At 44.5% G+C, this 71,129-nt stretch overlaps 3 protein-coding genes across 5 annotated transcripts in view; 1 reads left to right on the top strand and 2 right to left on the bottom strand.

Moving 5' to 3' along the window:
- The window catches only part of LOC117052474 (protein farnesyltransferase subunit beta-like), a 19,402-nt gene extending 6,974 nt beyond the window's left edge, over positions 1–12,428 (top strand). Inside the window, exons 3-12 of one of the 2 annotated variants that reach the window (XM_033159441.1) lie at positions 422–494; positions 1,056–1,147; positions 3,578–3,724; positions 4,680–4,763; positions 5,771–5,857; positions 6,047–6,176; positions 7,155–7,287; positions 8,852–8,963; positions 9,487–9,601; positions 11,434–12,428. In XM_033159441.1, the coding sequence (XP_033015332.1) occupies positions 422–494; positions 1,056–1,147; positions 3,578–3,724; positions 4,680–4,763; positions 5,771–5,857; positions 6,047–6,176; positions 7,155–7,287; positions 8,852–8,963; positions 9,487–9,601; positions 11,434–11,544 (1,084 nt within the window). In that variant the 3' untranslated portion in view covers positions 11,545–12,428. The remainder of the gene's footprint in view (positions 1–421; positions 495–1,055; positions 1,148–3,577; positions 3,725–4,679; positions 4,764–5,770; positions 5,858–6,046; positions 6,177–7,154; positions 7,288–8,851; positions 8,964–9,486; positions 9,602–11,433) is intronic. The other variant, XM_033159448.1, reaches the window with a different exon arrangement.
- A 3,555-nt stretch (positions 12,429–15,983) lies between these two features.
- On the bottom strand, positions 15,984–35,903 carry MAX (MYC associated factor X). Of its 2 annotated transcripts, none has more exons than XM_033159429.1 (4): positions 35,677–35,903; positions 25,494–25,601; positions 18,967–19,096; positions 15,984–17,259 (listed from the first exon to the last, which is right to left on the bottom strand). In XM_033159429.1, the coding sequence occupies exons 1-4, from the start codon at positions 35,710–35,712 to the stop codon at positions 17,072–17,074; spliced, it is 462 nt and encodes a 153-aa protein (XP_033015320.1). In that variant the 5' UTR covers positions 35,713–35,903; the 3' UTR covers positions 15,984–17,071. The 2 variants fall into 2 exon arrangements, with proteins under 2 accessions (XP_033015320.1, XP_033015311.1); XM_033159420.1 differs by having other exon boundaries at positions 18,967–19,090; positions 35,677–35,861.
- A 2,921-nt stretch (positions 35,904–38,824) lies between these two features.
- Positions 38,825–51,568, bottom strand: UNC93B1 (unc-93 homolog B1, TLR signaling regulator). The gene is made up of 12 exons (XM_033159407.1): positions 51,489–51,568; positions 50,889–50,989; positions 48,095–48,236; positions 46,017–46,170; positions 45,461–45,622; positions 44,486–44,615; positions 44,179–44,272; positions 43,349–43,473; positions 42,024–42,206; positions 41,656–41,929; positions 40,067–40,185; positions 38,825–39,803 (listed from the first exon to the last, which is right to left on the bottom strand). Exons 1-12 carry the CDS (start codon positions 51,496–51,498, stop codon positions 39,483–39,485), a joined length of 1,815 nt encoding a protein of 604 aa, XP_033015298.1. The 5' UTR covers positions 51,499–51,568; the 3' UTR covers positions 38,825–39,482.
- Positions 51,569–71,129: the final 19,561 nt, after the last annotated feature.

The following is a 71,129-nucleotide window of genomic DNA, read 5'->3' as shown; positions in this document are numbered from 1 at the left end:
AAAATAAAAACCATACAGTTACTGTCATGCAAATGATGTTGCTTCTAGTTTGGCCTTTAATTTTAAAAAAGATGTCTCAGGAGGGACATAACAGGTTTATAAAATTATGAACATCTTCGCTTAAATGCCTTGCGTGTTCTCCCTGGTCCTCCCTGCTCCCATCTTTATCAGCTCCTCCTGGGGGCCTTTGCTCTACAGGTATCATTCTTCTAGGAATAACTTAAGAATACTTCCTCTGTCAATCCCATTTGCACGGTTTCCCTCCTATCTCTCTCTTCACCATTACCATATGGACTTCAGATGAGATGCCCACTATCCTGGATGGTTTAAAGGAGGGTTAAACAAACACACATGGCTGTAGAGCACTTACGTGGCTTTATGACTCTTGGATCATTTGTATATCTTTTGGTCTATCCTTCAGGTTTGTTTTGCAGCGAGAGAAACACTTCCACTACCTGAAGAGAGGGCTGAGACAACTGACAGATGCCTATGAGGTAATCCCTTTCCGCTGAAGGAGTTTGTACTGTTTCCTTCCTGCTTAATATTGTTAGTGGAAAAATATTTGATGGTGGGTTAACTTGATTCTGGCTCATTATCCTCCCTTTTTTCTACCGCTGAGGTTTCTTTTACTTTTCTCTGGAATCTGAGGTATCAAGGGACTTCCTTTTCCTGTCTTACTGCGGGGCACTTATATAGGCCATAGAAACAGTGGCTGTGTTCCCGTTGGCCTTGCTAAATCCATTTTCTAGGAGCCACTTCAGTTGTAGTGCTGCCTCCTCTGGGGTTGAAAGCTAAATATTTGTTACCCGTGTCTTTTGCTCTGTCCATTTGGTAATAAATGGAAAAGAGGTTCTTATGTTAGCTTGGGATTGTGTGAATAATGAAGCTATTCTTAAAGCGGTATGTAAATTCCCTTCATAAATTGGTGTCCTTTATCCTTCTAAACCTCTTACTTTCCAGTTCTGATTTGCCTCCTTTGCTCTCCTTTTGTTGGGGTGTAACAAATGCAGCTGTGTCAGTCATGGATTTGAACAGCTGTTGTTATCTCTTCCAAGTGTCTAGATGCCAGCCGCCCGTGGTTGTGCTACTGGATCTTGCATAGCCTTGAGCTGCTTGAGGAACCCATCCCGGAATCTGTAACTTCAGAGTAAGATCTGTTTTATATTTCACTTCTGTTCCTGCAAAACACCTTGCCATTTATTCTGAGCATTGTTGTTATGTAACTGCTGTGAGCCGTTGCTTTCTTTTTCTTTTTTAAAGTTCCCAACTCATACTGGGAGAAGCTCAAAAATTGTGCAGGCAGCTTCTGTTGATGTCTCAGAAACCAAAGAGAATCTTTGGGCAGAGCTTTGAATTATGTGTTTTCAGAGTTTCTCTTTTGTTACCAAGCTGTTTAGTAAAGTTGCCTATCTAGACATTTGGAGGTAAATTCAGAACTTAAAAGTTTAGAGAAATAAGGACTAAGTATAACCTGAAAAAACTTTCTGCTCCACTTTCTGACTTACAGGAGAAATTAACTTCCAGAAGTCTTCCTTATCTTTGCACAATGTGTGCCTCTCTGGGCTAACCTCCCAATGTCCCTGCATGATGCATAAGAACATTTTTTGAAATACAACAGTGTATTGTCTTGTTCGTCTTGCTCAAACAATGACCTCTCAATAGCTTTTTCCTCGAGTAGAAGCTTTTGGTGCATCTTGTGATCAGCAAAGATGGTGGCGGTAAGAGATCAGCTTCAGCCACTAGGAGAAAGAAACCCATTCCCTGTAGGCTTTGAAAATCTGGTGATCAGGAGAGACAAAGTTTTTTGCACTTGAAAGAAGTATTGGTTGCAATTTGTTTTTCAAAGAAGAGACGTTTTGCAATTTGTAAGGAGAAAGAGGGAAAATTAGTAAGCTTGGGTTGCTTTCACCCAGGAGGAATTGGGTTGAGCAGAATTTGAGTTGCAGAATTTTGGGAAATGTTGAAAATAACCTATTTTGTGGGGGGCGGGAGTGGAATGAAATTTTGGGGGGAAATTGTAATATTTGTAATACTTTTTAACACCCTTTACAGATTTCAAGTCGCATTGTTACTTTAGGAACATAAAATGTGTTCTGTATAACTTGGTTATACATTAAATTATCCTGATTGGTATTTCAAAAGTTCAGATCCTTATCCAGGAGCTACTGTTGCTGCTGCAAAATATAACCATTACAGAAAGGAGTTTTGTTCCTTTTCCTTTAATCAGCATGTCCAGAAGGCACTCTGGGTTCTGCTTTGCCGTGTTGTTGCACTTACAACAAGATTTGGTGTAGATGCATAGATTTGCACTTTCTGTGACCTGCCCCCCCCCCCCGGTCTGGGGCTGGATGTGTTGCATTTCAATGTGTGACTACTGCAGTTGCATTGCAAACACCTCCATATACACATATATTGTGTGTATGTTGACCTTAAATTAAAAGACTTGTTGTGGGGGGGGGGGTGTTGTTCTCCGTGTTACTTGTTTCTTAATAAGTAAAATGTAAATTACAGTACGTCATTAAACGATGCCCCAAATCAATATTTTAAGGGTGGGGAGAGACAAACCCTTCTTTGATCGCAAAGGCCTTCCATGTAGGCAGCTTCTGTCCCAAAATAGATCGGGGGAGAGCCTGGGAAAGGGCGCCTGTAACAGACCTTTGTGTATATTGGGATTAAAACAATAACAAACAATGGAATAGCATGGCAAAAGCGGAGGAGAATGCTTGTTCTGCTGTTGAGATTTGGCTAGATGGCTCTGGTGAGAGAGAACCTTCCAGATGAGGGGTCAGTAGAGTCCAGGGGGTCCTTCGTGCAAGTGCAAGGCCTTCCTCGCTTTCTGCTGATATTTTCCTCTCCCGCTGCAGTTCTCCTGTACCTCATTCCACTTGTGATTATTGGGAGCAACTTCTGGTGTGTTGGGGGATGTCTGTAGACATGGCTGCCAAGGGAGGTGTGAGAGCCTCATTATTTGACTGGAGTCCAGCTTCTGCAGATCCAACCCAATTCATTTAGTGTCCATTTCTCCCTTCCTCCTGCGCTGTGTGGCAATGGACTGTAGTGCCACTGGCGCAGTGTCAAACACTGCTGCTAGGTATCTGAAGAAGTGTGCATACACACGAAAGCTCATACCAATAACAATCTTAGTTGGTCTCTAAGGTGCTACTGGAAGGATTTTTGTTTGTTTGTTTGTTTGTTTCGACTGCTGCTAGTATGAGAGCTGCGGTCCTTATTTCTTAGCCCAGGAAGGCCCTGTGCTGCTTGTTTTTTGTTTAAACGTTTCTTGCTTATAAAAACTAAGAGTTTGGATTTGGATTTGATACCCCGCCTTATCACTACCCAAAGGAGTCTCAAAGCGGCTAACATTCTCCTTTCCCTTCCTCCCCCACAACAAACACTCTGTGAGGTCAGTGGGGCTCAGAAGACTTCAAAGAAGTGTGACTAGCCCAAGGTCACCCAGCAGCTGCATGTGGAGGAGCGGAGACGTGAACCCAGTTCACCAGATTATGAGACCACCACTCCTAACCACTACACCACACTGTCTCTCTAAGCTTGCCCTTGGTCTTTCCTCTGTGCCTAGTGTGTGCCAGTTCCTGAGCCGCTGTCAGAGCCCCAGCGGAGGCTTTGGAGGGGGACCAAACCAGTACCCACATCTTGCTCCAACATACGCAGCCGTCAATGCTCTCTGCATTATTGGGACTGAAGAGGCATACAGTGTTATCAACAGGTAAAATTGTAGGAGGGACCACCTCTCCTCTGCTCAGATCCAAGATATTAGGTGAAGCCTGAAGCATTCTTGACCAGTGTCTGCCAATGCAGCCCCCCTCTTCAGCCTTCCTACTTGCTGAAGAAGAAAGGCTAGCTGGTAAGATGGGCAGGTGGCCCTTTCCCACCACAGCCTTTGCCACAATGTGCTGCTTGGTGTCTACATCCACCACACTGCCTCCCGTCCACTTGTTGGTAGCTTCCTTTGCTTTGAATCAAGGAGAGCAAAGCTCTTTTTGGCTCTCAGGCCTCTCTTGCACTCCAGGACTAGGGAAGGGTTAGCTCCATATTTAGAAAAAAAGGAGTATAGGTGGTTAGTCCAGGTTCATGTTTTTATTCAGGGTTCTGCAGAACCTTTGGAGTCCACTTTCATCGCTAGGCATTCCAACGTACACCTCAGGCATGTCACGTTCCCACCTTGCACCAGCCAGGTGTCCCCACTCAAAGAGTGGGAGTGGCCACAAGTCACACGCGGCCTGATCTAGTCCCATAGTACATCGTGTGACATTCAGTGCTAAAATGGTCAAAATCAATCTCTGTCTGTGAGCAGTGGGTCCAAACATGCAGGTTGTGTGAGATGATGTATTTCTTTTATTTAGGCTTGTACAGCAGGGCAATGGAATAGCAGGTTTTACCTTAACATGAAAACACAGTGGTGGGGACAAAGTCAGAAGAAGTTGTGGAACCTGCTTTTTTGGAGGGAAAGTTGGCAGGGGGCTCTTATTGGTAGGGAGAGAGGGGTGGGTTGCCATAGGATATCATGACATGTTGGAGGGGTTCCTCAGCCAGCGAGGAACTGAAAACTCCTGGCCTAGATGATCCTGAAGCCCATTTTCACTCAAGTAGGTTGGCTCTTCCAGCATCTCAGTTGTTTTTTCCTCTTAATAGAGATAACTGTTCTCTATTGTTTTTTTCAGAGAGAAGCTTCTGGACTATTTGTATTCCCTGAAGCAGCCTGATGGCTCCTTCATCATGCACATAGGGGGAGAGGTGGATGTCAGGTGTGTTGGAAATGTTTCAAGTATTTCTTTCATGTGATGCTCAGCAGCAGCTTTGGGTTCTGATGAAATTTTTGTAGCAATGATGTTCATACAGAGTTTTGTCATAGCACAGCAAACATTAATCCCTGTTTTGTAATAGTGCCCCTAAACTTCAGTGGAGGAATAAGATCCTGGCTTCTAATGTTAGGAAGATTATGGGAGCCATTATTTGCTTCTTTCACCTGTACGTGATGTTAAATATTCCTGGCTTGTCCCTCTAGGGGGCAGGAAAAGGCAGTCCTTGGCTGCAGTTCAAGAGAAGTGCTTGCATGTGGAAAGAATGGTAGACATGGCCAGAGTTTGTTTTGGTGCAGCAGATTCTAAAGCTGAAGAAGAAAATCTTTTTCAACTTGTACAGTGGCTTGCTGTGACAAAAGCATTTTAAATGAAGCTCTGGCTCTTCTTTCAGGGAAGAATGTAACATTTATTTTTCTTCCCCTGGGATTCCAATGAATAATGTTGTGAGCAAGGCTTTTTCTGTCTTAATTAACAATATTGAAATCTGCTCAGTATCTTTCTGTGGCTACTAATATAAATCTAGGATACCAGTCCCTTGGTACATCAAGGAAGGGAAGAAATGGATGCACTGGAATAAACTCTACTGAATTTAGCTCCTGGTGTACCTTCCATTCTAATAACCTCATCCAGAGTAATTTTATTTAAAAACAAACAAAACATGGTCTCTCTCTCTCCCTCTTTCCCTCCCTCCCCCTCTTCCCACCCTCGCCAACATGCTGATTGAGTGCATTGAGCAAATGCCTTCTCAGGATTGCTCAGATATTAGAACCAAGTCTTGAGTATGCAATGACTTAACTTCCAAGTGCTCTCTTTGTGACATTTCTACAGTCACGGCTGGGTGGTGGATTGTGCAGTTTAATATGACTGGTGTCTCCCTGACAGCAGTAGCTCGGCTTGCATCATTCTTCAGCCATGTGTAGAAGTTAAATAGTCTCATATTTAAATCTCAGGAGTGCATATTGTGCTGCATCAGTGGCCTCGCTTACCAACATCATCACACCAACTCTCTTTGAAGGGACAGCGGACTGGATAGCAAGGTAGGAAAACACTTAGCTCTTGTTTGGCCTTGGACACCCAGTGCTTCTTTGGTTGCCAAGTTTGAGTGTAGGTACCTGCCCAGCAGCAGGAGTCTAGAGAATGAACAGGAATATATTTGTTGTATTGGGGACAAGAAAACATATCCTGTTTTTCCCCCCTCCTGTTTTTGTGTTTTGCTTTTGAATTAGATGTCAGAACTGGGAGGGTGGGATCGGTGGCGTCCCTGGCATGGAGGCCCACGGAGGGTACACTTTCTGTGGACTGGCAGCGCTGGTCATTCTGAAAAGTGAGCACGTCTTGAATCTGAAAAGCTTATTGGTAAGTAACCATTTGCCAGCTTGGTTCTAATTCTCTCTGTGCTGCTGTTTCAACATTCACTATGGCTCAGATCCAGAGCTCCTGTAAGCAGACCGCTGTTCATGGGCGGAGAATTGAATTTTAGCATTCCCCATAAAGCTGCTCCAGAGCGTCAGGGGACCCTTCAGAGCAGAACAGTGGGTGGCACAGAATAACCAGTGAAAATCCCTTGCCTCTTCTTCTGCAAATGAAGGAACCCTTTTCCTTTGTGGAAGAGGCACTCTAGATGGAGCTTTATCAGTGCAGAAGGCACTGTCATGGCCATCACAATGCCAAAACATAGGATCCCACTGGATTTCAGTATCGGGGGTTGGGATTCCCCCTTTGCCCTGCCCCTTCCATTCTTATGTTCTCCCTAAAGTGTCTGTCTGTACATTCACAGCATGTATTCATAATCATTCCCTTGAGCCCTGCATTAATTGATTAAAAGGAAACATGTACCATTTCTAACATTATTTCATAATAGCGTGAAACCCCATTTTGTCTGTAACTGTCTTTAAATACAGGCATCCCTCCACTGATGCGTGATTAGCTTGCATGTGACCGTGCATACGTGCAGCACCAGGAAATAAATAAATAAATAGATTCAAACCTGAAATGGCAGGATCTCAGGGTCATTCATAAGATAGAAACACGATCTCTTGATGTTCACCAATGCAATTTCTCATTTCCAGTTTTATTGGTTTGCAAGGTTGCTTGTTTCCTCGTTTAGTTTAATTATCGAAAACCTCTTCATATTTTCCGTGGCAACCTGGTTATGTTAGATTTTGCTGCATGAAACACATGAAGGGGACGGGGGGGGGGGGTGCCCTCAGACTCCCCAAACTGTGCTAGGGGACTGCAGTTCTCTGTGGCTCCCTCCGTTGATATGTCCACTGGGTGTAGCAGGTCCTGTGGCTGCACTGAGCAATAGTGATGTTTGCTTTCTCTCCCTGCTAGCACTGGGTTACAAGCCGCCAGATGCGTTTTGAAGGAGGGTTTCAGGGCCGTTGTAACAAGCTGGTAGATGGCTGCTACTCATTCTGGCAGGCTGGCTTGCTCCCTCTCTTACATCGAGCCCTGCATGCCAAAGGTGAGTCTGAGCACCGCAGGTTTGTCCACGATTCCCCAGGTATACTGCCCCTCTCACCCCCCAAACTGTTAGATGTGGAGACTTTCGTTTGACGAGCCTAGCGTGAGCAAAAGATACAGGGACACAAGATGTGCTTCACGGCAGCATTTGTATTCTCTGCCTTTGTGGGGGGGGGGAATGCCTCCCTTTCAATGTTACAGTAGAACTGGCATCAACATGTCATAGGATTGAAAATAACAAAGCTGTTGGGGGACCCATGAAAAATGTCTTTGTGCTTGCCCTCCACTCCCCCCCAAATATCCCTCATTCATCTGATTTTTCCATGCTTACCTCCCTGCACCTTCACAGCCAAACTTTCCAACTCCCCTTCACTTAACTGCTGTCCTTGCAGAGATTTTGTGAAGCTGATGGGCAGCTGATGTGATAGCTGCACTCTGAGAGGCAAAAGGGACCCAAGCAATAACTGCACTTTAATGCACAGCTATCACCCTAAACTGGGGTGGGTTTTTTGTGTGGAGTGGGGTTTCTGGGAGGGTGATTTATGAGCAAAAGGGGTGGGTGCCCTCCTTTCTTGCCTCTCTCTCCACTAGATGCAAGAGGGCAATGTAATAGGTGAGATTTATATATATATTATAATGCACAGTTGCTCCTCAGAACTCTCTGCTTACAGATGAATCAGGGTATAATTTAATTTTAAAAGGATCTACTCCTCTGTGGAAAAATAGGGTTGTGGTTATTTACTAAGCAGTATAGTCATGGCATCCATATGTACAAGGAAATCTCCAACACTTTCCTCGCTTATTGAACGTAGGGTGCTAGCTTGATGCTCTGTGATTTTATAACTTTATGAAATCTCTGGATGTGGCCAGTGTCAGAGGACCAATCTGAAGCGATGTGGGGCATGATGGTTTGTTTATAAGCATATCTGTGCAGGGTTACCGGTTCCTTTGGCATACCAGCCCAGCATGTACCTAAATATCCCTGTTGTGCTAACACTGTAGAAACTGGCAACGGTTTAAAAGTGACAATAGCAGGGAGCAGGGGTTATGTTGCTTTTAAAAGCAAAATGAAAGGACACTCTGCAACCTTCTTCTGTCGGACCTCAGAGATGGAATACTAGCCAGATGAACCATTTTGCACCGATGTAGGAGATAGTTTCAACATGCAGAGAGGAGAGTTCTATTCGCAGGATGCAAGGAATTTCTATTATTAGGTTAACTGCCTCAGATGAACTCTGCCAGCACATGCTCCTTGTGTGCTTCCCTTCCACCTTTCCTTGTCCCACCCATCCCCTCCACAAGCTGCTGCTTGCTATCTGCTTGCTGTCCTCTTAAGAACACTTGCTTTCTCTCATTAGATTAAGGAACAAGGAAATGACTGCCTGATAGTGAAAATGGAAGGCTTCTGTGAGAACAAGGCCAGGAAGTGGGTGGCCATAGCTCTGCCCTTGCGAAGCGGAAGAAGTGAGGGAGGGAGTGCAGTCTTCCATTTGGTGTCTTCCCATTGGCCTGCTCTTTCTCCAGTGGAAGTGTTAGCCTCTTACTGGGGGTTTTGTTCCTTTTAGGTGACTCTGCCCTCAGTATGACACACTGGATGTTTGACCAGGAAGCGCTTCAAGAGTACATCCTACTATGCTGCCAGTGCCCTGCAGGGGGCCTCTTGGACAAGCCGGGAAAGTGAGTGTTGGTCACCCCGAGAAAATTTCAACTTGTGGCTCAGCATACAGCAGGAATACCCATAACTGGGATTAAATTTACAAGCAGTTTTTTTAAACAACAGAAGTACAGTGGTACCTTGGTTCCTGAACTCAATCCGTTCCGGAAGTCCGTTCGACTTCCAAAATGTTCACAAACCAAGGCGCGGCTTCTGATTGGCTGATTGGCCCCGGAAATAATGCCAACAGCATTCGGCTTCCAAAAAAAGTTCACAAACTGGAACACTTACTTCCAGGTTTGTGGCATTCGGGAGACAATTTGTTCGGGAGCCAAGCCGTTCGGGAACCAAGGTACCACTGTACTATAAGGTGAAAGAATACCACAAAGAAGAAGACTGCGGAAAACTAATCTGGCACCCAACTTGGGGCTTTGCGTACCCTGCACTGAAACAAATGGGAGATTTTGCCCCAGAGGGTGGCTGAATGGAACAGTTGGCCTTCCAGTTTCTCACTCACCTCAACATTGTGTATGTTTCTACCACCAGGTTTCGTGATTTTTACCATACCTGCTATTGCCTCAGTGGGCTGTCGATAGCACAGCATTTTGGCAGCGGGGACCTTCTCCATGAAGTAGTGCTAGGAGTGCCAGAGAACCGCCTGGTAAGCTATGCCAGGATGTGGCTGCGTGTGTGCGTGTGTTTTGTGTGTGTCTTAGGAATGAACCCAAGTGAAAGTGACACAGACCAGGAAGATGCTGCTCCAATCCATCCCTAAATCTGTTCTATCACATTTCCCATATTTCATCAATGGGTTTTTTTAAGGAAATCTAATGAAAATTGCATTTATTTACATATTTAAATATGGAAATTGCCACAGAATTTGTTATTTCTGATCATATTTTCTCTCAAAATGCATGCCTTTGAACAATTTTATCCTAAAACACAAATGCTTTTATATTGCTATTTAAGCAAAGGCATGCATAACAAAATTGGGAGAACTGCAGAATCCAAAGGATAACTATGTTCTGATCTGCATCTTAGTCCAAGTGGTGCAGAACAAGTCAGATCATAACAGAATTTCCAATCACATACTTTTGAGTAGGTAGAAAGTAAGCTAGTGCTTTTGAGGAGGCCATTCGGCTGCAAGTAAATCCTGTCTGCAACTCATAATCCTGGAGACACTAGTGAAAGTTCAGTATGTGTGTTACAGTGGAGAATTGATTTCATTTGGCATAAACGTTCCCTCTCTGTGACAGCCCCTGCTCCATAGCCAAAGGCAGAAAAGGATGCCACACAGTGGTTAGACTGTGAACCACCCTGAGACCTCTGGGTATAGGGCAGTATATAAATTCAATAAATAATAATCATCATCAGGCAGGACCAGAAATGGTGTTTACAGGGTGGGTGGGTGTATGTGTGTGGTGGATCTGAGTAGCGCACTTGCCACACCAAATAGTTTGTTGTTGTTGCAAGTTGCATGGTAGCTATGGATGCTTAATTTCACATCGTTTTCGAGATAACAGGGCTTGACGGGTTAGGAGGAAGGAGTGAGGTTTGGGATAGAGAGCAATGTGGATAAGGCATAATAGGAAGTATAGTGAAAGAGGGGCTTGCTGAGGCTCTTGTGTCTTTCTGCATAGGCAGTGTGAGCTCCAGATATGATTTCCTTTGGTCTGTGAGCTTTCAACAGGCACAGCCTTCCCGTTCTCTTCTATGACCCTCCATCCCAAGCCAGATTCTCTTGCTGTGTGGTATGCGTCAAGTATGATTGCAGCCTTGAACTATGAACTTTGCTTCTCATTGTGCATTCCTTATTCCTCTCATGGGGAAATGTCCCGCTTGCACTGGGAACATTTCGAAGAGAAGCATTTTCTTGCGAGATTGCCCCAGTGCTGTTATGATGATGATGATGATGATGCTGCAGTGAATGTCTCCTCAGAGGGGCTTGAGCAAGACCAGCTCCAGGTTTGGGAGGCGGGGCTTGGCAATATGCCCTTTCTGTGGAACCAGCCCTTTCCTTTGTTGTGGTTCTGCAACAGCTGGTAGGCAGGCAGTGATAAGGAACAATCCTTACCTCCAGCTAGAGGGGAGGGCAGGGAGCCAGGGTTTTTGTGGTTCCTTGCTGCTTGCCCACTTGAGAGGCAGGTGGGCTAGCAAGCAAGTTGTGGAGCAGTGGAGAAGGAGCCCGGGGTTGGTACTGAGGCCTTGGCAGCTGCTCAAGGATAATGACCCCTTCAAAGTTGAAAATATGTGGATAACGTCTAGTAAACTCTCAAAAGCTACAGCGGAACTGAGAAAAACTTTCAGTGGTCAGGATGCTGGGCTTCAGACTCCTGTAGCTCCATACATATTGCCATGAAATATGTCCTTAAATAACTTGCTTTCATTAACTTACCTAAGTTGACAGACTTTGCTTCTCTTGCTATGGAACTGGTGAGAGTAGACACAGTTTCAACTTTAATTCCCGTTTCCTTCCTTCCTTCCCTCCAACAGCAGCCTACGCACCCTGTGTACAACATCTCCCCCGGCAAAGTGGTGCAAGCCGTGATGCACTTCCTGAAGAAGCCTGTTCCAAATACAGAGGAGGAGCCTGTTGCTAACTGAGAGGGGCTGCTGCCCGGGTAGACACTGTGCAGTGCCGTGTCCTGCCGTTCAACGCATGGCACTGCAAGTCGCCTTGGCCATTGTGGTGGGCCCTGGCCCTGGAGCTAACTTTTTGATTATTTTCAAACTGGGCTCAACTTTTGTGTGTGCAACTTTTGAGAGAGTTCTGCTAGCCATACCAAAACCTGATCAGTTTTCAGGACCTAGTAGCAGATTGGCTGTGTGGTGGCATACGGTTTGACATGCTGGCTGCTCATTTGCGTGGGACGCTCTCTCACCTTGCAAGCAGGAGCAGTTTTGGTTTTGAAACAATGCAGCATGTTAGTATCTTAAGCATCTGGCAAACCAGTTCTGTTGTTTCATTTGCACTATGCTAAGTATCTTGGGGGGGGGGGCAGCTTACTAATAGGCTGATTACTGGCCTAGCCAGAGTTGGTGCCCTGATCCCATACCCTTACAGGCAATATATTCTGTCCATTTATACTCCCTGAAGCTATTCCAAGTACTGCTAACCAAGACATGGGACTCTGGCTTTAAAATGTAAGCATATTCTGAGTCAATAGTGTGCACATCAACACTGTATTAGTTGTATGTCGGCTGCTGGAGCACATCCCAGGGGTGTTGTCTTGGATACCCCCCTTGTGTTAAGCTCTTTTCCATTATGTAAAGTGGTGTTGAAGGTCTCACTCTGCATCGAGCAAAAAAGAGGCCACTGGCAAGATTGTGTGCAAAATTCTTCCCCTCCCTTGCATATTGGTACTAGCCTGCCTAGTGGCAGGAATGACAATGTAATAATGTTTGTGCATTTTATTAAACATAAACTAATTCCTTTCTTATTATCTGTCCAGTTGTGACCGTTCATAAAACTTTTTGATGCAATTGTATTTAAGGTTTGAATTTGTTTGTCTGCTAGGAGGGCCCTTTGGTGCTTGTCTGCATGTTTGGGGGGGAAATCACAACATTTTCCTTTTGGGACTGTACTGTTTGCAATGCTTTCTCAAGGCATGCTTATTAGCGCTTACTTCTAACCAGTGTATTGAAGCCGCACAACACTTCTGTTGAAGCTAAGCAGCCCTGATATTGAACCCTTCCTGGAAACTATATGTAAACTGAACTCTTGGAGGAAGTACGGCGTCAAAGAGGTAAACAATCCTAGCCTTTCATAAGCAGAGCAGACTAATACATAACCTGTAGAACCACTGTCATCCTTAATGAGTACCATAGTAGCCTCAACAACAGGGCTTGTGAGATTTTAGCTCCATGCAAGTAACCGTGTGCAGTGAGAGGGGCTGTGTGTGCTTGCCCCGTGGTTGTCCCCTTGCATGGAGGGAAATTCTGAAGCAGCGAAGGAAGCTTGTTGAATGGGTCACACTTCTTTGAAGTCTCTCAGCCCCACTCACCTCACAGAGTGTTTGTTGTGGGGGAGGAAGGGAAAGAAGAATGTTAGCCGCTTTGAGACTCCTTTGGGTAGTGATAAAGCAGGATATCAAATCCAAACTCCTCCTCCTCCTCCTCCTTACAGGCGTTTCCTCTCAGCTGGAACCCTGAATACCCAGGGCGGCAGCTCTCACCGAGACAGCCTATATGTGATCAAACATGCTTCAAACCTCCCCACAACATGTAGATAGCTTGGGCAGGGTGATATTGCTTGGAGATATAACAGCTGGAAATTATAATTTACTTTTCAAGCAGCTGCTATTTGTCTCCTCATCTTGGAAAGAATATAGATAACTGGTATTGCCACTGGAGGAAGGCGGGAACAACATATTGGAAGGTATTTTTCCTTTCTTTGCTCCTGGCTCCTCTTTCTGCTCTCTTTCTCTGTCCTTACCAGGTTTCTACTCTCTCCCGGCTCCATCTCTCTCTCTTTTCCCTCCTCCTAGCTTCCATTTTCAGCCTTCGGGAGGCTGGTGCATTCCACTGTCATTTCTCTTTTTCTTTGGCACACCTGTACCTTGAGCTGCCAGGCCAGGCCCTGCTAAAATAAACACAACTTTGCAACAATCCCAAGCACATGTTTAAAAGCAGCTTTGTGGGCCAAACTGGTACTTTGGGAGAATTAAAGTGTGTTTAAAATGCTGAATGAAAATTTCAATCCTACTTCAAGTTGCCAGTAGCTTGCAAAATTGCTAGTAGGATTCTGTGTTATGTGCTTTGATTCCATGCAAACACAGAAAAGCTTCAGAATTTGGTATTGAGATGCTTGGTGATATTTCTTAAGGCAGAGGGGATACTAAGAGAATTTCTGGACATCAAGTGGATTGAAAGCTTTAGCAGCGTGTGTCCTACCTCTGATGCTTGAAAGTGGTATAAATTACAACTGGAGGTGTTAGACGCACATTGATTTGGGCAATACACTACAAGAGTGTTCACAATCCAGCTTTCTGGACTCTGAATTTGAGTTTCTTTGGTGCAAAATTCAGCCCTGCCTACCTCTTCTCTTGAAGGGATCATGGCTTCTTCATTAAGTCTTCAAAATCTTGACCAATCTGAAGACACGCTGCAAGCTGCTTCCTTGAGGGTGGGAGGAAGGCACTGAACAATATAACTTCCTAGGTAGTAGTGAAAAGGGTGCTTAGGAGGCAGGGTTGTTAAAAGCAACTTCATCCCCCTTGTGGGAAATGTGATTTCCAGGGAGATGTTTATGCATATATAGCAAAGGTATGCTCTTACTGAAGAACTGCTGACTAGATGGCAATTACTAGAGCAGTGTTGCCATCCACTGCAAATTAGGGTAATAATAGGTTTAATTGGGAGAAAGCTGTAGAACAGGAATGGGAAACCTGTATGCATCCTCCCAAATGTTGAACTACAACTCCCATTTTCCTTAACCATTGGCTCTGCTGGCTGGGGCTGAGGGGAGCCCAACAACAGCGAGCGAGTCACAGGTTCCCCATCCCTGTTGCAAATGTGACAAAGGGCAACTGGCTGCTGTATAGGTAGCTTTGTTTGCACAATCAGCAATAGTGGGGTGGACTATAACCACAGCCATAAAGCAGCACTGATCTTTCTGTTCGGCAAAACCGTACAGCGGTGTCTTCTTACCACTCCTTAATGAAGAAAATTGTAACATATTTTCATTATATCTCAAGATGGCTAAACTTACATGCAAGATGCTGTTGTCATAGGAAATGGGATTGTCCCCACCTGCACTTTGAAAAAGTACAGCCTCCTCTCTAGTGTAGCTTTTGGTCAGAGACTGGCCTGCATTCTAGGTTAGAATCTAAGCCTTGATTTCTACATGGTTTAAAGGGGGTGGGGAGCTTAAAACCAAGTCAAGAGCGAGCCAGAGAATTCTGCCTGTAAAAAAAACATTAACTTTCCTTGTATGGCTGAGGTCACAGGGCGTTAAAGCTGGTGTTCTGCTGTTCTGATTGTTACAGATCAAGGCCAGTTTCCAGCTACCAATGAGTTGAGCTGCAAGAGGAAGTGCTTCCTGGATCCCTCTTCCTGCTTAACTATTGTTCTAGGAGATGCCCCACCCTCCCCCCTCTTGCATACACCATCAGTAGTGTGCGCAGAGGTGGTGACACTGCTGCCCTGCAGCCAAAAGCCTGTCACCTTCTGAATTTCAAGAGGTGAGAAACTGCTAGCACCCATTTTGTTGCTTTTAGAACTACACCAACAAGCCAGATGCTGTACCTCATACAAAGCTTGTGTACGTCCAAAAATTGAGCAAAATCCTAGCGATGCCTCCTGCACTTCCTTTGCATGTGGGGCTGTTGCTGAGAGTGTTGTCACCCAAGAGGAGGAAGCACACAGGACGAGAAATGTTGCAATATTTCACATTAAAACTAGGAAGCAACCGTTGCCATTTCCTGTTGTGTGTGTGTGACATAGGACCACGTTAGTCACCTGCTTGTTTTTTTTATCAGCATCTTTCTGCAAAGGTTTATACACGTTTGGCCCAAAGAACCATTTCGAGATAGTACCATTCACAAATAAGACCTCCATCTTTCTTAGCTGTAGATAGATATTTCTCACCATTATGTGACAAGCTGCAGCTGCATAGATGGGGATACATGCTGCCCTCAAAACAAAGGGAAACAGCCATTCTCCCCCCGACCCATTGGTTTTAGGGTAGTATGTGCAAATGGAAACATGTAGCAGAGGCAATCTTTCTTATCCCACTAGAAGAGATATACCTGCAAAGCTCTTCCTTTCTTTCATCAACTTACTAAAAGTACAGAAGCACTTTACAGTAACTCCCCTGTATCAGCACATCAGAGAAGTGCAAGATTTGGAGATCTAAAATAAATGTTGAGTTTGCCTGTGAAGCCTTGCTCATAATTCTATTTCCTGTTATTCAACAGGTTAAGCCTTTTCTCACGTTGGAATAGAAATTCTTCTTTCCCTAACGTCAGAAAAGTGGAAGCCAAACTGCCAAGAGTCATACTTGCCCCTATCGCTGTTTCCACAAAGACACCAGTACCACTCAAAAGGATAAAATACTTTTTTTATTTATAGTCTTATAGTAAAGGGAAGCCTTAACTTGCAAGACAATTCTTGGGCAGTATGTACAACATACTTCAGTTCATGGAATAGACTCACACCTGGACAGAGACCAAGCTACACTTGTATACACTAAATTCAGAAAACGTCACAAACAAGAGTGGGAAGAAGACAAAAATATAAGGTCACACACACCGACACACACACGCACACGCACACACACACACACACATATGCACGCTCATGCACATGTGTGTGCACATGCACACATACACACAGTGGCCTTTGCTCACTCACAGCCTGTGCCCATTTAAGTCGTTATGGGGTAACTGGCCCATTTGCCAGAGGGCAGGAGGTCCACGCTTTGATGCAGTTATTAGTACCAAGTAACAAAGCTTGTGGTGTGTATTTACATTATAAAAGCTGGCTCTAATTCTGAGAAAGGGAAGAACTGATCATGGTATGAATCTGTAGCTTCACATCACCAATGTCCACAGCAAGAGGAGGAATCTGATCAGATTGAGTTTCCATAGAAGGAAATAAATACCAATTAATCACTTGCCAAAGTACAAAAAGGAAATCCATCTCTCTGCTTCACCCTGAATCCTGCACCATCCCTTCAGGAAACTAGGGACATGCACTCGCATGGATCTGCATGATTCCCTTCCCCCACCAAGATCCTTCAGGGGACATTTGGCTTTGTTGTCATAAATAAACATATTTTGATGAGACGGTGACTGGAACAGCTCTAGTGAAAGGATGGAGAGGTCATTGTCACCACAGAGTCCAGGCAACCATAGACTCATGAGTTCATCGAATGGCCTGGGCATTCCTGACACTAGAACTTGCAGCCATGAGGCAGAACAAGACAAAACTACATCCTGCTCCAAGCTATGGCCGGTGTCTTCCAGAAGGTAAGCTGCCAAGCCAAGGGGTTGGGTTAACTCAAAAGGGGCCACATAGGGGCAAGGAACAGGGGAAGCTGCAGTCCAAGAGCCTCTACTAAAGAAAAAAAAAAAGGAAAGTCCTTAAGCAGCCAGCGAGTGTCTAATGGCAGCGGGAACAGAGGCCTCTTCTAGCTGGCCTCCATACGAAGCTTCTTCCGGCTCTGTGGCTCTTCCAGCTCAGACTCTGAACTGGAGTCGGAGCCTCCATCAAAAGCGGAGATGGTACTGCCCTTGGGATTGGTGTAGAGGCTGTTGTCTGAAGAGGAATAGTTGGCCTGCAGCTGAGCACTTGACCTTGCCTTCTCCAGGGCACGAACTAAAAGGCAAGACAAGGATATGGAAATAGGCATGGGGAAAGTAGGCGTTGCACATAACATGAACATGCTCTTATGTTGGTGATCTCAACACTTGGCTGACAGAATGCTATTGATTGGTCTCGGTAGGCATACCCTGCTTTTTAAAAACTAAATGTAGTTAAGGTACTATAAGTACAATTTTAAAAATCAAAATTAAAAAGAAAGATTCCCAAATATCTTTCAGTTCTATAACTAAGATTGGTACCTCTAAAGATGTTAAGGCCCAAACTGGGGGAAGATTGAGAAAGTTTTGGAAATAGACCACATTCTCCTAAGGTCTGATAAAAAAATCAGTCATAAGTTTGGGAAATATGTGAAATAAAATATTTTTTCAGAAAGATTAGTGAAAGTATGTTCATTGCTTTATGGGGAAATTCATTTATGTTCTCCCTCTCTTTCCTGTTTGTCTCATATGACTGAACCCAACTAAGTTCTACTCAGAGTAAACCCACTGAAATTAATGGACCTAAGTTAGCCATGTATAGTAATTCCAGTTTTTGCCGTACTGTTGACAGCTCAGCCCATAGCCCATGTGTGTGTCCTAGCCAGGACATTCTGGCGCTTTAAGTCATCAATGCACAAGAGAGAGCCTTCTGGTTACACACAGAATGTAGAACTCTCTGTCTTGGGAAGTTTGGTTCCATTTTAAAATTATTCTGCTGCCCATCCATCATTTTTTCTGCAAGCTTTCAACTTGCCTGCAAATTAGCAATGGCTGTTGGTTCACTGGCTCTTTAATTGTTTGCCTGTTGCTCTTTTACTCAATTGTTTCCATAACTGAATTTTGATTGTATATTTAGTTTTAGTTATGTAAGCTGCCTTGTGTTTCCTTTTGGAACAGGAGAAGTGGAGTAAAAAAAAATCTAACTAATGCCTGCTGCACTCTGAAATGAACCAGTGAAGTTCAGTGCTAGACTATGAATCTTCCATCAATACACCTTTGCAATTAACTATTATTGGGTTGTTTTATGCCTCCTATTCCCGGTATCAGAAGCAGAGGTGCAATGGAGTTGGGCTTTAAGGTGTGATAAATCCTGCATGCGTGTGCGCGCGTGCGTGCATACACACACCCCAGCGCTGTGAAACTTGCTACTTATACTTCTGCCTAGTGGCAACCATTAGTCCTCCCTTGTGAGCAGCAACTTACCAGTCTGCTTTAAATATGTCATAATTATTCTGCTTGAGAAAACTTTGTATGCTTCAAAACAGGAACATGCCACTCACACTGTTCCATCAAACGGTCCCACCATAATCACCATCCTGGCATAAACTGTACATCTTAGGCAAGGGAGAAAGACTCCTCAGAGCAAACCCCAATCCTTGGGCTGTTTTGAATGACTGCATTCAATGGCTTCATTGCCAATGTGCAAAACTTTGGATCTTCTCACTCCAACCACAGCCTTACTTCATGGGTTCCTGATCACTGGACACCTTACAGCCTTCTTCCCCAACTTGGTTTCCTTCAGGTTTCTTGGACTAACTCCCATCTGCCCCGGCCAGCAAAGATATGCAGGCTGGGAGTTGTAGACCAAGACATCTTGAAGGCATCAGGTTGGGAAAGATTCCCTGGCAGAGAAACACGGATAGCAGAGGGTTTTGTTGAGAGGTGGCACAATATCCTTACCCATGAGAAGGCATATGGAGTGCCCTAACGCAGCCCCACTCACCTTGCTGCTCCAGCAGGGCGTTCTGGCGCTTTAAGTCATCAATGTCCTGCTGGTGTGTGTGGTTTTTCCGACGCATGTACTGGATGTACTCTGTGGCTTTATCTAGGATTTGGGCCCGGGATGCCTGTTGCAATAGTAGGAAAAAACACACACCAGATAAAGTCCTAGTTCACGTAGGCAGCAAGTCTGATACTCCTTCTGCAGGGAGGCTAGAGAACTGATTCCTCAACCCAGTCCACATTTGACATAGGTGCAATCTTGAAGACCATGTAATACTGGCAAAAAGTTCAGCACTAGAGAAAGCAGCTTTGAGACTCAAAATATGTTAACTGTTTTCCAATCCCACTATACTGAGCCCCTGATTATATAGAATCAACTGTACTAATGACACCTGTTCCCAGTACTAAAGTAACAGCAGATGGAGCAATCAATGAAACTCCTACAGGGAGCTGTAGAGTTGGATCATTCCCCATGCCAGCAATTCTGCAAACAAATCCTTCTGCTCACAAGAACTCCTTCAGCAAAGTAGAGTCTTCCAACTGCTATTCAGTATCCACAAAACAATCTGCTGTTTTCCTCCACAGAGATAAAGCAAAATGCAAATTATTCCCACATTATTGGGACCTGAGCTTAATGTTCCCTGACCATCAAAACAGACACTCAGATTACTGAACAGCAAAATTCAACATTGTGCTACCAAATCTTTGCTCACACTGTGGGATCCCTTGTTCCACATCCTCTAAATGGGTCCAGAGGGTCTCCCCAGCCCCCAAAGATGATGTTGGGGCATGTAGGTGGAAGGAGAGGAACAGGAACGGAAAGGACCATTGCATGAGCAAAAGTCCACTCTACTCTTGTACAGACACCACTGGATACCATCCTAAATTAATAATGCAGTGCTCTGCTCCAGCTATGCTTCTCCTGGCTAATGTTTTCGCTCAGCAACTGGGACTGCAGAATGCTGGCCATCAAGCTCAGCAGCAGCCTGAAGCTATACAAGGCAATTGCTTACCTGCTCCTGTAAAAACTGAGGTTCGTAAAATGTTCTTAGAAAGTTTTTCAAAGCTGCTTGTGGACTATATATATGTATGTATATTTTTAATGCAGTACTCATATTTATACTGAAGTTACTGACTGGAAGACTCAAGTGGGATGAGAAATAAGAAAAGGGCTGCTGATGGCTTCAACTGCAGACTGGAAAGAAAAGGAAGGAAGGAGAACCTAGTCTGAAGGCATTTTTGAGGGAAGGCTCTCTTCATTACTGGATGCTGCTGGATCAGACAAACCTGCCCTATGGAAGGTCAAGGAGGCAGGCTGTACTATCCAAAGTACTGCTTTGTTTTGATGGGCTTCAATCTCCCCTTGTAAGTAGGACTAAAATTATATCATGTGCTCTTTATCTGAAGATGTTTTATGAAAGATCATGGCTCTCATTAAAATATGTGAAGCTCAAACCTGAATAAGCAGCTATGGCAGATTTTAGAGGGCCAGGGTCCCTTGCACAGAAAGTTGCATCTATTTTACAAGATTTGTACACCGTTTAATTGTAATAACCTCTTAGTGGTCTACAGATTTGGACAGCAATACTTGAGCTCGGTTACGTATTCAGTAGCTTCACACTGTTCCTGAATGGGAGGAGCAAGGCTGGCAAAGCACACCCCCACCACCTGTAAAAAACCTGTTTATTAAAGAAAGAAAATGGGGAAAGAAAACACAAACCAGGCCTATTTTAAAGCATCGTTGTTAGCTAAACAGCTACATAACACAAAAACAAGGCTGATATGCAGTTAGGTTTTAGTTTCATTTTCAAATTGCAAACATTTAAAGAAGGAGGATATTTATGGTGGTGCAATAAGATGGCAGACAAGAGGCAATAATACACATATTTATATTTAATTTTTAAATAGTCACATTTGTATTTGCCAACAGATATTCCTGTTTTTAACATTTTCTTCTGCTTTTTATAAAAGGAACACACAGCTCTAAGCTAAAGAATAATGCAATCACAGAGAGAGAGACAGTCATAAGCTCTGTGGTTGGTTTTTTTTTTAAGGTATCATTCTGATGTGGCAACAATGCCAACATTCTTTCTCAGTTTTAAAAAGGATCTATTCCAAAAGGTTGAAAGTATTCTACATTGCCACCTTGGCTGGGCAGTGTTGTATGCCAAAACAAAAACCACTAGCTCTATACTGTCCACATAACTTTGTTGTCAATTTAGCTATAGTTTACTTTTCAGAATTAAACCTGGTACTTGCCACTGTCAAACTATTTCTCCTCCGGGCCATTCATTGTGTGAGTTCTGTGAACAACCCTGCTTATATGTAGATCTCGCCCAGCTTCACTATGTTCTCATCCTGCCACTAAATATATTGTCCCTCTCTACCAGTGCTCCAGGAACATTTGGTCGTACATGAATGTATCATAAAATCTGCAGCATATATATTGACCCACATCCATCATTTTTTTTTCTTAATATTTCCTGACATTGTGTATAACCTGGCAAATGTTAGCCATTATATGTCCCACTGAGTTTGGTGGACAAGTTAAGTGTGTCCTTAACCCTCTCATTAAAGTTAATGGGACTTGGAAATACCTTTTTTTACTGGAATTTGCCCATTTCTTCTTCTATTGATGGCTGCAGCATTTCTTCAGAATGCAATTAAGGTTGGGCAAGACAGTCTCTACAATTAGCAAATGAGAAACAGCAGCAAATATGTCACTTTTTAGTAATTAATCCAAGTGACTCTACTTCCCCCAGCACCTGCATGCATCAACGTAGTACTTTATGGTTCATGGTCCCAGTATAAAACAATTCTTCATTGTCCAGCCTGCCCTACTAAATTAATTTTGCTTGCAAAAATGCCACTCTCCAAGCCAGTCAGAAGATCTTGGTATGACTTTCACTATGTGGCTCTGCCTCATTCCCCATATTGCAGAGGTGGGGTTGGGTGGTGGCGGACATACCAACTGTTGTAAATATGAAAATCTGATAATGCATATGAAGTGCTTTAAACACTTGAAAGCAATATGTAAATGTTATTTATTATTATTGCTACTCAGTTCAAATTTTAATGCAATTTGCTTTTTAATTCTCAAACCACTGAATGTGCCATTTCCTCATTTCTTTCTAATGAACTATTCTTGTCAACATGAAAAGCATATTCTGCTATAGGTGTTTATGAATTCTAACCTGGGAGACAATAAGCTCCCATTCTTGTTTATTTGATTGCTCTTGGCATTTTGGAGGCAATTTACCACAAGCTTATACAGCAATGGCATATTTTCACTTAGTTCATAGCTGGTTTTCAGCTAACCTGGTTGCTGAATCTCCTATTTGCTTCCAGATTGTTCATTAAACTTGAATTGCTTACATCTTCTACAGTAACCTGCTTTTTTGCTTTCTAAAAAAAATAAATAGAAGTGCAATACAGATTTTCATCAAATTGCATTCCAGTGAAGTATCCTCCCACTGGAGTCAAGCTGGAATGAAGAAAGATTTAAACACAGACAGGCTACCCTTTCAGATCCCAGTCAAAGAATATGGATTTGAGAGTTATTTATTTTAATGCAAAGTTTCAGAGCCTTGCCTTATTAGCAGCAAGAGCTTTTCTGCTCTTGAAAAGAGAAGCTTGCCAAAAGCTGGGCTTCATGTTCAACATAGCAGGCTGCTCTCAACCAGAGACAGTCAACTTCTCTGCTCAGTGGTGGGACCTTTTTTAATTATTATTTTTAATTATATCTGTGTGTCAAGTTGAAACAGCAAAGGTGCAGACACAAATCCATAATATTAAACCCTGAACAGTTTATCAAAAGCAATGTAGGACCCCAAGCTAGACTTACTTTTAGAGGTTGGGTTAAGCTGGCAGGCAGACGGTTAGCCCATACTGAAATCTAGCCAGGCTTTAAAATGATTATTTATGCCCAACTAGTTGCACTAGAATGGGGCTTGCCAACGTGACACCAACAAGCACACATGTGCCTGAAGAAGCCCTCCCTGACACCCACAGGGCTCCTTTGTTTTTCCCCTTCCCACACTGAAAATAGGCTTGAAAGAAGCATCCTATTGTGGTCAACAGTATAGGTTCCAAGTGTACAGTGTGTGAGATATTCCCTTCAACAGTTTATCAAATTTGCAAATAAACCCAAACCCCAAATGTTTAGTAGGCTTTGTACTAGAATGTGGATGTGCATTAGAAAATGCAGTCAGATGTTCATCAAATAAATTGTAACTAAACAGAAACTGGTGCTGACCCCATGCTGTCACTGCATCCCAGATACACGGAACAATATAAGCAGCATGGCTTTCAAATATTTTGAACTCCAATGCAGTTGACATCACCATAAAGAAACCCTGCCAATCAATCTCCCCAAACAGGGCATAAAATTCCAGGTGCTTTACTCAGAAGCTTGCACTAACCTCAAAGGAGAATTCAAAAAGCAGAAAAGCAGGCCACATTTTTAAACTAACATTCATTCATTTATTGTTTAGAAACATTTATAGGCCACCTTTATGAGTCAAAGTCACAACAATTTAGGCTGTGTACATGCCATACACTTGAAGCACATGACTTTGAATCTCCAAAGAATGCTGGCAACTGTAGTTTGTTAAGAGTGCTGGGAACTGTAACTCTGGGAGGGGTAAACTACAGTTCCCAGCATCTGGGCAGGGAACCCTGTACTTTAAATGTACAGAGTGTACATAGCCTTATAGAGTAACACATTAAATACAGAAATTTATCCAACATTAGTCATACTTAAGAGTAAACCCACTGAAATTCATGAACGTGACCAATAGGGCCGAGTGATGTCTGGTTTTCAAAATGATATATCACCAGCTAAGCAGTGCGATACACCATGGGTAGGCAAACTAAGGCCGGGGGGCTGGATCTGGCCCAATCGCCTTCTAAATCTGGTCCGCGGACGGTCCGAGAATCAGCATGTTTTTACATGAGTAGAATGTGCCCTTTTATTTAAAATGCATCTCTGGGTTATTTGTGGGGCCTGCCTGGTGTTTTTACATGAGTAGAATGTGGGGCATAGGAATTAGTTCATTTCCCCCCAAAAAATATAGTCTGCCCCCCCCCACAAGGTCTGAGGGACAGTGGACCGGCCCCCTGCTGAAAAAGTTTGCTGACCCCTGTGATACACTGATATACTGTATCACAATGTCTGAAATAAGGATGGAACTATGTACAGTAGATGCAAATGGGGTAATGTCCTGGAAACTGCTACTGATACATTTAGTTACCTTTAACATACTGTTGCAACTGTTATTTTATAGTACAGAGCAACAAGGGGTGGCAAACATCATGAGAGAAGCAATGACAGGCTTCACAATTTCCCCCACATCACAATCTTTTACGTAGCACACACATGCATCGTGATTTGTGATATATCGCCATGTCCAATATTATGAAACTTTTACCATAATGTGGACTTCCAACCAATTTTGGACAATATATTGATAAATTGCCCAGCCCTAATAACCAATTTAGACCAATTAATTTCAGTGGGTCTACTCCAAGTAAAAGTTAAGTTGGATACTATAGTGTAATAATAAAATACCATAAAAACAGACTATACCACAGCATTAATAAAAACCTGGGTTCTGGCAGCTTTGCCTACATAACCTGAGTACTAAATGGGTGTGTCTTGACAATGTCTAGGACAGTGTCATCAGAGGTGACTGCACATTAAAAATGTTGCCTATCAAGCTCAGTACCTTGTACTGAGCTTCTGCAGGAAACCCTGTAGGTATTCTAACCACTGGTGATTAACAGAGCACAATTTCCTCATTCCTTTTTAGAACAGCCACTTTAGCACTAAGGAAAGCTAAAAGTTACCTGCTAGCATTATTTATTCATTACCTGCAAGTATAGAGAAGAAGGGCAAGGAAGTCAACCTTCACACATTCTCTGCACACCTAGGGCTAATTCACACAATCATTGTACTCATGGGTGTTTGCTCGTTCTCAAGACTGAAGGACGCCCGTCTCAACTGTTTGCCACAAGCCTAAACTGAAATTCTACATGCCAATATTTCTAAGCACAGATTGAGGGGTGGTCATGTGCTCATGGCAAATAACTGAAAACACCCCTGCACCAAAAGCAAATTTTAATGTGGGTAAGGCAAACACAGATGACTAATCACAAGCTGAGGTCCAATGAAATGGTCCTATATCACCTTCATAATGGAAGAGGTAGATGGATCAGGAAGAAGCACCATCTCTTCAGGCCTGTGAAGCCATGTGGTAAAAGACATTCAATTATTTGGAAATGATTGATGGAAGGGTAAGTTACTTCTCACAACAATATTTCATCTTCATTTTACTATTAGCTTTCTGAAGCAGCAGAAACATTTCTATATACAAACTCTCTGGGCCCTTTGCAAAAGTACCTACTAAGCTGTATTGGCACTGGCTCCTTTCTGCTCAGAAACTTAATGCAAAATGGGACTGGGATGCAAATCCTTTGTGATTAAGACAGAACCCAGGGGAAGATCATCGCTTCTCTCAATAAACTCACCTTCTCTCCCTGAAGTGATGGCACAGAGTCCCGCAGGCTGTGGAAACTGTCCTTAATGTGGTCCCTACGTTTGCGCTCCAGTGCATTGTGGTGAGCACGTTTGTCAGCCTAAGACAGACAAAACAGAGAACAAGCATTAGAATCATCACTGTCCCAGTGGGCAAGAGGACATGTGGCTGCCACTGAACACCAGCCCCCTAGATTACGGTGCACAGAACAAAAAGTTTTGAATCAAAACTCTGCTAAGAGAGGGAAAGAAACAAAGGGTCAGCAAAAGAAGCATTCAAGGTTGTTCAAGTCCAGAGCAAGCACACAAAACAAGTATGATTAGTAAAGAGGAGGGTGGGCTTTTGCCCTGCAGCAAGCTGCTTGATCAAACTCATCTGCACATGATTGGTCAGAAAGACCTTTGTGACACCTCCTGGACTAGAGATTATCTGCCCCCAAAGAGAGCACTAAGAATTCAAAATATGCTCCATGATTCGCTAAGGATGGGAGTCAGAAGACCATTCCCAGTAACAGGAATTTCTGGGTACTGCGCTACAGAGAGACTTCAAGCGCAATTGCCAAAGCACTGCAGGAAACATATGGAATATCACCTTATCTGTTCATAGTAAAAAAGAAAAGAAAAGATAGGACTACTTCGTTTCGCTATAGCACCGCAGCTGAACATTTAAAATTCAATGCCGTTCAAAATCCAAAACTAGGTTCTTGATTGACTTCAACACCTGGATTATTTTTATGTAGGAGCTCCATGGTAATAGAATGCCATTCAAATTTCAGAGTAGAAGCAGCCGAAGGATGTGAACACAGCTGCAAGTCTATCAAAGGCTGCTCAGAGGACTTCTGGGAGAAAATATATTTCCAGAGTAGCACCACCATCTACTGACACATGCAAGATCAGCTACCCTAGTCCTCAACTCCCACCATGTACCTAGGACTCACTTATCACAACCCAGATCCAATAATTCCCAATAGCCATTGTCTACCATAAAATAGAAGATCATTCTCATTAGGCACTTTGAAGTGAACTGTATGTCAAACAAACCACCACCCCAAAACCCCACCCTTTTCCCTATCCCTCACCTTAATGGAAACACCACTAATGGTCTATGCCATTTAAAGTCAAATATAGTGCAACAGAAGATGCTGCTTTAAGTGTTACACCTGAATTTATCATTAAAATATCACACTTTAAAGTCATTTTTTTTCCTTCAGGAAAAAGACTCATTTCTGTTTAATTTAGTCCCTCTCTAATTATGAAGACTTGATTATAGAAAAATATGGTGTGTTGGGAAACGCAGTGTTATCACAGTGTGCTTTTCGGATAACTTTTTGAAGCAGCTTTAAAATACATTTGAAGTATTTCTGAAGCACATCGCATTTACGCCATCTCTGGCTTCCTCTTCCTCTTTTCTGGACTGACTACTGATACCCTTTTGTTCTCATTGCCTTTTAAAGGCAATTCCGGTGGCACGCTGAACTCAAACTATGATTAATGGAACCCCACCTTTCAAATGTCAAGGCAGTCTCCAGTCACACAGGTTTGGCAATGATCCCACACCCAGCTCCAGACACAGAAATTGTCTGCCAGAAGTAAACAGGCACTCTGGGCGAGGCTGGACCCCAAATCCAAAACACAAAGAACTTATTTTTGTCTGTCATAGTTCCCTTTAGGTCACCTTGTTAGAGGAAGAGCTTGACTAACAAGGAGTGGTCCAATCTTTTCCTCTGACACAGGTCACAGTAGGAGACACACAGGTCACTTGGATCTGCCAGACAGTTATTACTTTAAAAAGGAAAGGAAAGGAAGAACAAGTTCAAGGGATACCGATGATATTTGTTGTCAGCCCATCTACGGTTATTAAACCGTGTGCATCCAGAGTGCAAGTGGCAAACTAGCTATTTGTGAAAAGGCAGACTAAATTCCATGTTCACATACACTATCTTCAGAGATCTCAAGCCAAGAACTGGCCTGCAGCAAAATGCTTCAAGGTTAGCTAAAGAAGAAAGTGACTCAAATCATACCAACACGTAGAAAAGAAAAGAAAAAACCATCATTCTGAAAAAGGAATAGGACCCAAACTCACTAGTGTCCTATGGTGCTACTTAAGGCCACACTAGAAAAGAAAATGTGCAATTTAGTTAAGGTATTGAGTAATATGGAAAAAAGACCAAATTGTTGTAAATGTAAATCCCTATGTTAATAATGTGCCAAATGATGCAATTTAAGGAGATGATCCTCCATAGCTTCTAGATTTGTAGGCATTTGAAAAATTAATGCAAAGCAGTTGCATATGTATAAAGTGCTGCCGAAATGACTTTAAGGAGATCAGGAAAGTAGAGGAAACTAGAAGAGCCTAAAATCTGCTCACACTACCGTAGTTGCCAAGTGGCTGCACTGGTCTCTAAGATTACATAAGAAGCCATGAATATGACCATGGTAAAAATAAGGAAAAGAAAAATATACTGGTGATATTATCTGCATCCAGAGGAATAAAATAGAGAAGGTATAACTCTACCTGACACACCACACTGTAGTCAAGTTACCACAGAATGACCAAAGTGCTAGTTGCAGACACTTTCCCATACAGGAGTTAATTTTGAGGTGGTGTGATAATGATTACTGGTTGCATATGTAACACCACTTTCTTACAACCAGTTCAGCAAAGTAGCCACAGAATCTTCCCAGGGACCACAGTAGTTGTAACTATTTCCAGTTACCCTTTAATACTTGGCCATGTGTGTGCTTATAACAAGAATCTACTTCAGTGTAATAACTAAGATATTATTTATTTATTTTTAAGAATTTTATAGAAGCCTAAACAAACAGACATAAAAAGGTTTCAAAATGGCTGGAGAGTGCCCAACACAGAGTCATTAACAGATATGATAGAAGGCCACTGCCTAATTGTTCATGGGGTAATACCGCTAAAATTATTAGTGCCACTACAAATGTTAATGCCAGTCACAGCAGTGCTGAGATATTATAAAATGAAATCACATGTCCATTCAGGCAATTTTATTGCATGCTGAGCAGTGTTAGAAATTAGGTAGTTTCATTTTGCTACTGGTGCAGGTCCAATTGGAGATCTTGGGATGCCAGGTTGGTGACTGACATCTCCATCTGGTTGGCCTCTCCAGCTTTCTTAAGCAGGTAAGTGAAAGAGCTCATTTATTGCATTTCTATCCCAGCTTTTTCTCCAAGGAGTACATGATTCACCCCCCTCATCAATTCATCCCTACAACAACCCTTCGAGAATCATAGAACTGTAGAGTTGAAAGGGATCCTGAGGATCATCTATTCCAAACCCCTGCAATGCAGGAATGTACAGCTGTCCCATATGGGGATCAAACCTGCAACTCTGATATTATCAGCACCATGCTCTAACCAACTGGTGAGGTAGGTTAGGAGGCTGTGACTGGTCCAAGGTTACGTAGTGAGCTTTATGATTGGCGATTTGAACCCTGATCTCCCAGGTCTTAGTCCGACATTCCAACCATTACACCTAGGGTACTTCTACTATGGGGCAGCTATATACCGGTAAATTAAGTAGGTAAATAAATAATCAGAAAGCAAAATGTCACTTAGAGGAGGATCTGAAATATTTTTCTTGAAGCTTGAATTTGTTTTATTCTGGATTGTTGCATTTGATGTTTTAGTGTGTTGCAAACTGCTTTGAGATTTTTTCTTTAAAATATAAAGCAGTATAGAAATGAAATGAAGAAGAAATTCCTTGGGCGGGGGGGAATGATGCCTAGACATTTAGTTGTGGCGACTGTAATGTAGGTTTAAGGTGCCATCTGGCTTATATATGTGAGTTTCTAACACTGATGCTGATCTCAAAAGCCAGTTCAACTAGCTAATTTCACCAAGCCTAAACAAGTATGTATTGCCATATTTAGGAACTATTACATGAATTTAAAGGCAAACTATAAAAACATTGACCATTGAAAATATAACCCTGCTCCCCATTTTATAGCTGGTACATTACATTGGTAGTTCTGGGGAATTCTAAGGAACCTAGAAAACCAAAGTAATGCAGGTGAGCTATCCGTTTTTTTATCAAGAGAAGCCCAATATCACAACTATGGCTAAGGTGACACAGATACCATTGGTTGTGGTATGCTAAATGTCACGTTTCCTCAAATCGCTTTGTAACAACGGGCCCAGTTAACAGTGGATGTAGCACCTGGCCCTACTGTAACGTACTACTGGCAATAATTCAAAGCAAGTGAATTGCATTTAGGAAAGACTGCCAAATCTAATCCAATGAGTTCTGGCTGGCACATGCCAAACTAAATGCCGAATAAGGATAGCAAGAAAACACTAGACTCCATTCATCAGAGTACGGTGGCCCACTGCCATGCCACTCTCCATTACTACCTCATCAGCTACTTTCAAAACCATTGGACTGTCCAGGAAAATATCAGCTGCTGGCAAGAAAGAGGGCTGAGAAGAGGGAGGAAACCAATATTCTTCTGTCTTAATAGAGTCTGACAGTTAGAACTGTGTGTAACGTACATGAACTCATGGATAGGAACCCATTCAAACCAGAAAAGAAACAGTGGAATTTAGCTCTGAAAACCCAATCTTGGTTTTATAGCTCATCAGGAGTCAGGCAGCTGAATATAAAGGAGGGATCTCAGTCTTTTATTCAGGTAGGTATGTTAAGACAGATCATGAGTTTGACAGCAACTAGGCCCATACTGAACCAAATGCTGGGGAAAGTTCTTTGAAATCTAGCCATAATGCTGCACACTGAAGGCTCAGTCTTTGGCAGCTGAAAATATGTATTTATCACATCACAATGGGCATTTGGCAGCCTCACAACATTCTGCTTTATCTCAACCTAAAGAGACAGTTCTCAAAAGAAGCAACTTTTACAGGCATCCACAGCAGCACAATAGGCTTTGAACCACATGCAACAATTGTGGCACACAGTAATTTTACCCTGGTCTTCTAAGTAGACAAGACTCAAGGCATCAAACAGTCACCCATTCAAAAACTTACAGATTTACATAGCGAGCTGGATGTGACTTCATAGTTTGTTTTCCATACTGCCCTAAAACAGGACTCTTTGGTCTTTACAACAGGGTGGGCTAGCCTATGGCCTTTGAGATGTTGTTGAAGTCCAACCCACATCAGCCAGAGCAAGAATAACCAATGGTTAGGAATGATGGGAGATACTGTGCAACAAAACTGGAGGACTAAAAGGTAAAGGGGCCCCTGACCATTAGGTCCAGTCGTGTCCGACTCTGGGGTTGCAGCGCTCATCTCGCGTTACTGGCTGAGGGAGCCGGCGTACAGCTTCCAGGTCGTGTGGCCAGCATGACTAAGCCGCTTCTGGCGAACCAGAGCAGCGCACGGAAACACAGTTTACCTTCCCACCGGAGCAGTACCTATTCATCTACATGCACTTTGACGTGCTTTCGAACTGCTAGGTGGGCAGGAGCTGGGACCGAGCAACGGGAGCTCACCCCATCACGGGGATTCGAACCGCTCACCTTCTGATCAGCAAGCCCTAGGCGCTGTGGTTTAACCCACAGCGTCACCCGCGTCCCATACTGGAGGACTACTTCTGCTTTATAGTGCCCCAATTACCCCCATAAAATATAAAATGCTAGAGGCAATATAAGTAGCCACTAGGGCTGGGCGAGGTATCAATACATGGTCCAAAATCAGTTCAAAGTACTCAGATAATGCAGGCAAAGCTGCCAGAACTCAGGTTTTTATTATTGCTGTGGTAAATTTTTATGGTATTTTATTATTTCACTGTTGTATCCAACTTTTACTTAGAGTAGCCCCATTGAAATTAATTGGCCTAAGTTGATCATTAGGGCCAGGTGATGTATCAATAAATTGTCCAAAATTGGCTGGAAGTAAATATTGTGGTAACAATTTCATAATATTTGGCATATTTATCATGAATTATGATGTGTGCATGTGCTATGTAAAAAATCGTGATGTGGGAAAAGCTGTGGTGTTGGTCATCGCTTCTTTCATGTTTCCAGCCTTCCCTGTTACTTTATACAGTCATACCTTGTAAGTCAAACGGAATCAGTTTTGGAAGTCTGTTCAACTTCCAAAACCAAATTGTGGCTTCTGATTGGCTGCAGGAAGCTCCTGCAGCCAATCAGAAGCTGTGTAAGCCCCGTCGGATGTCCGGGTTCCAAAAGAACAGTTGCAAATCGGAACAAACACTTTCAGGTTTGTGGTGTTTGGAAGCCAACACGCCTGAGTCCCAGGGTGTTTGGGATCCAAGGTACAACTGTACTATAAGATAAAAGCTGTAACAGTATGTTAAAAGTAAATAAAAATGTATCTGTTTTAGACTCCTAAGTACTGTAGTAGCAGTTGCCAGAGCAGTACCCCATTCACCTCTACAATAGTTCCATCCTTATTTAGACATCGCTCAGCCCTACTAGCCACTGAAAGCATGTTGTTTCTCAGAAAGGAGAATATTCCCAAATTTCTATATGGAATGGCAGCCACAAGCCTGTGCTCATCTCACACAATTGGCAAATGTTTAGTACTCTCCTTCACATAATGGCATTCACCAACCAATACAACTGAGAAGTGCCTTTGAATTTGTAGTCATCACAAATTAAATTATGTAGCAATGTTACAAAACTCAAATAAAAGTTGTTCTCCTAAAATATAATGAGTAGTCCAAGTACACTGAGTGAATTCTATCATGGTGCTCACCTACCATAAGAATCAAAACTATCTCACAGGAACATTGCTGATATACCAAGTTAGACCATTGTTCCATCTAATTCAATATTATCTATACTGACTGGGAGCGGCTCCCCAGTATTTCAGAGAGGGGTCTATCCCATCCCTACTCTGCATGTAAAGCACATTCTCTACTCCTAAGCTATAGCCCCTCTCCCTACAAAAAATGCACCATGGTTAGAAAGTCAATTTGCAAAAATGGAAGGACGTGAAACAAAACAACCCAACTACAGGTAGCTGGAAGGGTTCCAGCACACACACCACACCATAAACGCAACACACATCCTTGAGGTATATGAAATGCTTTTAATGCAAGTAAAATGCTACCTGTTTGTTGCTTCCCCCCCCCTTAACACAACTGGCTTCTCAACACCTGCAACTGCACATTACAAACATGAATTTACCAGAACAAAACAAAATAGACATTTTCATTATCAATAAAATTAATGTAACCATTAACACAAAATTTTGAAAACATAATGCTGATTTTCTCACCTATTCAGCTTTAGTCAACCTCCTAGCAGCTCTCTGTGAAACATCACCCACTGGCCTTCAACCCAGTCATATTTTAAAGGAAATGTCAATAGCTTAAAATTCTTCTGTAGACCTACTGTTCCTAAGAATATCCACCAGAAAGTAAGTAGAAATAATTTTGCTTCTTTCTTCAGCAACATGAATTTCGGTGGTTGCATATTTCACCATGGAAACAGAATTATTTTTCTAAGGTATGTTTTCCTGTTTAGCACAACGAGGAGGAAAAGCATTTTATACCTTGATTTGTTAAACTGAGTAAATATTAAGCTGGACCTCTGTAAATTCTCTAAAGCCAGGCAATTTGAACTGGACAGGCATGTACAACAGCAACTAAGTTAGTTTTTCTCAAGGTGGATCAGTATTCGTTATTAAAAATAGATTTTATATAACATGCTTTAAAATGGAATCCTAATTTAATACAAATGTTAAGCATGATCTACACTTACAATCTCTTAAAACTAAATCATGGCAATCTATTAAACACATTTACTGTTAAATAGAATGCTTTTCTATTTAAAGATGCATAGAAGAATACAAATAAGGGGAAATATGTATTTTGGCAAAAAACAAACAAACAAACAAACCTGATACCAATCATGATAAATACATGACTTTTTTGTGGCATCCTAAGGGGCACAGGTTTGTATGGTTCCAGCATAGGAGTTACTCCTGTTTGTGGAAGGAACTGAAATTTACTGGACGCTCCTGCTGGAAGGTGGGGTCACAAAGCCCTGTCCCACCAATTCTCTAGAGGAGCTTTTCAGGGGAACAGAGGAAGTTGCAGGAAGTAAGAGCCTCCCCATCCTTCTTGTAATGGGAGTTTTCAAATTATTGATATTTTTGACAATCAGCATGGACATTCACTTTTCAGTGAAGTTTCCTTTTTGCCCAATAACTAATGTTTAATGGAGCAGGTGCAAGTTTGCAACCAACCTGCACTGCATAGCTGAAGGTTTTGGATTATACTGCTGGTTTGTATAAAAGCTGTGTTTAGCTGCAAGTCAGTATGCTTTGCTATAGAACAGCCTTTTTCAACCTTGAGTCCCCATACGTTGTTGGACTAAAACTCCCATCATCCCTAGGTAGCAGGACCAGTGGTCAGAGATGATGGGAGTTGTAGTCCAACAACATCTGGGGACCCAAGGTTGAGAAAGGCTGCTATAGAAACTAGTCAGTATGTATGCTTGTTCAGTAGACATGTGGATTTCAAATAGGAAACTTGACTTAAACTTGACATTTTTTCTTTATAATTTAATTAGAAATCAATCCACCCTTTTTCTAAAATGCTGACTATACATTAAACACTACTCTCCTATGCACTTTTATCCACACTCAACAAGCAAAGTTACTTCATTAAATTCTTATAGAGGCTGTAGTATACCAGCATCCACAAGTTTCTAGTGCTACAATAGATTACAAGAAACTTTCCAACAAGCAAAGGCAACACAGAAAAACCCTATCAGTGGCTGTTCTGCATGGTCACAAACAAAGCTGTGCATCATAGTGTAGATTTCAAGAATAAGAAGGCTTTAACCCTGAAATTCGCTTTTACTATAAATTGCTAGGGATGCTAGAAAGCACATCCAAGTAGCACACACACACACACACACACACACACACACACGCATATATAAAAATTAAATATTCAACAACTGAGAGTAAGCTGCTTTGTGGAAGTTTTCTGTAGAGGCCAGCATTTCCACTATAATCCACTAAGGAGATTAAACACCAAAATAAGAGAATTCCCAGCTTCTCGCTCATTAAATCCCCTGGCAGCAGCAGCAGGAGGGGGGCTCTTCCACAACCCTCTTGGAACCTTCAGCATTCAGCATCCTACAAGCAGAAAACCCTTCAAACAGGAAGCCCCAATGAGGTCTTTCAAAGACAGAGCACTTTGCTGCCCTGAAGGATAAAGCTACAGACCAGGGATATGCATTTTTTAAAACACCCACCCCCGATTATTTGTGGATGTCTTTTCTCTAAAGCCCCTGCTCCTCCAGACAGCGTGTCTTCGACTCCTCCAGACCCCCAAGGAAATAAATAGTGCTATATGCTTTCTGCCAATGTAGGCAATTCCCCTCTGCAGTATATGAATCCATCACATGCCTGGCCTGGGAGGCGGGATGCAGATCAAGGGTGAAACTGCCAGGGCTCCCATCACAGCCAATCCTCCTCACCCCACTGCAAAATTGTGGTTTCGGCCTTTTCTGCGAACCATCTATATTCAACACGACAATGGCTGCTCCCTGCCCCAGATTTTCGACTCTCCACTCTTGGCATTCAGCCCACAGTCGCCCCCCTCCCCCCAAAAAAACTCGGAACACCTCGTCCTTTGCTTCCCCCTCTAATCCCTTCGCCTCCCCCCACCTCCAACCACCACCATCACTACCCAGCCAGGCTGCACGAGGCCTAGATAAAAGTCTCCTCCCCTGGAGCCCAGCCCAGGAGCAGCTCCAGCCTCGCCACCGCCACAATCTCTCCCAAACAGGTGTCTGTCTGTCTGTCTGTTTCTCCGACCCCAGACGAAGCCGCCCCCCGCCCCTCTTCCTCCCCCTTCAGGCGAGACTGCGGGCCAGGACGAGGCGCCTGCCAACAACACACACACAAACACCCCACACCGGCCGGGCCTCTCTCTCTCTGCCGGGTGGGGAGAAAGGCCGCGGGTGGGGGCCGGGAAACGGGGCCTGTGAAGAGATAAGCACCGGGGGCTGCTCGAGAGAGCTCGGCTGCTCTTCCTGCAATGAGAGACACACAGACGGACACAGAGAGAGAGAGAGAGAGAGAGAGAGAGAGAGAGACCCGCGCGGGTGTCCCTGCGGGCGCACCGACTGGCCAACCGAGCAAACGCCGGGAAGGGAAAGAGGGAGATCGGGGAAGGGGAGCGGGGAGGAAGCGCCGCGGGAGACTCACGTCGCTCTCCACCTCGATGTCATCGTTGTCGCTCATGCTGCCGATGGTGCTGCCGTCGCCCGGCCGAGCGGCTCGGGGGCTTCCCTGGCGCGCGCTGCGGGCCGAGCCGCGGAGAGCGACGAAAACAGTCCCCGCGCAGCGCAGCCAGAGCAACAGCGGCGGAAACAACAACGGCGGCGGCGGGAGCAGCAGCGGCAGCCTCCGCCTCCACCGTCGTCGTCGTCGTCTTCTTCTTCGTCGTCGTCTCCGTCTCCTCCTCCTCCAGCATCAACGGCACACGCACCTCGTACTGCACGTGACTGGCTGACCCCGCGTCGTCCGCTCGCCCTCACGCCGTCGCCTCCGCCCCGCAGAGCATGATGGGGGGTGGAGTCCGCCTCGGCGTACTGCGCCGCAGACGCCGCGCAGCTCCGAACTATACTTCCCGGAAGCCTCTAGGCAGTGGAGGGCCTTTGAGGTCACTGCCTGCGCTTGCGCAGTGCCGGCCGAAGTGCATTGTGGAGACTGTAGTCCTCAGAAAATGAGGAAGGACTCTGCTTCCCGGCAGCCTAAGGAGGGGACACGTGGATGGGAGGAAAGCGAGCTCGGTCTATTTAAGCATCATCTGTCTCCTCCCCCCCCCGCCTTCTGTTGACTTTTTTTTCTCCTTTAAAGAGCGAATAGCGTTATTCTTAGGAAGAGGAAACAAAACAGAAGGCCACTTCTGGCAGTTATCTACGTAAGCCATACTGGGTTGTTTCAATGCAAGATATCAATCAATACATGGGAGGAAACGAACCAAACGTTTAAAAATGCTTTTTCCTGTAAGACCAATTGCAGTCGTTAACAGTCATCAACAGGTTTTCCACACCTATCAGCCAATCACCCATTCCCACCACCCTTCTGAGTAATACCCCTCCCAACTCTCTCACTATATATAAGGGTCTGGTGACATCTGTTTCAGTGTATCTGAAGAAGTGTGCATGCACACGAAAGCTCATACCAAGAACAAACTTAGTTGGTCTCTAAGGTGCTACTGGAAGGAATTTTTTATTTTGTTTTGACTATGGCAGACCAACACGGCTACCTACCTGTAGTTAAAACTATGGTGACACTCAGAAACCACTGAGGGAGAATTTTGGTCTCCCTGGATATTCTGTTAACAAACTGGAAAGTTGTATTACTTCAGAAAGGAGATTCCAACAGAATGGCGGAGTTTGAATTCATTTGTAGATCTGACACTCCTGCCCAATCAACTGAGAACGGCCATTTCATTGCCAAAAGTTCCTGCTGTTTCTAAGTGTTTATGATTTTTGTTTTCAGTTGTGGGTTTTGTCCCCCCCCCCCCAATATTTTTAGGAAGGCTCTTCTACTCCATTACATTTGTATAGCTGAGATTACTACATTGGCAGAATCTGGGCTGCCCAGATGTAGAATGTTACCTGTAGTACTAAAAACCTCACACAAAACAAATGTAGACAGATGTACACTCACACATTTGTTGGCAAATAGAGGCTGTGCTGATGCTGTTAACTATGGACTCCCTCTGATGTTACAAAAGGACAAGGGGCAGTTAATAGGGATGGGGAGGGAAGAACTCCAAGAGAATGCGGCTGAAGGAAAGCTGGGGTAGGACCAGCTGGAGGCACAGAAGGGAAATCAGGGTTGGCTCCTTCCTGTCTACTTGAGTTGCCAACTTTTTGGTCTCTCGGTATTTCCATGCCTGTCACACCTACACAGATGTAAAACATAGATGTGCCATTCAATGAGAATTCCTCAATCCCAAATAATTTTATAAGGATCTCTAGGGTTGGAAATGTTCTCCTTTCACTGAAATATATTTGCTGCATCTCTTAAGGCGTTTGCTTCCAGTGAACCTTTATTAATGTATTTTATTTAAAATCATTTAGAAACAGTTTCACCATTAAAAAAAAATATACAGTGTTGAATTATACAAGGTAGTAACACTATAAACAACTAAAACAAAAATACAAAACCAGTAAAACAGTAGTATAAAGGCACATTAAAAACGATAAAAACAGGTTTTGAGGGAACTGAAGCATATAAAAATAGGGTCCGATCTTAAGGATCAGGGAAAGTAAGCAGGATCCTTTACAATAATGAATATTCCTGGTGCAATACTGTAGCTCACTATCTGAGGCATGATGAGCAATGAAGAATTGCGTTTGAATCTCACCTCTGCACACACACCCAACTCAAGAGATTGCCTTGTGGAGGATGTTCTTTCCACAGTGCCCCTACTTCTTCCCTGCCCCAAATATTTACAGTATTGCCTGATTTCCTTTCAGCTGTCAGTGTTATGCTGAGGATTAATCTTGGGTCCTTGCACCAAGAAGACAAGACACTGTCTTGCATCTCTTCAGGCCACTGGACTACCTAGCTCAGTGTTGCCTTCATATGGCTTTGCCAACATGGTCCCTGCAGATGCCATGGTGCCCACAATGCCCTGCCAAGCTCCCCTCTGCCCCCCCCCCCAGTTCAGGATTCAAAGTCTAAGCTTGAGGCAGCTGCCCAAGATTCTCTCCTAACTAGGGTCGTCAAACCCACAAGGCAACCTGAAATCTCGAGATGACTGACACCTGTCAAAGCCTCTTTGCACATCATTTCCCAAGCACCTGGCAGCCAGTCAGTGATGTGCAAAGTGCTTCCTATGTCCTGCACTCAGCGCTTCCCAAGCACTACACACAGAGCTAGGAAATCTGCCGTCTGCAGAGTGTGACTGTATAAGTTCCTCATGGAGAACCCGTCATACAGCCAATCATGTTGCATCTTTACTTGCCCTGCAGCTGACATCAGGTGTGGGGCAGGTGAGTAGTTTGGGGAAAATGGGCCTCATGGGCGAAATTGGGCCCTGCCTTACAACCAAAGAGCAATCACTGCATAGTGCTCAGGAACTGTGCAGTTGGAAGTTCCTGATGAGAGTTCTGAGAGTCTGTGTATATAGTAACTTGTACAAAGCTCCATATAATAAAAGCTACTGTTCAGCAAGTTCTGTTCCTGGGTCCTGGATTACACCACCATGCTGTACGCTGTGCGAAGAAGGCTGTGATGAGCTGCTAAATTCTCGGCTACACCAACAGTTCCTGCTAAGTAAGACAGCTGACACACAGCTGCTGCCAGTCAACTTTTATGCCGAGTACAATTTATCAACAGTTGAAGACAAGGTTCTTTATTGGTTTATCATGTGAGCACTGGGTGTCGAATGAGCAGGATCAATTTTGTTGCAAGGTCTTTAGTGGATAAACTTGCATATTATCAGAGAGAGAGACAATACCCACCAGCAATAGGGCCAACTGTGATAGGCCACAGAAACACCTTCAGGAGCCAACCTACACAGTAAAAGAACTTATGAAAATGTACCAAGACTTTACTGCCATTTGTTTCTGAAGACTAAGAAAGGTTTGACGTAATTCCCCTTCTCCCAACCTCCAGGGGCTTACGCATCTTAAGTGTTGACATTTTGTACCTTGTACTTATTTATCACAATTCACCTAAACTGTTCCATGGGGATATGCCTGGATAAATTGTACCACCCACAGTTTGAAGTTGGAAATTATGAATCCCAACACATATTAGGCAGGGGAGGCATGAAGAACTTTTGTCAGGAAGTGTGCCTTTGAAGCTTCCTTCTCTTCCAACTGGAGCTGAAGTGTCAGGAGCGAGGTAAGGAAATGGCTCAAACACAGCCTGTGGTCCCAACAAAGTTGAAACATGGCAGAAAGAGGATTCAAGCGATGGAGAGAGGCTGATGCCAAAGGCACCTGACAGTCATATCCCAACCCAGACAGGTGAGAAAAGGGCAGGCACTAACCCACATTCTCTCCCCCTTCCTCTCCCAAGGCCTGCTCATAGGAACATCTGTTCCTTCGGCGAGGTTGATCACGGAGGCCACTGGGTTCCTCCCCTTCTGTCTCTTCCTCAGAGGAGTCGCTCTCCTTATCCTCTTCCTTCTCAGAGCCAGTCTCATCAGAGTTGTCATCGTCCATGTAGCGGTAGCCCCGTACCTTGTGACGGGGCTTGGGAATTTTGGGGAGGCGATGAGGGATCATCTGGGCTACTTTACGCTCCATCCACAGGTAAGATAATACTGCAGCTACCAGGGTAGCGAGCAGGATGGATAACTTGGCCTAGAAGGAAGAGAGACTCCATCAGTTAACAAAAAGGTCAGTTCTGCAAGTATGGCCTAGGCAAAGGAGAACCGTCATCTAGGCTCCTAGGTGTCTTCCATTATTCCTTTCTGCTCATTCCTTCAAGTTCTTTCACAACACTACTGGCTTTAGATTTATTCTCTTATTATCCCTAGGCCAGAGGAACTCTCAAAGTAATCTTCATACGCCACCAAGAGCCAGAGAGGTCAAAGAATTCATGCAATGCCAGGCTTTCCACTTACCTTCATGGGCAGTCCAGACCAGAGATAAACAACAAAGATGGCTATGGCTTGCCACCAGTGATATATGGTGAAGACGAAGTCCTGACGCTCCTTGTCTTCATAAAGTATCCCCAGGAGTGCTGTAGGGAAAGGGCAGGGGACAGGGATGCAGCAACTAGATTCAAAGACCATTAGCTTTCATTGCCTATCTTATTCTTCACAATCGCCCTTCACCTGTGTGTGTGTGTGTGTGTGTGTGTGTGTGTACGTACACACGCACACACACACACGGACCTGATAACCCTTCATGATTCTGAAGAAGCAGACTGCAATCCAAGAAATCTTATGCCATAATAAATGTGTTAAGCCTTCTAAGGTGCTACAAGACACCGCTGCATTATTTCCGCTGCTCTCAGTACAGACTGGTTTGAAAGGTTAGGAAAATAATGCATCTCATAAAATACTCCCCTCCAAAATGTGTAACAAACCATGGAAAAATCTCTTTGGGGCAGTTACTAGGGGTGCTCACGAATGACCAGTCTATAATGCATGTACACAAATGAGCTGTACACTCACATAGTTGTTGACAAGTAATGTTCAGCTGTGTACACAATAGATCAACAAGCATACAGTGTTTCACAGAGACACTTGTACAGATGGAGAAACTACTTGCATCTGTGTTGAGTGCCATGTGTGAACAAGCCCATTATTTTGCTCTACTAGTGATCAATGATGCAGTCAAGGGAGACTGAAGTTCACAGAAGACACTACCTGCCATTCAAGCAGTTAGAATCGAGCCTCTTCCAGGTAACCAGCATCTATCACATCATTTCAGAGACAGGTGGGTAGCCGTGTTGGTCTGCCATAGTCGAAACAAAATAGGAAATTCTTTCCAGTAGCACCTTAGAGACCAACTGAGTTTGTTCTTGGTATGAGCTTTCGTGTGCATGCATCTGAAGAAGTGTGCATGCACACGAAAGCTCATACCAAGAACAAACTCAGTTGGTCTCTAAGGTGCTACTGGAAAGAATTTCCTATTTTGTTTCGATCATTTCAGAGAGTTGTTGTTACCATCGTATTGTCCAGCTCAGCTTGCTGTACCTCCTAGTCCAGAGAAAGCCAAGGTGATGTCCTCCAGATGTCGTTGGACTCCCAACTCCTATCATCCCTGGCCATGGACCATGCTAGCTGGGGCTGATGGGAGTTGAGAGTCCAACAGCAGGGCACAGCATTGGCTACTCCTGTCCTAGCCTATGGAAGGTACAACAGCTACTACACCAAGTGCAGGCAATGTTTGCAGCCTCTGCTTCACATGCAGAAGGTCCCAGGTTTGATCCCAAGCATATCCAGGCAGGTTGGGAGAGAACTGTGGCTGAAAGCTTTGGGAGTTGCTACCAGTCACTGTAGACCAGGGTTTCCCAAACTTGGGTCTCCTGCTGTTTTCGGACTACAACTCCCACCATCCCTAGTTAGCAGGACCAGTGGTCAGGGATGGTGGGAGCTGGAGACCCAAGTTTGGGAAACAGTGCCATAGACAATAGTGAGGTAGACAGACTGATGATCTGACTTGGTATAAGGCTCCGACACAAAAGGGGTATTGTTTTACTCACAGCTGAGGCCTGTCTTGTTGAGGGCACTGCCAAGACCCCAGAGTGCAGCTACCAGATAGAGCAGGGCTGCTTCGCCTAAGCTACGGGCCTGAGGTGCCCAACAGAAGAGGCCAATCAAGAGGATGGCATGGACCGATGCTCCGGCAAGCAGTGGTACTTGGCGAGGCAGACACAGCATAGAGAGACCCAGGGTGGAGCAGACAGCAGAGGAGAGTCCATAAGCGGTGAAGATGTACGCCATGCGCTCCAGGCCGATGGAGCAGACGCCATAGTTCTGGGAAGTGGAGAAGAAGGACCTTTTGGTTAGCACGGAGGTACTTGTGTGCCCAGCCCTTCCTGTCTCCAAACCCGGGAGGACTTCGCATTACCAGGGTGAAGCCAGTGCAGAAGAAGACCACCTCAAATCCACTGTAGATGAAGAAGACAATGAGGTGGCGCAGGCGGTAGTCCCGCATGTGCTTGAAAGGCAGTTGGAATATGTTGCCCCAGCCAATGCTGCGCAAATCTATCTCCTCTGTGGGGCGATATGCTGAGCCACACAGAAGCAACACCTGCGGAAACAGAAAGGTGTGGCACTGAGATATCAGAAGCTGGGCAAAAATGACCAGGGCTCTCCCTATACTCTCCTTGTTAAAAGCACCCGTGACCGTCCACACGATAGCGCAACTCCAACTCAGCCCCAGCCAGCATGGCCAATGGTCAGGCCACAAATTATAAGGAGGGCCACAGATCCCCCATCTCTTCTGGGAATGTTTAAGCATAATTTCCTGCGTTGTCCCATCACCTCCCCTGCCAAACATAGACACTGGTGGCAGCCAGTGATGTGAGGCAGAGAAATATGCAACAAGATAACATCAGAAGTCTGTCTAAGTATTACAGATGGGGCAAAGAGAACTCGACATGGGGCTGCTGTTTTCAATGGCAACCCAGTGTCCATACCCCTTGCAAGGTAAAATAAATAAATGGATCACATTTACATAGACCAGAGATTTTGTTCATTCTTCTCATTTAACCTCATTTCCCCCTATATTAAGGGACAGTTTTGATATGGCTGCATCTTTGCATGGTACCACTTGAAAGCTCTTTTCTGGGTCCACAATCCATGCTGCAGCAGCAGCAGCAGCAGCAACACTTACCCTATGCTCCAGCCCATACAGGTGGAGCACCCATACCCAGCTAGGTAAAGACAGAGGCAATCCTAGTGTTTGGCTGCTGCAGATATACAGGTCAACACACTGATCCATAGTTATGTTTCCGGATGGGACATATTCCTCAACCCGCCTGGAATGCAGCCACACAACCTTCATTGTCAAGAGACAATATCCTTCTGAATACCAGCTGCTAGAAACAGCAGGAGGGGACAATGCTGTTATGCCCATGTCCTGCTTGCAGGCTTTTCATAGGCATCTGGTTAGCCTATGTGAGAACAGGATTCTGGACTAGATGGGCCACTGGCCTGATCCAGCAGGCTCTTCTTGTGTACACAGGGGGTTCAAGAGGATTGCACTATCACATGCACAATGAACACATTTGCTTTGTATGTGATTTACCTGCCAACTGTGTACACGTTTTAGGGGCAGAGGAATCTGGGTTGCAGAATGTATTGCTTTTACTACTGATTTCATGATGACCACAAGCATGGCGAGTTAATCCATGCCTTTGCCCTTGTGCTTTTTTGTCCCTAGCTTCATACCAGGAGCATGGAGAGGAAGGCCACTCCCATGAGCACACTCTCCACTGTGATGAGCTCATTGCTGTGTGGCAGCTTCTGCAGAACTGTGGTGTTAAGCCCTGTGAGAATTCCATGGCTCTTTGTCCCTGCAAGGGAAAAAACAGCACTTTCAGAGACCACAGGCCTAGTTAGGAGAGGGTCCCCAAAGATTAGGATCATAGGTATAAAGGGTGGGGATGGGAACACTTATTGCCCAGAGGTGGCTGTGTATGGACAGTTGGAAGTTGCATGCCAGTGGATGAGGCTGGAGCCAGCAGTTGGTAAGGCCTAGACCATTCACTGACTCACTTGCTCCAAGACACTCCCAAAGAAATTTCTCCAAATCCCTCCATCCCCCTATTTTCCCCATTCATTCTTTTCATTAACTGCACAGGTGATTTTGTCTGGTAACCCAACCTCCTCCCAATACATAGACAGGTAAATTTACAACAAATTCCTCCTTCAATCTGCCCCACCCCCACCCCCAAGATCTTGGAGAGGCAACTTACATTAAGCTCAATTTGCTCAAGGGGGTGGAGGTAAATGGCTACTTTAGAATCATAGAATCATAGAGTTGGAAGAGACCCCAAGGGCCATCCAGTCCAACCCCCTGCCAAGCAGGAAACACCATCAAAGCATTCCTGACAGATGGCTGTCAAGCCTCCGCTTAAAGACCTCCAAAGAAGGAGACTCCACCACACTCCTAGGCAGCAAATTCCACCTTACAGCAAGCCAGCCAGCAAAACACCTCTTCTGCATGCAAGACAGATGCTCTACCCACTGAGCTATAGCCCCTCAGCCAGGATACTCACCACAGTGCTGTACATTGGAGAGAGTGTGGTTCAAATCAGAGAGATGCCCCTTTACGAAGAAAAACATGGGAAACTGGGCACAGACAAAGCTCAGCTGGAAAACAGGGCGAGAGAGAATGGGACGATAAACTAACCGTGGGCAGGAGAGAGAGAGAAACCCAACATGTGCAGAGAATGTCCCCTCACTGAACTATATCAGCCATGGCCGCCATTTCCCAACAGACAAGGAGAGACAATGGGGAATACACACACACATCCCGCTCCACCCCAAAGGTGCATGAAAAAACCCTTTTAATAGAGCTCTCACATAGAATATGGCGTAAAAGACAGTCTGGAAGCCAACAATGTAGGAGTTGTAGGCCCCACGTGGTGCCCTTTGCTGCTCCTGGACATGTTCCAACTTGTAGTTTGCATATTCATAGTACTTCTGTGCCATCCTGTTGAGGCAAGTCGAACATATCAGATGGCCAGGTGAGTGCAACCAGCTGCCCACCTGCTCTCTCCAGGACACACTCTGGACCAGGGTAGGGAGCCTGTGGCACTCCAGATTTTTTTGTTTTATTCATTTATATATAAAAAAAATATGTATACACTGCTACACCACAAAAATACATCGAAGCACGACCGAATGAAAACCATACAATAAAAGCATAACAAGTCAAAAACGAAGGTCAGTACAGTCGTACTTCAGAAGTTGAATGGAATCCATTCCAGAAATCCGTTTGACTTTCAAAACGTCCAGGAACCAAGGCACGGCTTCCGATTGGCTGCAGGAAGCTCCTGCAGCCAATCGGAAGCTGCGGAAACCGCAATGGATATTCGGGTTCCAAAGAATGTTCGCAAACTGGAACTATCACTTACGGGTTTGCAGCATTCGGGAGACAAAATGTTTGTCTCGCAAGGCGTTCAACTTCCAAGGTACGACCGTATATTTATTTATGCTGTGAGATGCTCCCACCACCCCTATGCTGGCTGCGGCTGATGGGAGCAAGAGTCTAAGGAGATCTGGAGGGCCACATGCTCCTTAGACCTGCTGTAACATTCCTCCTCCCATGGAAGCTGCCAAGAAATGCTTCTGCAGGTTGGGGCAACCAGAACACCCAAAACGCTTTTACCACACTGACGATGGAACATCTCAATGCCAACACCGGTCGGGAATTCACAATATTGTTAAGGAGAGTCGCTAAGTGACCAGAATGGTACTTATGTATGGTAAGGGCCATGCAAAGACACTCGGGGAGGTCTTTCAATCTAGTGTCTTTCCCTTCTGCATCAGGCTTACCGGGTGACATAATTGCCCATGGAGGCCCAGAGAGGTATAATGGCAGCCCCGATGGCCACGGCCGATGGCACCAAGGTATAGTAGCGTTCCCAGTAGTTGGTGGAGACAAAGAGTGTGTAGACACCCACGGCCAAGAACAGCATCCATTTGGTGCCAAAGAATCTGGAAAGACAGAAAAAAGAGGTCTTTCTGGGCAGGGCGAAATGTTTTAACAACTGTGAAATTACTTGTGTTCTAGCTAGCTCAGGAAACAGGATTCAGGTTTTTTCACCCCTTCCAAAAGAATGGCGCGTCCACACTGAGGGTTTTTAGCACCTCCCACTGATTGTTCTCCCACGATAAGCTACATAATCTTCCATGCTTCAGAAGGTGCATTCCCCCCATCTCTTGTCATGTTTTCGCTCACTTTTGGCAGGGTAAAGTGTGAGAAAACCCCTGGCATGGGCGCACACCCAAAATCTGTATTCCAGGCACAGCTCCCCCCAACAAAAAATATATATGAATAGCATGAAGAGTATTCAGAGGGGGTGATCAGGAAGTCAGAGCAGAGGAATACCTGATGAGCATCGGAGTGTAGAACAGGGCAACAAGAGGTGTGACATTGATGCCCATCAGCATCTTGCTGTCAATGTTCTGTAGTTCCAGGTTGCTATATTTCACCTCTCGGTACGTCTCGTCATAGTGTAGGATGAGCTGCATCTGCAGCAAGCCTAGGAAAGATGACAGGGACACTTAAGAGTTGGCACAACCTTGTTCAGTACAGGTACCACACTGCTAAACTAGCTCCCCACCCACCCAAGGGGGGGAAAGGTAACAGTGGCTGATGAAGGCTCTCCTCTCCAAGCGGCAGGGAATATTCAGAGGTTGCACCAGGGCTGCAAGATATAGTCATGTTCAGGAACAGAGTTGGCTTGTCCAGGATCCCTCCGCTTACTTCCTCAGTGAGTTCAACACCACACTGAGACCTACACCATCCAACAGGAGCAAGTGGGTGAAATTGTTAAAAAGTCGCCCGTTTTAATATACCGGTACTCTTGGAAGCTGAGGCAGAGGCCCAGGTTTCATCAGGATGCCAAGCATCATAAATTGCTTCTCCTCCCTGCCACTGGATCTGCTCCTGTTAGATTGGTAGGATGGTGCTATTCTGTTATTCTGCTGCAGAGGAATAGTAGGATGCAACTTGCACATCCTGCTCCTTCACAACAAGGTAAGGTCCAAAACCTTTGGATCTGAATCAAATGTGCAAAATGAAAATGAAAACAGATAGTGCTTCCTCTGGGACTATGCCACCAGAATGCCCTTGTGAGGAAGACAGCATATTTTTAGGGCTCCCACATAAAGATACACATGCAGTTCCCTAAACATCAGCGTTGCCTCCATTAATTACCATGTACAAGGACCATGGAAGAGGACCAAGGAGAGGTTTCAAAACAGTGTTGTTTGGTGGACTGAGCCCCTAAAAACCAAGCAAATCAACACCTGTAATCCCAAAGGGTCTTTATGAACTACAAAGTAGCACTTTCCACTATTTTATGAAACAACGGGTGTGCTACGTGCAATGAATCACCACTAGAGATTTAAGTTTGCAACAGGTCACCATTTTGGATTTAATTTTATCACAGCAAACCAACACTTTTCTGTTGGATTTTGACTTCTGCAACTTCAGCTTGAATTGAAAGAGGAAATAAAGATTTCACCCAAGCAGATGTTGCAATCCTGGCTTAGAGACCAAAAATATTGCAATCGTAACAATCATGGGCCCATGTAAGGAACCCACGGCATCATGTCCTAGGCTGGTATGAAATAGCTGTGGTCAGAACCACAGGGAAAGCACTGAGCTGTCACAGGACTGGCTCAGCCGCTGAAAACAAAGATAGGGAACCAACCACAAGAAACAGACAGGCAAGAACACAAAAAGAGCTCATCTGGATCAGACCAAAGGCTCATCAATCCAGCATCCCCTTTCCTGTAGTGGCCTCTGGGAAGGCCATGAGCAGAACATGTGCATAACAGCACTCTCTACTCACATTCCCTGAAATGCTATTCAGAAACATGCTGCCTCTAGACCTGGAGGTAGTTATGTAGCCATCATGGCTAGTGGCCACAGATACATTTATCCTCCATTCATGTGTTTAATCTCCTTTGAAAGCCATCCAATATGGTGGCCATCACTACATCTTGCGGTAGCAAATTCCAGAGTTTAATTATACACAATATGAGGAAGTACTTCCTTTTCTCTTCCAATATTCAACTTCATTGGATGGCTCCAGCTTCTAGTATTGAGAGATGCAGAAACATCTGTCCATTCCAAATGGTTGTCAAGCTGTATCTGCCCTACATCTCAGCAGGCTATAACCACCCTATGGTGGTGGAATCCTGCTGATCATCCACTTTAGCCAACAGATCCTGGAGTTTCCCATTCAGCTGCCTGGTCCTTCCATGCCTCCCTATACCACTAAGTTTGGAAGCTGCAAGTTGCCTTGAGACATCATTATTTCAACCATTTATATACCGCTTAATTGCAATGACTTCTAAGTGTTGTGCAAGAAGCTCAATATAATGCAAACATAAATCTTGTTAAAATGAGATTAAGAAGAATAAACAGGAGATTAAGACAACAAAAGTGTAGCATACCTAGAAAGACCCCGTAGGTCAGCATTCCCCCCAAGCTGGCTGCCAAGAGGTTCTTGATCACACCAAAGCGCTTGCGGCGGAAGTACTTGCTCTCCTCCTCCTCTTCGTCATACTCGGCATGAGCCCCCACAAAGTCATCCAGCTGGAGACAGAAGCGTCACATGGGGGTTAAGAGAAACACCCTGGCAAACCCCCCCATGGCGGAGAGCCAGCATGCCATATATCTCAGAGGGAGAGAGAAAGAAATGAGGACCACTGTGAGGTAGTGGATAGAGTGCCAGACTAGGAGCTGGGAGACCAAGTTTCAAAGCCCCACTTGGCCATGAAGCTCACTGGGTGAACTTGAGTTAGTCCCTGCCTCTCAGCCTAACCAACCTTGCAGGGAACCGTGTTCACCACCTTGAGCTCTCTGGACAAGAAAGCAGGATATAAATGCAATAAATATGTTTAGGGAAGTTTTTAATGTTTGATGTTTTAACGTGTTTTAAATATTCTGTTGGCTGGGGAGGCCCGGCCAGATGGTCAGGGTATAAGTAATAAATTATTATTATTAAAATAAATAAAAAGCCAATGACTTAGGGTGAGGAAGGCACTGCTAGAGAGGGCTGTTCTCCATTCCAAGGCTGTTTTTTTAATTATTATTATTAGGCTGCTGAGAATAAGTGGTATGCTCGTGTTCTTGTATGCATGTTGAAGAGCCAGCATACATGCCAAAAATAAAATTTTTGGGCTTTCCCCCCTCCACATCAAAGAAAGAAAGCCCCTGTTCTTTTGCTCAAGGACAATGCTCGTCCAGGTTGTGTGGTGGTGTTTTTCTCCGTCAAAAGAAACAGCGGGTCTGTATTTAGCTTCCATGTAACAGACAGGGAGAAGAGAATTTTGCTGCAGAAGGAAGGGCTGCACATGACTCCCTGCCCTTTTGTTTTTAATCACGAGAGACGAGCAACTCTGATTTGAAAGAACATCTGCAGAGGAAGGATTGCAGTTACCTCTCCCGCCCCCCCTGCCCCCACTTCTTTTTTAATCAAAGGAGATGAGCAATTCTGAAAGAACAACAGCAAAGGTGGTGGGGCTGCTTCTTTTTCACGGTAGGCTATTGCTGCACAGGGTGGGTTTGCTAGCGTTTCCCTTTTTTGTTGTTGTTTCTTTACATGCAACATAAATACTCCTGTTACTTGCATTGGGAATGCTGATCCTACAAACAGGTTTACAGAGCAAGCCTAAATGGGGCTAGAGAGGACCAAAGAGGCACAGCCAGGCAAAGCAGAAGGTGGTGGCTAACTTCTTGAGCTGAGGGGCTCAATGACTGCATCCCTTGGGGGATCTCCAGGGCTTTGGATCTATTATTGCATTTTGCTGCTGGTGGAGCTGTGTCTAAACCAGTGAGCCTAGGGCTTGCCGATCAGAAGGTCGGCGGTTCGAATGCCCGCGGTGGAGTGAGCTCCCGTTGCTCGGTCCCAGCTCCTGCCCACCTAGCAGTTTGAAAGCACATCAAAGTGCAAGTAGATAAATACCGGTAGGTACCGCTCTGGTGGGAAGGTAAATAGCATTTCCATGTGCTGCTCTGGTTTGCCAGAAGCGGCTTTGTCATGCTGGCCACATGACCTGAAAGCTGTCTGCGGACAAACGCCCTCTCCCTTGGCCAGTAAAGCGAGATGAGCGCCGGAACCCCAGACTGGACTTAATGGTCAGGGGTCCCTTTACCTTTTCCACAGCAGAACAGATCTCTCTCCCTTCCCTCCAGCAGCAACAACGACCCTTTCCACTGGCAGAGGTGATTGCACTGCATCCTAACCACCACCAGCAGCTTCTATAAACAAACCAAACTGTTTAATTCCTTCATGAAACAAACATGGGCATTCAGGTGGAATAGCAGTGTGACTTTTATCATCTTTGACATCAGGTGTGTTTGCCAGCAAATGCCCATTAACACTTGCAAATGACATTCTGCTCATAAGACTCATAGGCATAAGCACCTGCTGGGTGAACATTGCTTTTCTCAAAGTGACAGAATACTGCAGCTCAAGTGTTGGGGGAAAGACAATGTCACTGTGGCAAAGCACTTTCTTGGAAGGGAAAGAAGCCAGAGATCTTTGCAACCACTGGGAAAACAACTGCACACGCATGGTCCTAAGAAACAGTTGTGAAGCAAAGTCCTCCCAACTATATTACTGAAGTCAACAACATTCCTTCACTCTATTCTTGTGAAGGGAAACCCAACAAATATTATTCCCTAACAACAACAACAACAACAACAACAACAACAAATTACTTATACCCCGCCCATCTGACTGGCTTGCCCCAGCCACTCTGGGCAGCTTCCAACTTAATATAAAAACACAGCAAGACATCAGACATTACAAGCTTCCCAATACAGGGCTGATTTCAGATGTCTTCAGAACGTGCCACTGCCGAGAAGGTTCCCTGTAACTTCACTTCCCCGCATATGAAGCTGTGCACTAGTTCAGGAATAAGTTTTTGACAACCAAGGACGTACAATATTTTATTGTTTCATTAAAAAAAAAAAAAACTTAAACAAGCACATGCAGCTCAAAGTTGCCAGAAAGCTGACTACAAAAGTAACCCAGGCTGCAGATTCTACAGTGCTTCTCTAGAGAAAGACCCATTTCATTCTGCATGGCTTACTTCTGAGTGGGCATGCGGACCATTTATTTATTTACTTTATCTGACACTCTCTAACCGCTGTGCAGAACTGATCGCATTCTTAAACCCATTGAAAGACAATTTCCACCCACTATGAATACTTTGCTGGGGAGTGGGAGGGGCCTCTTACCTGAACCTCTGGGCCATTCAGGATAGGGCCGTTTGTGACGTCGATCCCCTGGCCGTCGGGGGGCGGCCCGTGGCCCGGCGCCTCTTCGTACACATTGCCACCTGCAGGGAACACACGGTGAGGAGGAAACGAAAGCTGAACACTCCGCACCTCCCTCTCCCTTCCCTCGGGGCTGCAAACTCTGCCGCAGACTCGGGGGTCCCGGAGCAGTTCGACCACCAGCTCCCCTTTTTAAAAAAGAGACGCCCGCCACGTCTAGACCACGTCAAGTTTTCTGCTTGCATCGTTTTACGGCTTACCGGGCAAAGAGAAATATACGAATATACAAACGGAAGTAATAAATAACCAAATCTTTCCTTCATCGGCACTGACACCGATTTCACGCCGGGACAGGTGGCGGTTACGCTCGCTCCACTTTGGGAGAAAGGATGCTAAGATAAGGAACGTCAGAAAGTTGTGCTAGGATAAAACGGGACTCTAGGAAAGAGAGGGCGCTTCTAAAAGCATGCGAAGCGGAAGCGGCGCAAATTCCCGGTTTGTTTCCCCCACCCATCCCGGATCCTGATCCAGCTTCCCCTCCCACTCAAGGATCAATTATACCTGGTTCCATGGCAGCTCCAGAGGCGTCGCTGCTTCTCAAAAAGTGGAGGGTTCGCTGCGCTTTTCCGGCTCCACTGGGGTGGGCGGGGTGGAGAAAGGGAGGGGGCGAGCTCTTAAAGAGGTAGGAGTATCAGAAAGGCAAGCTAGGGGAGTGGATTCTATACGTATGTTATATTATACAGTACACACAGTAAGTGTGTGTGCAAAGCGGTTTCTGTGCTTATTCTACTTAAACGGCTGCCTTAAAACATTGAAATAGTTCGCCCAAAAAGTCAAAATACTCTTCATAAATCGGGGAGCAGATTACTACTACTACTACTACTACTACTACTTTTAATACAGGTACTTACAACAACCGATTTTAAAAAGGCACCTACTCTTCTTTCCCACCCATTTCTGCAGCCTAGATGTGCATTGCGAATATAGATATATAGATACATGATACAGATATGGTTACAACGGTCATAATATTAAAACAATAACAACCCAGGAGGCATGGGATGGAGGAAGAACGGGAGGAGGGAGAGTAAGATGTTGCAGTGTAGTCAGTTGCTGCACCCTTGAGCTGTTCGTCTCCCTCTCCTTTATCACAGTACCTCGACTACTGCAGCAACTCAGCCGCACTGGTCTTCAGGAACAGTGTAACCCAGCCTTTCTCAACCTATGGTCCCTATACATTGTGGGACTACAACTTCCATCATCCCTGACCTCTGGTCCTGATAGCGAGGGATGATGGGAGTTGTATTCCAACAACACCTGGGGAGTCCAAAGGCTGGATTCCAACCCATTCTGTTGCCCTGTTCCAGGGTCCCTGCTCACAATCCAACATCCCTACTTTCTTCTGCAGTAGGCAAAGCAGTGTGGCCAGCTCCCACCCCATTCTTTTTCAAACAGTTTTTCCTACCCCATTCTATATCAAACAGTTTACTGTGGAGATGAGCACATATTAAAGCAGGACATCTAACTGGCCGGCAGCTGTCAACACGGTGCCCTACAGTTGTTGTTGGGATCCAACTCCCATCTGCACCAGCAAGTATGGCCAATGGCCAGGGGTTATGAGATCTGGAGTCTAGCAATATCAGAAAGGCACAACATTTGCTTTCTCTGTAATAGAGAGATGTATGCTGCAAGGCTCAACTATTTTTCTCAAAGTGAGGCTCAGCAATAAAGCTTTGTTTTCTCCTTCATCTCTCAATTCCTACCCCCTCCACACACACACACTCAAAAAGCTAAATCTCTCATTCTTTGTAAACATGTAATGCAGGAGCCCAAGCAATCAGGATGTGTTCTGCTAAATTCCTTTCCTGTCCTTCAGACAAATCTAATTTAACGTCATCACTGGGGTTCCTAGAAGAGTTATTGTAGCTTTAACAAGCAAAAATCCAACTGGCTAAATTCTCTCCAGTGTTGCTTTATACCAAAGGAAAGTTTTGCCTATAGAGTATCTCGCTATCCTATTCAAGCATGGGAGTCCATGTAAGAAAACGAAGGCGCCCACTCATCTGGCATGCTCACTTCTGCACTTGGCTTGTGACACATAAGGATTGTTGCCACAGAGAAAGGCTGTAGCTTCCTCCTCTTCCCTAAACCTTTGCTTCTGCCTTCTGCTCCATGCGCACCTGACCATGGCTCCTTCCTTCCTCTTTTCCCTTGCTGGGCATGCAAATAGGTCTGAAAGGGGACAGGGCTGCTGATGCAATGGCTGCTGATGACATGGTCTATTATGGTCCCCAAACTTTCTGTTTTCAAAAGAAAGCTGCAAAAGATGAAGAAGAGGAGGTAGAGAAAGAGACCTGCAGAGATGTGAGACATTATTTAAGATGCTGCAGTCTTACTATATCAGTTGTGGGGTGAGCGGGTCCAGTAAGGCCTAGCAGCAGGCCTCCCCACTTGGCGTCTGAGCCATTTCAGTCAAGCCACACCCACCTGCCCTACATCAGACATAATATATGATATATGTGTGGGGCAGGCAAAGACATGGCTCCCTGCTGAAAAGGGAGGTCTCCAGGCACCACTGATCATCTGATCGTTGGTATTGGCAAAGTCCTGCCAACAATCAGATGATGGTAAAGGTAAAGGTAAAGGGACCATTAGGTCCAGTCACGAATGACTCTGAGGTTGCGACGCTCATCTCGCTCTACAGGCCAAGGGAGCTGGCGTTTCTCCACAGACAGCTTCCGGGACATGTGGCCAGCATGACTAAGCCGCTTCTGGCAAACCAGAGCAGCACACGGAAATGCCATTTACCTTCCCGCTGGAGTGGTACCTATTTATCTACTTGCACTTTGACGTGCTTTCAAACTGCTAGGTGGGCAGGAGCTGGGACCGAACAACGGGAGCTCACCCTGTTGCGGGCATTCGAACTGCCGACCTTCTGATCGGCAAGCCCTAGGCTCTGTGGTTTAGACCACAGCGCCACTTGCAAAACCCTGTGCCTTTGCTAGGGTGGTTTGATTTCAAGTCACACAGGCAAAGGGAAACATCATGGGGATGTCAGGTGGTTGATAAATGGGCATCCCTGCCCACCTGTCAAAAGTTGCCAGTGTGGGTTGGGGGACCTAAGCGTCCAGCCTACTGAGTATTCCCCACCCCAGTAAAGACAGTACAGACAGAGGATTCTTCTTCGACACAAAGGATTAAACTAAAGTTTCTTCTGCATTCCATCTGCCCCTACATTCAGCTATCATAAATCCCAGGATAATATGAACGAAATATGGTTGTTGTTTTTAACAAGGGAAAGAGAACGGCTATCTGATGCATGTATCTCACAGGGATCCTAAGTGAGTTCAACTTCACCAGAGTGAATAATGACACTTCTGCACAAGTGGAGCTCAGCTTTTTGCGGACTCTTCAGCCACCTGCAAGGGTGAGTGGGTGGAAATGGTTCATATAGGTTTCATTTTCTCCAAGTTCCATTTCTCCTGGGTGTGCTGCACACTCTCCAAGTTCCCCTTTAACTTCTGCTTTTAAGCACAGTCATTCTCAAACTTTCATTTTCAGTTCTGTATACTTTGTAGGTGATGTGATAAAAGGCTTTTGTGCACAGTTTATTTCAACACATTTTTTTTATTTGTAAGTTGCACTTCCTCTGAAAGATACCAGGGTGATGCACAACAAACATACGAACAAAATACAATAGAATAGTGCTAAGCACACAAACTTAAACAAGTTGCAGATCATTTAAAACAGCAATTCATATACTGTACGTATTGCAGATGAGGAGTACACCTCTTTTCTATCAACTTGTGAAACCCTGGACAAATAAACATGATTATGGTTGGTGTCTGAAACCCATCAATGTGAAAGGCAGACATACTGTGGCAGCCTGGGGTGCCTTGAATGAGGTTGACATGGGCAACACTGGCCTCTGTCCCTCTTTCCTTCCCTCCTTGTGTCTCTGCCTCCCAAAGGCTTGCACATCTGTTTGTTGCAGCAGTCCTGTCTACAAGCTCCTCAGGCAAATGGTGCCTCTGGGGCTGGCCAGGGGGTGCTTCCCAGGCCCCTATGGGACAGTGTGAGCAGGCACTTCTCTTGGGGGCAGGAGGGGGCAGCTCAGATACCAGGGGTGGCAGCAGTGGCTGCCCAGAGAACTCCCAAGGAGATGAGAGGAGGCTGAGAGAACACTCCAAAAGGGAAGGTATTTGAAAAGGGGTGAGGGGCTCCTGGCTCTGCAGGCAAACAGGATGACATAACTGGGTTCCTGAGCCCCACGGGGTGCCGTAGAAAGAATGTAGTTGGTCAAGGGAGCTGTGGACTCAAAAAGGTTGAAAACCTCTATTCCAAGGGGAAACCATGGAGAAGAACCTTCTATGCATTCTCTCACCTCAAATCCTGATGGGACCATGAGCAGAGTTTCCATCTTCCCTGCTGATCTTGAGATCAAAATGGCTGGTTGTAGGAGAAGGTATTCTGCAGGTTCCTGGGATGTGGGTGGCGCTGTGGGTTAAACCACAGAGCCTAGGGCTTGCCGATCAGAAGGTCGGCGGTTCGAATCCCTGCAACGGGGTGAGCTCCCGTTGTTCAGTCCCAGCTCCTGCCCACCTAGCAGTTCGAAAGCACATCAAAGTGCAAGTAGATAGGTAAACGGCGTTTCCGTGCGCTGCTCTGGTTCGCCAGAAGTGGCTTTGTCATGCTGGCCACGTGACCCGGAAGCTGTACGCCAGCTCCCTCGGCCAGTAACGCAAGATGAGTGCCGCAACCCCAGAGTCGGACACGACTGGACCTAATGGTCAGGGGTCCCTTTACCTTTACCTTTAGGCTTCATTTGAATAGTCAGGACCAAGGTTTTAATTTCCTATTTAAACCTAGGGCATCATTGTAAGAGAAGGGAGATAGGCAGACAATTCATTAATTGACAAGTGGAGCAGCTCTATTATATACTGGTGCAACAAGACACAGGAAAATAATCACCCATACATATCACTGGAAACCATTGATCAGGCTATAGGCTCATCTAATTTGCTTCTCCTAAAATTAAAATAATTAAAATGAACTTAGCATTTCACAACTGTTGTGCTTCCCCCACCCCTATCCTTTGGTAACAGCATGCTTGAGATTCCACAGGTGCAAAGTGCATAAGGTAACAACAACTCTAGTAGTTGTAGCAGTTAGTCAGATTAATGAAACCATTGAGGAGACCTAGTACACTACAGGTACTACATACAGAAATTCATATGTAAACCAGCCACTAGAGGGAGTAGGTGTGCCACATAAATTTTAGCCTTGTTTATGCAGGCTCTTAGAAAGAGGACACGTGATGAGTCCTATCTTCTAGCGCAGTATATATCCGCTTCAGGGACGTCTTAGCCACAGAGGCTAGTGGCGCGGGAAAACACACGGCGCCACGTTCTGGAGGGCACCAGGGAAGAGTTGGAAGCTGGACGCGGTGCCTCCCAGCATGATTAAGCAAGAGAGGGAAGCGGTCGCCCCACTTCACAATAAGAGTCCCCCTCCGGGCACCCCAGAGCCGCGCAGCTCGCCCAGGCGCGCCTGGATTGGCCGAGGGAGGCACGGGGCGGATGCGGAGGGAGGTCGGAGAATCGCTCCGGGGCAGAGGCTGGAGGGGAGGGAGGAAGGGGGAACACATAGCAGCTGCTCCACGTGCGCAGCCCTGAAAACATGCGCAAGTAGCAACACGTTCCATTGCCGTCCGGAGGTCTTGCTCCCGGGCAAATAGGCATGGGATCGCAGAGTTCCGTGCAAGCAGATGCGACGCCACGGGGTGTAATCCGACATGTATCTATTCTTACTGAGTCCACCGCGGGGACTGGGGAGGCTTTCTCCCTGGTACGGCACTACAACCTTCCGAGCACTGCGCAAGGCGACTTTCCCTTTCTCTCCCCTGCTGCTCCGGATGGACCCCCCCCCCACCAGCCCCCAGCAGATTTTGAGGGTGCCAGCGGGGAAGGGGGCAATAACGTTGCACACACGGAAGGGCGCAGCGCAAACGGGACAGCTTTGGATAAAGCCTTTGCAACCATAGGAGCCGAGGTCCTTTAGCTGCCTCCAATAAAATATTTGAGGGGGTCTGCCTGCCCAAATTTTATGGGCATTGCCCATGGGCGTAGCCAGGGTTTATGTTAGGGGGGGCAGGACTTTTGCTACTGGGGGCAGAACCGAGCTATCTGCAACTCAATTGCTCAGTCAGTTAGGTTTATTTATTTATTTGATTTGATTTAGGGGGGCAACTGCCCCCTGCATCCCCCTGCCCGGAGCCGTGGCAGAACTGTCCTGATTGAGCCCCCTAGCCACTGACAAATTAGCTTTTCTTTCCGCCTCTCCTCCAACCCCCCCCATTCAATTCACTCTCTATTTAAAACCTTATTTTATGAGGCAATAATCAATATTTTTATTTCTAGACCTATTTATGGACATATTTTTCAGCCGATTTTGTGCCCCTCCCCTCGACTGTACCCCTGGCTGGGGCCCACCTCACCACCCCATAGCTACAGCACTGCCCCTGGCTATTACTTTATTAAACTTTATTCAAGTTGGCACCCCTGCTTGTAGCCTTGCAGGAGGGCTCCCCCCTCCCCTCTTGCGCCTCATTCCCAAATCAGCTTGGAGGGTATACGGCAGGTTCCTCCTGGCAAGCACTGATGGGATATTAGATTTGGATTGATAACACATTGTACATGCTGTTAGACAACAAAGGTCTCTGGACAGCTTACGATAATCAAAATGGTAGTCCCAAGTATAAGTAATAAAATATCCTCCCAACAGCAACGAATAATCTTGCAGAAGCACCAAGAAGTAAATAGCCTTTAGATTTTAGCTCTCCTGGGGCTGGAGAGACATCAAAGTAGGCACCAGGTGAGCCTCTCTGGGGATGCCATTCCAGAAATTAAAGGTAAAGGGACCCCTGGCCATTAGGTCCAGTCGCAGATGACTCTCGCTGCTGCACCTGGAACCTCCGTCCCGCCGGAGGAGCCGCCCTCCAGCTGCTGCCCGCCCGGAGGTAAAAGTGGGGTTGGGGGGCGCTGGAGGGATCCTTGCACCATGGCGCCAGATAAGCTTAAGACGGCCCTGCTCCCCTTCCTCCTAAATCTAGCATAAGGGTTTACCTGAGGCACCTGTCAAAGCCTGTATCCCAGTAGACACCCCACTGGTAATCCTGGGAGCCTCCTGGTCTGCTGCTTCACCTCCGTGTTGTTGCCTAATTCACCTGGTCTACCTGATCAGGTAAGCAGTGAGGGAAAGGAGCAGTAACCTCTACGCCCCTTGTCCCTTCCCTCTGGCTGGGGATTTGGACTGAGCCCAGAGTAAGATGCCAGTGGATCAGCAGAGACAACAGTGACAAGATGCGGTCTCACTCAGGGGTCTCTGAACATGTGGAAACAATTACAGGCTCTGCTCCATAGTAAGTGTCCAATCTATATTTTTTGGACCTTTACCGGCTACGTTTAGGGCTTAAAGGCAGCTGTAGAGTAGGAAGAACATTAATACTTTTTGTGCTTTCAGAAGAGTTTCACTTCTGATTGCCTCAGAATTTGTCTGAAGGCTCTTCGGAGGATTACGTTATATTGAACCCTGGGGAACAGAGCAGATTAAAGAAAAAATCTGATGATCAAAACATTTTTGCTTCCATAAATACGCCTATGTCCCTGTAACCCAAAGCTTTCCTAAGTACTGTACTTTGCAAAAAGGATGAACAATTGTCTTGGCATTAAAAACCACACTGGCAATATAGCAGAGAGAGGACCGCCTGCTGCAAAAGTCTGCACGTTTGACTTCCACGTCATAAAAACAAACTGGATAACACTTGTATGAATGTGAGGATTGTCAGGTCACTACCGGTAGGTGTTCTCGGTTCATTTCTTCTGTGCTGCTGTTTGTGAATTTCCTGTGCCTGGCTTAAAGCGGCAGTTTATAGGATCCTTTGTCGTTCGTCATCACTTAAACACAGGCACAGTGTAAACATATGGCTAAGCTTTATGATTATGCTTTAGCAATTAAGGTTTCAAGACCTGCTCCAGAGAGATGTGGCTTCTAATGTAATATGCAAAATATGCATCTTGTTGTGTGCCTCCCTAATCTCTGAGCAGTGCGAAATTTGAGGTGTTTCAGGCGCTTAGCCAGGGTTCAGTTTCTGTTTCCTCTTGGAATGAAGGACAGTGGAGACTGTGGTGTCTTTAGGATATATGGTTTATTCACACATATCTGCAATGTGAGCCTTCTGTGATGCAGAGTTTCACAGCATGCACTCTCCCAAAGGATCTTGTTTCTCCCATGGATTCAGACAAAATCAAACATTGCTCTCAAAAGTTGTTCTGACTGACTCACCAGCTTGCTGCTTTACCTCCAGGTCATATCACTGCCACTTTCAACTCTAAACTCAGGCTTTGTCCTTCTAAGTTGAGGGAGGGCCCCCACTCATTTGTCTTCTCACACAGTCCCTTTTGTCCCTTTTTTCCATTAATGGCTTATATTTAAACACTTGCTGGGTCCAAGGGCTAGAAGGATCTTTCATACACCCTACTTCCTCCCCCATAAACTCAAAACAATATGCATGCCATTCACTGACAAATAAAGTTGTAGGATGGGAAATATTTGCTCAGCGACATTTAGTAGACCCAGGGTAGGAAACCTCAGACCTGGGGGTCAAATGCAACCCTCTAAGCCTCTCACCCTTGGGATTATCCCCAGGTAATGCCCCCTCCTTAGCCACACCTCTCTCCTTGGATCTCCCAACAGTCTCCCTTGAATGTTTTTGCCTGGCTGCAATTTGTCCTTGAACTCTAATCATGCCTCTTGCTTACCTGAAGGGAGGAGAAGTGTGTGTGTAGAAACTAGCCAACTATATCATTGGGATTCATTGCTCCGCCCCCTTTTGTCTCTGCACTGCCCACCCCTGGCATGTGGTCCCTAGACAGCTGCCCAAAGGGCATGAAGCCCTTGGCCTGGAAAGGGTTCCCCATTCCTGCAACAGAGTACAGATCCATTGTCCCCTTTAATGTGGCAATCCCTTGCCCTGTGGAACTCCCTACCAGTGGAGGTTCAGAAGGAACCATCCGTCCCACCTTCCAGGTGTCTTTTAGAAAACAAATACTGTTTAGACAGCACCTTTCAATACGAATTTTCTAATTTTAACCAGTCAGTACTCCATGATGGGTTCACAATTTTTTTTAAAGCTCAAATGAAAATTAATCAGTGTGAGTTTCTCTTATTATTTTTGTATAAAATATTTTTGTACGCACCTTTGCCCTATACACACATATTTTGCAAAGCAATTTCCTCATATAAGATGCATTTTTGTATGCTACTATTATAAGTGTTTTATTCACCTTTTACCCTTGCATACACACCCACATGTATAAGACGCCACCTATTTTGGGGGACTCCAAATTAAGAAAGCACCCCTCAGCACTACGTGGTTGGAGAACTGCTCTGTAAAATTAGAAGCATTGTGAATTTTGTAAAATGGCTGTATTTCAGTTCTACTATTATTTCTGATAGTGCAAATTAGAGAGGCTCACTTTTAAATGCAAACTGAACTGAATTTCTCACCCACCCCAACACAGTTCCCTGAAAAGAGAGAACGCTGGTGTGCTTAGGGCTTTGTCATAACTCCTGTAACTAGCAGGTTCGCCAACAAGCTCTATAGGGACACGGGTGGCGCTGTGGTCTAAACCACTGAGTTTCTGGGGCTTGCCAATCAGAAGGTCAGCATTTTAAATCCACATGACAGTGGTGAGCTCCCGTTGCTCTGTCCCAGCTTCTGCCAACCTAGCAGTTTGAAAGCACACCAGTGCAAATAGATAAATAGGGACTGCTGTGGCGGGAAGGTAAATGCCGTTTCCATGCGCTCTGGCTTCTGTCACAGTGTCCTGTTACACCAGAAGCGGTTTAGTCACGCTGGCCACATGCCCCGAAAAGCTGTCTGTGGACCAACGCCGGCTCCCTCGGCCTAAAAGCGAGATGAGCGCCACAACCCCATAGTCACCTTTGACTGGACTTAACCATCCAGGGGTCCTTTACCTTTACCTTATAGAGGATAGATTACATAGCCTCCTTTTGATCCTCATCTAACTCTACTGTGTTTGTTTGAGCATGTGTATCGTACTCTGTGAAGTATTACAAAGTGTTTATTGGTTCATTGAAGTTTCTTAAAGAAGGTAGCCTGCAATTTTATTTATTAAATGGATAAATCAACAATGGTGGCATTTATCAGAGATTTGTGTCAAAGCTTCCTTTGGAATGAGGAGGTTTTGTTGGAGCTCATTATCAAGTCTTGCGATAATTTTCAGGCGTAACAAAAATAAGTTTGGAAAGGATTTCAATCTATAGTTCAGGTTTTTGAAATGGCAGTGGAAAGTGTCCTCGTGTTATTTTCTTTGACCAAAGCCTCAGCGATGGGTTTTAAATGAGGATGTAGCACCTTGGCAAGTGGGAGGCTGAAGAGGAAATTAAGTCCTGACTTTAATAATGTTTCAAAATGTGCTACTATTTAGAGGGGAAGGGTTGTAGCATTGTATTGCACTGTATTGTATTTTCTCAGTTTCATTGTTTCTTATACATATTGTAATTGTTATTTTGTAAACTGCTTAGAAACTGTTTTCAATGGTATATAACTGTAGTAATAAGGACACAATCCTAGAACTGCCAGGATTTTTACAACTATTTTCCAAACATCATTTAACATTCCTTCATATCTTATACAATATTTTTGGACTTCCATCAACCATGTCTAAAGATTTCCAATTTTCACATCTTAATCTTGTATTTTCATAATTTCACTATTACTTTTAATAGTCTATAACCACTTATCATCTTCCTAATTCCCCCCCGTAATATTTCATACAGTCCTCCTTACAAAACTTCTTGTAAACCTACTAGCGTAATTTGTTGTTTACAATTGCTTTTCAAATAATTCTCAAATTTCTTCCAATCTTCCAAGAACCTCTGGTCCTGCCTGTTTCAAATTCTTCCTGTCTTCTTGTCCAATTCTGCGTAGTCCATTAACAGGATGAGTATAGTTATGATCCAGCAGATCTCTGACTGAGCCAGATTGCATCCCTGATCCTGAAATACATCAAGCCCAGCAGATCTGGCCTGACTGCACTGGCTGCCAATTAGTTTACGGCCCCAATTCAAAGTGCTGGTTTTGACCTATAAAGCCCTGAATGGCTCACAACTGCAATATCTAAATAGCCGCTTCTCCCCCTATGAACCAGCCCAGCCCCTGCGATCATCATCTAAGGTCCTTCTTTTTGTGCCTCCTCCATGAGAGGTTCAGAGGGTGGCAACACAACATCAGGCCTTTTCTGTGGTGGCTTCCCATTTGTGGAATGCTCTCCCCAAGGAGGCTCACCTGACACCATTGTTACATATCTTTAGGTGCCCAGCAAAAACATTGTTCTTCACCCAGGCCTTTGGCTAATTGAACAACTTATGACCCTTTAAACTGGGGTGAGTGGGTGGGTGTTGTTTTTGTTTGTTTGTTTCTATGTTGTGTATTTTTGTGTTCTTATATTATATCCACCCTACAATCCTTGGATGAAGGCTGGTATAGAAATTTAATGAATAAAAATAATAATACATCTTGTATTGGCAAGTGTAAATTACTGGAATATGCGGAAATGGTGCAATTGACTAACAGACTAAGAGGTAATACAAGGCAATCGCTTATTCAAAAATGGGATATGTGTAAGAGATATCTACAGAATAATAACAGCGGCACAATATCTATGGCAGCATTTGAATGACCCTTGTCTAAACGAACTGTTAAGAAACAAGCAAAAAGGTACGAATTGTTGTAAGAAAGTATTAGAAAATGCAGAAAGAGTAAGGTAATAATGATAAGTACATTCATCACCAGAAAGGTTACATGCATTGGGAAATGATAGGAAGTCTATTCTATGTTAGCAAAAATATAGGAAAAAAGAGAATGCATAAATTTGATTTAAATTCAATTTTTGTAAACATTTATAAGATTATTAGTACACGATTGTTTTCATCTTGGTATATTGTGTATGTTAGCTATGAATTTCAATAAAGTATTTAAACTGGGTGGGGGGGGAGAATAAAAAAAATACATCTTATTTATTTACTTTTTATGGTTAGTCTGAAAACCCCAGACTTGGTAGCTAAAGTGGTTTGTTGATGACTCGGTCTATAGACTGACCTCTTCTAAGTTTTCCAAGTGGTGGAATGGTAGGTATTTTTAAGGCGCTAATAGAACTTCTCTGGTCATGACTCACTCTACAATTGCCGGAATTGGCAACCTGATAATAGTGCCCTGTAAGTGGAGAATTATGGTAATGTCTTCAGATGGGTGTGGATTAACATGCATCAGTCTATGACTACTGCATATTAATGTTTATTATAATTGGCAGCCAGCACTTACTTAGCTATTTGAGTTACAGGTGGGTAGCCGTGCTGGTCTGCCATAGTCGAAACAAAATAGAAAATTCTTTCCAGTAGCACCTTAGAGACCAACTGAGTTTGTTCTTGGTATGAGCTTTCATGTGCATGCACACTTCTTCAGAAGCGAAAGGAAAGTCCAATGCTGTAAAGAAAAGTATTGCATAGGAACCTGGAATGTAAGAACCATGAACCTTGGTAAGCTGGATGTGGTAAAAAATGAGATGGCAAGAATAAACATTGACATCCTAGGCATCAGTGAACTAAAATGGACAGGAATGGGCGAATTCAGTTCGGATGACTATCATATCTACTACTGTGGGCAGGAATCCCGTAAAAGAAATGGAGTGGCCCTCATAGTCAACAAAAGAGTGGCGAAAGCTGTACTGGGATGCAACTTCAAAAATGATAGAATGATCTCGATACGAATCCAAGGCAGTCCTTTTAACATCACAGTAATCCAAGTTTATGCACCAACTACCAGTGCTGAAGAAACCGAAATTGATCAATTCTATGAAGACTTACAACACCTTATAGAAATGACACCAAAGAAGGATGTTCTTCTCATTATAGGGGATTGGAATGCTAAAGTAGGAAGTCAAGAGATAAAAGGAACAACTGGCAAGTTTGGCCTTGGAGATCAAAATGAAGCAGGGCAAAGGCTAATAGAGTTCTGTCAAGAGAACAAGCTGGTCATCACAAACACTCTTTTCCAACAACACAAGAGACGACTCTACACATGGACATCACCAGATGGGCAACATCGAAATCAGATTGATTATATTCTCTGCAGCCAAAGATGGAGAAGCTCTATACACTCAGCAAAAACAAGACCTGGAGCTGACTGTGGCTCAGATCATCAGCTTCTTATAGCAAAATTCCAGCTTAAACTGAAGAAAGTAGGAAAAACCACTGGGCCAGTAAGATTCAATCTAAATCAAATTCCTTATGAATACACAGTTGAAGTGAAGAACAGGTTCAAGGATTTAGATTTGGTGGATAGAGTACCTGAAGAACTGTGGATGGAGGCTCGTAACATTATACAGGAGACAGCAACGAAAACCATCCCAATGAAAAAGAAATGCAAGAAAGCAAAGTGGCTGACCAATGAGGCCTTACAAATAGCGGGGGAGAGAAGACAAGCAAAATGCGAAGGAGATCGTGAAAGATACAGGAAATTGAATGCAGATTTCCAAAGAATAGCAAGGAGAGACAAGAGGGCCTTTCTAAACGAGCAATGCAAAGAAATAGAGGAAAATAACAGAATGGGAAAAACCAGAGATTTATTCAAGAAAATTGGAGATATGAAAGGAACATTTCGTACAAAGATTACCACAATTAAGGACAAAAGTGGAAAGGACTTAACAGAAGCAGAAGACATCAAGAAGAGGTGGCAAGAATACACAGAGGAATTATACCAGAAAGATATGGAGGTCTCATACACCCCAGGAAATGTGGTTGCTGACCTTGAGCCAGACATCCTGGAGAGTGAAGTCAAATGGGCCTTAGAAAGCCTTGCTAACAACAAGGCCAGTGGAAGTGATGATATTCCAGCTGAACTATTTAAAATTTTAAAAGAGGATGCTGTTAAGGTGCTGCACTCAATATGCCAGCAAGTTTGGAAAACTCAGCAGTGGCCAGAGGATTGGAGAAGATCAGTCTACATCCCAATCCCAAAGAAGGGCAGTGCCAAAGAATGCTCCAACTACCGCACAATTGCACTCATTTCACACGCTAGCAAGGTTATGCTTAAAATTCTACAAGGCAGGCTTAAGCAGTATGTGGACCGAGAACTCCCAGAAGTGCAAGCTGGATTTCGAAGGGGCAGAGGAACCAGAGACCAAATTGCAAACATGCGCTGGATTATGGAGAAAGCCAGAGAGTTCCAGAAAAACATCTACTTCTGCTTCATTGATTATGCAAAAGCATTTGACTGTGTCGACCACAGCAAACTATGGCAAGTTCTTAAAGAAATGGGAGTGCCGGATCACCTCATTTGCCTCCTGAGAAATCTCTATGTGGGACAAGAAGCTACAGTTAGAACTGGATATGGAACAACTGATTGGTTCAAAATTGGGAAAGGAGTACGACAAGGCTGTATATTGTCTCCCTGCTTATTTAACTTATATGCAGAATACATCATGCGAAAGGCTGGACTGGATGAATCCCCAACCGGAATTAAGATTGCCGGAAAAAATATCAACAACCTCAGATATGCTGATGATACTACCTTGATGGCAGAAAGTGAGGAAGAACTGAAGAACCTTTTAATGAGGGTGAAAGAAGAGAGCGCAAAATATGGTCTGAAGCTCAACATCAAAAAAACTAAGATCATGGCCACTGGTCCCATCACCTCCTGGCAAATAGAAGGGGAAGAAATGGAGGCAGTGAGAGATTTCACTTTCTTGGGTTCCATGATCACTGCAGATGGTGACAGCAGTCACGAAATCAGAAGACGCCTGCTTCTTGGAAGAAAAGCAATGACAAACCTAGACAGCATCTTAAAAAGCAAAGACATCACCTTGCCGACAAAGGTCCGTATAGTTAAAGCTATGGTTTTCCCAGTAGTAATGTACGGAAGTGAGAGCTGGACCATAAAGAAGGCTGATCGCCGTAGAATTGATGCTTTTGAATTATGGTGCTGGAGGAGACTCTTGAGAGTCCCGTGGACTGCAAGAAGATCAAACCTATCCATTCTCAAAGAAATCAGCCCTGAGTACTCACTAGAAGGACAGATCCTGAAGTTGAGGCTCCAGTACTTTGGCCACCTCATGAGAAGAGAAGAATCCCTAGAAAAGACCCTGATGTTGGGAAAGATGGAGGGCACAAGGAGAAGGGGACGACAGAGGATGAGATGGTTGGACAGTGTTCTTGAAGCTACTAACATGAGTTTGGCCAAACTGCGAGAGGCAGTGAAGGATAGGCGTGCCTGGCGTACTCTGGTCCATGGGGTCACGAAGAGTCGGACACGACTGAACGACTGAACAACAACAACAACAACATGTATCACACAAAGTGTGGTGCTGGAGGAGACTCTTGAGAGTCACATGGACCTTTGGTTCTAAAATCTGTACTTTTATATTTGAAAATAAATAACAAGCAAATAAAAAAGCAGGGGATGGAGGAACACGGGAAAATGTTATTTTAAACAACAGAATAGATTTGTGTAGAGTGAGCAGTGGGAAACACTGAAGTGGGATGTGGCAGTTTAAAACAAGATTTGTGTACAGTAAGATGGGAGTTTGGAAAGGCTCATGTTAACTCTTGGATGTTAGCTTCTGCACTGTATCCACCTCTGCTATTTCTCCCTGTTAAAACTGGTTGGTTTGTTTTTTAAAAACAGCAGCAGTAGCAGCAGCAGCAGCAGCAGCAGCAGCAGCAACAGCAGCAACAACAACAACAACAACAACAACAACAACAACTCGGTGTTCCTCCATCCCTGCTTTTTTCAAAGCTTGGTCATTGTTTAAAACCACAGTTTTCATTTCATTGCTCCCCTGTCCCTGCTTTACTCAAACTTTTGCTGTTATTTGATTACAATGAGAAGGGAGTGATACTGAAAGGAAACAATTGACTGTTTTAAACTTCTGCCTCTCCCATTCCTCAGTTGCCTCATGTGAGAGAGGTAAAGCACGCCAAGACCCCAAAATATTCTATAGTACCATCCCACAATCATGTATTTCAATCCTGGTACCGTATGTTGTCTTCAACATGAAGTTCCAGACTCAGTCTCAAACTTCAGAAACTATACTTTTACAAGCAAACACTCATGTATGTGCAACATCCATCAAGTGAACTTAACATTCTCTAACTGAATAAGTTGACAGGCTTGCTCCTTAGGATTCTATTCAACTTTAAGATACAGTAGGATATATCAGCATGGTGTGTTTGTGCAGAGGGCGCTGCAGAATAGGAGAGAGGTGGAATAAAATGGGGGGGGGGTGTCTGTGTGCAACAGAAAGTTGGGGAAAGGGGGTGAAGGTGATAATGCAGAAGTGGCTGTGCCATAGAAGAGAGGATATAGCATGGAAATGAGGGGGGGTGATATGTGTGCAAGGAAAAGTTGAGAAAAATGAGGAGCGTGGAGGGAAAGGGGCCCCTACCATTTAGATCAAGTGAGTTTGCTGCCCTAGGCAGCAGATTCTGAGTGTTCTGAAAGGACTATGAATCATTATTTACTTTGTCATTATTATAACAAATAGGAAATATATGAAAGAGGTGCCAAATGGAATGGAAAAGCAAACATAGCAGAGCTTTCTAAAGGATCTTCAAGAGCAATTTGATAACTGAACTTGGGATATCTAAGAGAGAGAAATATTTGAACCAGAATGGAATGATGGTCAAGGGCCCATATGCCACTTATACTGTAGCAAGCTCCATGACATCAGTAAGACGTCCACAGCGAGAATAAGGACAAAGCATTAAATATAAAGACTTAATTATTTGCAACTAGGACAAAGGAGAGCATCAGAATAACTTGCATTAATCATCACATGAGTAGTACATCATCTGCTCAGAGAATGTGGTGTAGCCAGCTGGCAAATTTTAGCAAAGGGATGTGGTATGTTAAACTGCACACAATCTCCTTGAGTTTCTCTGCTTTCCAGCACCCAGAACTTCCTTCTCACACCCTGGGCCCTGTGGGACCCAACTCCCTAGGTATTTATTTGCATCTTCATTCCACCAAATCACAGCTCTCATTCAGATAAATTATTGCAACCAAGGCAAATTTAATTCAAGCCAGACCTTGCCACAGTTTAGCCCTGGATACAGGAATTAGTACTGAGGGTAAGGGTGGAAGGATATGTAAATTCAAATTCTTTCAGTTTTTGTTGTTATTGTTGTTGTTGTTGTTATTTGACAATCTTAAATCCAGCTCTTCACATTTCTGAAGTTTCTGCATTTAAAAAAAAAATCCTCATGAAAATTCATCATAATTTTAGTGTGAAATTATCCTAATAAATACATTTTTACATGCAGTTTTGACATTATGTGCACAGGTTGGTAAGCAATTATCCCTAGCATAATGCATTATTGCAAGCAATGTTCATGATCAAATTATTTTTTATGCACACTCTCTCATAATATATGCATTTTTGTAAATTCAGATAAAGTTAAATTTCGAAGGGTGCCTGTGTTTCAGTTCCCATACTATTTTGAATTTGATAGATTTGCCTTTAAATGCAATCTGAATTGAATTTCTCCCCTATCCTTACTGATGGGGCAGAGATTCTTCCAGTTTGACAGCTGGAATTCCAGCTGTCAAACAAGAATACAAATGTTCTACATCTCCTCCACTTAGGTTCTGATGGAGCAGCCACATCTATTTTGTCCCTCCCCCTATTTTTTGCCTCCAAATATTTTGATGCCAGCCCTGGCACCAGAAACACGTTTCAATGCTGGTCTAGTATCTTGTGAAGAAACAAGGAAGAGAGCATATTTCTTTTCCTACTGACAGTGCCTCCAGTCTGTCACCATTCTGTGGGGTGGATTCAAGTGCGGAGTGCACATTTAGGTTTGTGCAATAAAGCAGTGTGGGTGGGTGGGGGGCACACTGGGCACCACTCACGCAGGGGGGAGGCACTTACTGCAGAGCCTGCAGCGAGACTAAGCCATGCGTCTCTCCTGGGAGTAACACAGTGATTCGGGCACCTGCAGCCACCGCACTGCCTTTTTGGGCAGTGTGGGGTTTGTGTCAGCCCACCACCTCCCCCTCAGCTGGAGGGTGGCTGAGAGGGGGAGGCGGTGGGCGGACTCCATGCAGGCTCTGCCCAGAATGCCCTGCCTGGCTCACCCCGCCCCCATGGACAGCTTCCCTGCCCCCGGGTGCCTGAGCAGCTTGCTACGCCACTAGTGCAATAGAAGTGAATTAAAACACTATTTCACCTTAGCACAGCAAATCTTATTTTCTGGGGTGGGGGGGGGAGAAGACTTCTTGCAGTTGGGGTGAAAAATATGGGGTGAATGAATGAATAGTGGGAAGATGTATCAAAGCAAACAAAATAAAAATAGAATCACTGCTCAAGCGAATATGGATGAATTCAGAATGAATGTTCATTGTCATATTATCTCCCCACAAAGAAATCAAAACGAAAGCTCAATGAAGACTGGACATAGCCTAACCATAAGCTTTGTGACACAAAATCAGGAGAAATGCTGAATAAACAGATGGCCCTTAGTTGGGGTGTCTGATTTTGACAGAAAAAAACACCCTTTAGGGAATGGTAAGTGCCTCTTCCCACATGCAAGGCTCTCACAGATATCAGTTTCTTCCCACACTGCACTGGATTACAAAGGCAGGGGGGAGGAAGTACAAAGATGGATGCCAATGAGTTTCACAACAGCAGGGGTCACCCACCTCAAACCAGAGAAAATGTCATGGGCATCCCCACCCCAGATGTTTCCTCCCAACCTGAAATTGCTCCTGTGCCATAATTAGGCTTGATTAAAAAAAAAATCCTTTGGCCAAAGGAGGGTTTTTCCAAGCGTAATTTCAGCGGAAAGATTGTCCCTGTGGGTTCCAGGGAAGGCATCTGTGGGCACATGTGCACCCACACTGGCCACCTATGGTGTACAGGGTGCAAAACAAGAATAATAATGGCCTTGTTGTTGTGAGGTTGGAAGCGATAAGAGTCAGAAAACACTTTGAACAATTCAAAGCTGGCCAATGATTAATGATTTTAATCCATGGGTAGAGGCTAAACCCAAGCCTACGCTGAGCCAAACACCAGTAGCTTCTTTCTTTCAGGTGACTTAGCTTTCCCAGGTTATGTACTGAGTCATGCTCGATAGCATCTATATGGTTATGGTCATGAACAAACCTTTAAGAGATGCTGTGTGTGTGGAAGATCGTGGGGACATTGGCTCTCACCATGCCCTCAGCAATTACCTAAACCAAAGTTGGGATGAGCCCTCATGAGTCAGCTGCTCCTCCTTTTTTTAATACAGGTATATATATTTTAATTTTTTAGACCACACCTTCATCCACACATGGATTCCATGGTAGCAGCCACAAAAATAGCCATACAATATTAAAACAGAATCAAAACCAAAGCAACACAATAAAAACAAGAATAATATAGCAGAAGCTAAAACAACACAGCACATTTCTCTAGTTGCTCTAACTAAGGGTGGGATAGATCCTTCCTTTTTTTCTTCCCAGCAACACCCATCCAAAAAGAGGTGTTGCGTAAGTCATCTCTAAAATTATCAATGCTGTGGTATTCATAGAAAAAGAAACGTGTGTCACTCATTTGTACATGTTAACGGTAGGGAAATGCTTGAATTTTGCACAAGTGGGGCTTTAATTTAAGTCTAGAAAGTACGTTTCCGAGCACAATTCAAAGTGTTGGTGCTGACCTTTAAAGCCCTAAATGGCCTTGGTACAGTATATCTGAAGGAGCTTCTCCACCCCAATTGATCTACCCGGACACTGAGATCCAGAGCCGAGGGCCTTCTGGCGGTTCCCTCATTACGAGAAGCCAAGCTACAGGGAACCAGACAGAGGGCCTTCTTGGTAGTGGCACCCGCCCTGTGGAATGCCCTCCCACCAGATGTCAAAGAGAACAACTACCAGACTTAGAAATCATCTTAAGGCAGCCCTGTTTAGGGAAGCTTTTAATGTCTGATGAATTATTGTCTTTTAATATTGTGTTGGAAGCTGCCCAGAGTGGCTGGGGAGGCCGAGCCAGATGGGCGGCGTATAAATAAATTATTATTATTATTATTATTATTATTATTATTATTATTATTATTATTATTATTTCCAAATGTCTGTAG

Source organism: Lacerta agilis, chromosome 1 (assembly GCF_009819535.1).
Source record: "Lacerta agilis isolate rLacAgi1 chromosome 1, rLacAgi1.pri, whole genome shotgun sequence".
NCBI lineage: Eukaryota > Metazoa > Chordata > Lepidosauria > Squamata > Lacertidae > Lacerta > Lacerta agilis.
This window is presented reverse-complemented; position numbering and strand designations above follow the sequence as displayed.

Excerpts from the sequence above, each read along its gene's own strand:
- MAX (XM_033159429.1), bottom strand. The coding sequence starts at position 35,712 with ATGAGCGACAACGATGACATCGAGGTGGAGAGCGAC. Across the intron at positions 25,602-35,676 it reads ACATCGAGGTGGAGAGCGAC|GCTGACAAACGTGCTCACCA; the intron begins GTGAGTCTCCCG and ends TGTCTGTCTTAG. Across the intron at positions 19,097-25,493 it reads CATCACTTCAGGGAGAGAAG|CAACAGGCATCCCGGGCCCA; the intron begins GTGAGTTTATTG and ends TTCCTACTATTG.
- UNC93B1 (XM_033159407.1), bottom strand. Across the intron at positions 46,171-48,094 it reads GACCTACGGGGTCTTTCTAG|GCTTGCTGCAGATGCAGCTC; the intron begins GTATGCTACACT and ends CATCTTTCCTAG. Across the intron at positions 42,207-43,348 it reads CCTTCCTCTCCATGCTCCTG|GTGTTGCTTCTGTGTGGCTC; the intron begins GTATGAAGCTAG and ends CTGTTTCCGCAG.